Source organism: Megalobrama amblycephala, linkage group LG4, assembly GCF_018812025.1.
Source record: "Megalobrama amblycephala isolate DHTTF-2021 linkage group LG4, ASM1881202v1, whole genome shotgun sequence".
In the NCBI taxonomy this organism is placed as follows: Eukaryota; Metazoa; Chordata; class Actinopteri; order Cypriniformes; family Xenocyprididae; genus Megalobrama; species Megalobrama amblycephala.
In genome coordinates, this window is record NC_063047.1 from 28,677,215 (window position 1) to 28,749,303 (window position 72,089).

Sequence of the window (72,089 nt, forward strand, 5' to 3'; positions counted from 1 at the left end):
TAGAAGTAGTATGGGAAGTTTGGCAGAATTTGATATGAATTCAGCCTCTAATAAACATAAAAATAACATGTATGTGGGTTATAGATCGCCGCCACAATCATAAATGTATTTTTTTTTCTATTAAAAACATTTTCAGACCTTTTTTTCTCAAAAAATTGAATGGATGTTATCTTTTGAACTCTTGGCATGAAAACAAACATGTTTCAACCAATCTTTAATGATTTTTCATGTTCATCGCTATTTCAAAATAAAGGTCTGAACATGCCTTATGAGTATGAAAATATGCTTGTTGCAAATTGATAAATTACTGCTCCTCTCTAATTTATTTCACCAAATATGTAACCAAATATGTAAACTAGAGATTCTAAGCTTTCAAATGATATATAGTTTGTCAAGATTAGTTTAGGTTTAGTATAGAATATTACTGTTTTAAATATGTAATGGCAAACGTCCCACCTGTGGGACGGTGACAGTTAAGGGGTTAAATATAGTTTTAAAAAGATTTTTTTAAAGTTTATAAAAGAACAGTTTTATTTAATTTGAGGTTTTAATGCGATTCATCTGGAAGTATCCTGTAAGGTTTTATTGTGTTTTTGAAAGCTTTCTTTAGCGTTTCTTCACCAGTCAAGCTGAATGAGATGATTTGTGACATTCTGTGGTTCAGCTTTTGGCACCCAGTGTGACTTGGAGTGAAATCCGGGCTGCTGATCAGATAAGAATCACAACTCTTTCCCGCCTCCGTTTGCACCGTCTCTCTCTTTTCCAGGAAGTCAACAGTGTTTCATCATATGTCTGGTGAAAAGGGAACCTGTAACAGAGGAACTCTCTACGGTTAGAATAGACACTCTGAGCGCACAAAAGACTCAAGTGGTTAATGTGACAATAAAAAATAATTACAAGCTACATTCTGATTGATTACAATTGTGTTTCCAATCTTTTCACGTTGATTAGTGAGGGAACATTGGTGTTTTAAGAGTGTTGGAAATTGGAATAGATAGAGAAGTCATCTCTGTTTGTGTTTGTGTGTGTGTGTTTTAGGTAAACCCACATCATAAGGACAAAATGTTCCAAACAAAGACGCCAATTATGGAAATCCTTGTCCTTCTTTTTAGCTTCCCAATGACGAAAACAGCTTATAAATCATAATAAATGATGGGGATTTTTTTGAAAATGTAAAAATGTAGAAAGTTTTCTGTGATGGGTAGGTTTCAGGTTAGGATTAGGGGATAAAATATACAGTTTGTGCAGTATAAATCATTATGTCCCCATAAAAAATGAAAACCCAACGTGGTTGTGTGTGTGTGTGTGTGGGTGTGTGTGTCCAAATAGTCACAGTTACTTTCAACACCTTTTCAGCAGCTTCTGCCTCACCTGGAGGAAAACAAGCTCAGGTGAGCAGAATAAACCTGAACGCTGTCTGCTAAAAGCCCTAAAGGGGCTCATTACAAAGAGATTGGGCAACCCTGAGCAACATCATTAGTTATTTCACAATTACATTCAATGAGCTGATGATTTTGATGGTGGTATCAGGTGATTCTACAATGGATATAATGGGGAAAAAATAGTTTTATACAATTTTAGGCAAATGTAAGCCTGCTATTTTTCTCATGTTAAAATACTTTCTCCTATCCCGGCTTGCTTAAAGGTCCCGTTCTTCGTGATCCCATGTTTCAAACTTTAGTTCGTGTGTAATGTTGTTGTTAGAGTATAAATGAAATCTGTAAAATTTTAAAGCTCAAAGTTCAATGCCAAGCGAGATATTTTATTTAACAGAAGTCGCCTACATCGAACGGCCAGTTTGGACTACATCCCTCTACTTCCTTCTTTAATGACGTCACTAAAACAGTTTTTTGACTAACCTCCGCCCACAGGAATACACAAGAGTTGCGTTTGTAGAGTGTGTTTGTCGCCATGTCGTCGAAACGCTGTTATTTTCATCCCGCAGTCCAATCACCGGGTCTGATTCCGGCTCAAATTGATAGGGTAAAATTAAAGACATGTTTACAATAACACTGAGCGCGTGCATCTCCACGTTATGGTAAGAGGCGTGACCTTTCCGGGCAAGATGCGCTAAACTGCTGTCGAATCACAACACAGGAACCGCTGGCACAATCAGAACTCGTTACGTATTTCTGAAGGAGGGACTTCATAGAACAAGGAAGTCATCAGCCCGTTTTTATGACAGTGGAAACAGCGGTATACAGATAAGTAAATTATGTGAAAAATACTGTTTTTTTACACGCGAAACATGAACACATGATATATTGCACACTATAAACACAATCAAAGCTTCAAAAAACCACGAAAAACGGGACCTTTAATATGCAGAGGAAAAAATACGTTGGTCGATGGATGATTTCCCTGATAAGTGTAAATGGCGTGGCTTTGTGGATCTTTAATTTATTATTATTATTATTGCAATTGCAATTGCAAATCAGAAACTACATAATTGCACATGTGGGAGTGGAAACTGAAAAATAAATAATTCTTCTGTTTTTGAATCATTTGACATATTTCATAATATTCTTTTAAAGAAATTATGGTCTTAAGCTACAAAAATAAATAAATAAATATATATGCAGGTAAATGTGGCCCAAATCTGATTTTTTTTTTTTTTTTTTTTTTTTTTGCTCACATGTGACTCGTATTTGTTTTCCTCATGACAGTGTGAACAGTACAAACCACATGGAATTTGATCTTTTCAATTTCCGATTTGTGCCACTTCCTTATCCGGTACTAAATCCCATACAGGTCTGATGTTTTCTAATGCAACCACAGTGTGAACAGTCATATCGGAATTTTTGCGATTTACGTCATTCAAGATGAACATTCATCATGATTCTGCACTCATGAGTGTCTATTCAAAGATTTTACATACCCAACATGAGCCCTCATGTTCTGCTTGTATTATAGAGCTGTCGACACATCACTGTCCTTCTACTCACTACCTTTCACAACTTTCTTGATAACATTAATGTTTCAAAACTCTGCTCTCTTTTGTCACATCATGGTCTTTATTTTTCATATTGCCTGCACATAATTTCACTGGCTTCCGTGGCAGATCACACTATAAATATAAGCTTAATCGCTTACTTTAATGCCCTCTGTGTTTACTTCAATTTTTACAATTGAATCATCAGGTCAATTTTTACGTTTACTTCCGTATGACACCATTTTTGCAATATGACGTGATTTTTGAATTTACAATTAATATTTTGTGGTAAAAACCTGGCAACTCTGTTTGTATCGTTCTCATGCAGGTCAGTTCAGAACCATGGTCCGTTCACACTGGAAATCTGATATTGGCCACATTTAAAACAACAATGTGAACAGCTATACAAAAAAACCCCAAATCTGAACAAAAATTGAACATTAAGGCTCGCAGTGTGAACAAACACTGAATATGAAGTAAATTACAAAAGTACAAACTTAAATCAGTGATTACATCAAAATCTATAAAGCTGTATCTATTCTAACATAAAAGACTGGACATTTACTAGACACTGTATTCTAGCAGTGTTTATTGTGATATTTTGTATTTTTGTATGTTAAAGGTGCAATATGTAGTTTTTCGTCCACTAGAGGCCTATTCAAAACAAAGGCGTAGCTTGATGACGCCAAGTTTGAGTGAGAAATCTTGGGACATGTGGTCTTCACCTCACAGCCGGTGGAAAAGAATCGGGATAGGACTTGGGCAGAAATGTTCATGCATGCGATTATTAACGTTACTGTAGTATGAAGCAGAGCAGGAGTGAGTGTTGTGGAGCTGAACGAGGCCGCTGGAGCGATTGCGCAACAAACGCCTCACGAGCAGCGGGACTTTTATTATGACACAGTCGCCGGGTCCGCTTCTGCTTTTCCGGTCATGAGTATGAGGTAACGCAGCTCTGTTTATCATATTAGACACATTTGAGAGTGTTGAAAATGATGTTATAACGTTACTCTGTGCGTTCGCTCGGTGGATGCTGTGAGACACTGTTACACACTGTAGTAAGATAGATCGATTTTAGAATATCATATTAAATGCTGGATGGCTTGTGTTGATAAATGGCATGCAATTAATTTAAAAACATATTGTATGATGGAGAAAATTCTGTATTACTGTTACTAAAAATAAAGCTGCATCTGATTATGCTATGTTAGCTACTTCACAAAATAGTGTTTTTCTCTGAGGCATGGTAAAACATGGTACTCGCAAAAAATCAAGAAAATTAGATTTAAACAATAAGACTAAACGTGTTGAGCTATATAACAATATTTAGTTTTCTGTCTATAAATGTAACCAAACAGTTTTTCCCTTGTCTATTAAAACATGTAAATATTAAAGCATCTTTGGTGTTTCCATGGTTTCTACAAAATAAAACCAGAAACCGAGGGTAACGTGGGTATGACGCAATTGACAGGCGACTCCTCACACGTCCCACGTAAAATTGCAATTTTCTCACCATTTATAAATAGTTGGAAACATTTTGGATATTGTAAGTACTCAAGTGAACAAAATATATAACACTGGCCTAGTGGTTTCTGAATATTTTACTGCAAAAATATTACATATTGCAGCTTTAAGTTTACAAATAATTATTCAGATTGTTATTTCAGTTAATTTGTTCAAGTATCTGACATAAATGATCATTATGTTTAAAAAAATATATCCTCATTAAAAAAAAAAAAAAACCTTCGGATATTCAGTTCTAGGGTGGTAAATGTCATTAAAAAAACAAAAAGCTAATTTCTGACCCTGAAGTAAAGGCAGCTATAGGTGGAGGGGTGAACGAGGGGTTAGGAAGTCATTTTGATAGAGTGTGCCATTGTAAAGTGTTTGAGGGACCCATACAAGCACACAGCGGGTCAGGGCATTTTGGGAAATGACAAAAGAGGGATGTCTGAATTAGGAGCTGAGATTTGGAGTTTCCATGGAAACACTGGTTGGGAACGACAGGCACGACTGGGAAACATCTGCTTGTGTCTGCTCTTTTTTCAGCTTTTGTTGTTGTAGACGAGAAGAACCAATTCATAGTAGTTTTATTTCAGAATTTTCTGTACTTGTTGTAACAGCAAGTGTCAGCAGAAGATGTTTTTTATTTATTTTTTTATAGATTTTTCCCTGCAGGTGAATCAATAAAGTGAGGTTAAACTAAGGTTAAGAGTCCGTCTTTGACTGTTTTAGGGCAGGGGATGTATGCGAAGTATGACATCATTTAAGAGCAAGTGTTTATCACATGACTTTGGCTAATTTTCCGGTGTAATTGATGCATGATGTGTATCTGCCCAAGTCATGCATTTTCATCATAACAGTGTGATCTGACTGATTCCTCTGGCAGTCTCAAGAATCACCACAATAAAACATCAAAAAAGAAAAATAATACAAATTTCTGTAATAAAATATGAAAAAATAAATATATATTATATATAAAAATTAAATGTTGCCACAAAACAATTCAAATATTAAAGTATTTTTAAAAATGTATATTTTAATTTATATTAAAATTTTTCTTTAATTTCTTGTATTTTTTTTTTTTTTTTATATTTATACATATATTATCATATTTTTATATGATTAAATATTTAATGTTGGCACTCATGAAGCACCACAATAAAACGGAAAAATATGAAAATGTTTTGTTTTTGTTTTTTTTACATATATATAGTTACAAAAAAATATATAATATAATATAATTTAATATAATATAATATAATATAATATAATATTCGTTATATTTTTAAGAATTCTATATAATAAATAAAGTTTTACATTTTTGTATCGTTCACCAGGTGAAAATCATAAATCTAACATCTTATCAATAAGGTCTGTACCACAAACAGTTTTGGACGAAGTACATACTTAGAGGTTTGTTCGAGATCCCAGGCAACATTACATCACTTTCGTTCACCGTCCATCCCTTCCAAGAAGACTTTTATAACCCGTCTACCTCTCTGCTGCATTATGGGCATCTATCTCAGACTGGTGAGACAGGGTGGGGGTTTCCCAGGGGAGAGGGCTGTATTTGGGGCAGGTGATGCGATCCGTTCTCTTCTCTACCCTCCAGAGAACAGAGACAGTGGGAACGCAGGGAGTTGTGGGCCGGCTTTGTGCAGCTATGGCATTGTGCAAAGGGGTTCCCAGGATCAAACTTCAATCGTAACCTCCCCATGCTGCTGCACTGTTGTTATGCTGCACTCGCAGGACAAGGAGGCCTAAGTACATTCGCTCTGAATAGAAGGAGGGAGATCAAGGGCCGTACTCACTGAAACACTGCTTCTGGACCTGCGGTCACGCTAATGCATGAACTGAATTAAAGAAACACGGCTGATCCCAAGTCAGAAGACTGTGGTATGCTGTCGATATGACCTCTTTATGAGCCTGTCAGATATCTGGTGCTTATGCATTCACATGTGTTTGTGCTTAAACAAGCTTTGGACACACCTACTCATTATTATGTTTTAGAATACAAGTCATCAAAATAAAGAAATAACACAAATAATTTTTATGATGAACAGATTTAATTTAGGCTTTTACTCACATAAGCAGAAGCTCAACCAAACCTGACACACAAGAACAAATCTCTTGTGGAAGCTCAAATGTGCTGCGTAACACACGAGAATGAATCTCATTGGTTCTCTCATGTCAAGCAAACATGCTTGAGTTTATGTTTACCATAACTGATGTGTGAGTTGATGAATATTTACATGTGAATAAGCCTAAATTCAATCTGTTCATCATATAAAGCGATCGAGTGTCTTCATAAAATTTGGACTAAACCGCTCAATTCATATGGATTAGTTTTATGATCTATTTATGAACTTTTTGAAGCGTCAAAGTTTCAGTTGCGTAACTGTCTATGGAGGGACAGAAAGCTCTCAGATTTCATTAAAAACACCTTCATTTGCTTTACCAAGATGAACAAAAGTCTTACGGGTTTGGAATGACATGAGGATGAGTAATTAAAGGGTTTGTTCACCCAAAAATGAAAATAATGTCATTAATTACTCCCCCTCATGTTGTTCTACACCCTAAAACCTTTGTTCATCTTCAGAACACAAATTATGATATTTTTGATGAAATCCGATCGCTCAGTGAGGCCTCCATTGAGAGCAAAGCCACTGAACCTCTCAAGATCCAGAAAGCTACTAAAAACATATTTGAAACAGTTCATGTGACTACAGTGGTTCTACCTTAATGTTATAAAGCGACGAGAATACATTTTGTGCACCAAAAAAAAAACAAAATAATGACTTTTCAACAATATTTAGTGATGGCCGATTTCAAAACACTGCTTCAGAGCTTTACGAATCGAATCAGTGGTTCGGAGCGCCAAAGTCACGTGATTTCAGCTGTTTGATAGGAGATAGGAGATCCGAATCACTTATTCGAAACCAAAGATGCCATCATGAGATTTTGTTGAAAAGTCGTTATTTTGTTTTTTTGGCGCACAAAAAGTATTCTCATCACTTTATAATATTAAGGTAGAACCACTGTAGTCACATGAACTTAATATGTTTTACCTTTATGGATTTTGAGAGGTTCAGAGAGCCATCTTAATTTGTGTTCAGAAGATTAAAGGGTTAGTTCACCCAAAAATGAAAATGATGTCATTAATGACTCACCCTCATGTCGTTCCACACCTGTAAGACCTCCGTTCATCTTCGGAACACAGTTTACGATATTTTAGATTTAGTCTGAGAGCTTTCTGTCCCTCCATTGAAAATGTATGTACGGTATACTGTCCATGTCCAGAAAGGTAATAAAAACATCATCAAAGTAGTCCATGTGACATCAGTGGGTTAGTTAGAAGTTTTTGAAGCATCGAAAATACATTTTGGTCCAAAAATAACAAAAACTACGACTTTATTCAGCATTGTATTCTCTTCCGGGTCTGTTATCAATCCGGGTTCACGACTCCGCAGTGACGCTGCTGATGTAAGACGCTGCTGACGTTATCTAGTGTGCCTGAGCTTCGTTTACAGTCTGAGGGAGACGCACGCTGTATTCAAGCTATTCTACATTGTTTGTATTTTGGTATTGCTATATTTTTTAAAATGGTGCGTAAGTGTGCATGTCGCGGATGTCCTAATCGCCAAAAACAACGACGTATAAGTGCATTACCAACGCCGACAGATGAAAGGATTCAATGGAATCGATTCAGTGGAATCAATTCAATGGAATCAATTCAATAGAAAGGATTCCGGAAGAGAATACAATGCTGAATAAAGTCGTAGTTTTTGTTATTTTTGGACCAAAATGTATTTTAGATGCTTCAAAAACTTCTAACTAACCCACTGATGTCACATGGACTACTTTGATAACGTTTTTATTTCCTTTCTGGACATGGACAGTCTACCGTACAAACACTTTCAATGGAGGGACAGAAATCTCTCGGACTAAATCTAAAATATCTTAAACTGTGTTCTGAAGATGAACGGAGGTCTTACGGGTTTGGAGCGACATGAGGGTGAGTCATTAATGACATTATTTTTGGGTGAACTAACCCTTTAACGAAGGTCTTAGGGGTGTGGAACGACATGAGAGTGAGTTATTAATGACATTATTTTTGGGTGAACTATCCCTTTAAATATGATGATGTGCATCCTGGGATGCTTTTTAAACTCTATTCAAGGAGCAACATGTATGATTCACACTTGTTGGCTGCTTTCTGGAACAAAATCATCAATTTCGAATATGTATTGTTATTTAAAGTCTTAGTTTTCTAACGGAATTCATATAAGCACAGTTTATGTTTATCTACAAAGCTAATTTCAAACATTTTTGCATTGACTGTAAATCAGATGTTCGAAGATGATGAGAAACATGAAACTTTGGCCAACCAAGCTGACTAGATGAAGACGTTACTGTAGCTGTACACATTAATAGAAAAGGTACTACCTTGAAAATATATTCCAGCACAGCGCTACAACAACCACAATGAAATGAGCCTTAATGCTTTACAATGAATTCTGTTAGAGAGCTACATATAATGTATGTGTTCAATAAAATACCTTACTCACCTTCTGAGTAATAAAAACACCATCTCCGCGCGTTTATTACATCAAATCCAACAGTTCTCGCCATTTCCCAATGTTGATTCTTGTTTTATTACGAGCTCTGTCGCGTCCTCCTTGTGCCAGCAGACTCTTCTCTGTTCAGCGTTTTTTATAACCGGTTGATTCCTCGGAGGTTCTAGATTTAGCTGCTCCATTTCACCCTTCATCGCTTGTTTTGACAGCTAAGGCCACTCCCACACCATACAAGCATCAATGTAGAAGCAACTTTTCTCTATTTATGGATATGATACACAAAACACACGGAGGAGTGACGCATGTACGCAATTTCCCGCGAAAACCACCCTGACAGCTCTAAAATATAAAAGGCTTGTTCGAGATGCATCGACTATTCGGCGTATGACATCAAAGTACCGCGAGAGCGATTGAAAAGCATAAGGAGTTGTTTGCTCTCCAATCGCTCTCGCGGTACTTTGATGTCATACGCCGATTGGTCTGCGCAGCATAGATTAATATTTAATAAAATAACAAAAACTAATAAAAATGACAAAAGCAAATTTACTTAAAAAATTAAAGTAAATTTGAAATTTTAATTACAAATATGTAAAAAATTAAAATCAAATTCAAAATATTAATAAAATGAGGAACGCTGCCTTGTCAACTAACTATTTAAGTTGAAGCACTAACTGGAAATTGCTAAATAAATAAAAACTAAAAACGGACTAAAACTGAAATAAAGCTAAAATGTTTAATATATAACTATATATATATTTAATACATAATATAAACTAATAAAATGACAAAAAAGCACAAAACAAAATTACAAAAAAAAAAAAAATGAAAACTGAAAATGTATAAATAAAAACTATTTCAAAGTATTATTAAAAGCTGTAATAATATATATTAAAAAAAATCTAAAATAATACTGAACTGAACAATTTGCATGCAAATTAATTTAAAACAGCTGGAGATGTTTATAAGTTAAACTTAATAAGGTCTAAAATAGTTCAAAATAGGTTAGTAAAGCAGTGATCCGGCTGGGTTTGTGGTGGTTATTGTGTGGTTTGCTCTACAGGCTCAGACTTTGTGATCAGCCTGGCTGGAGCCAAGGGAAGAATCAGGATCAGTTTGCCACAGCTTTTGTGCTCCGCATGTTTTAGGTTTCTCTCTCTAACAAGAGTCCAATAGCGACTTTCATTCTTAAATGATGTGGTTTGACGAATTTAATAAGCCAAGATTAACAATAGCAGTTTATAATGGAGAGAATATAAAGGCTGCTGGTGTAACAATAGCACTTTATGGATCTTCTCAGGCATCTGATTTCTTTGTCATTCATCAGAGCACAGCATGAGACGGCCTGAAATCCAGCCGTGGGAAGGACAAAACCAACTACATGGGTGAATTGTTTACAAAGTCACTGTTGAGTTTGAACATGAAACAATTACTTTTTAAAATAAAAAAACAGACACGCAACTTAATTGAATTGTGCACGGTCAATTGGGACGAGAGCAAGGCGCCACCTGGTGGACAAAGCAGGCATTCGCGTCCAAACTTTATCGATTAAATGTGTACTCAATAGTTAGTCCAAATATCGCCGCCTAGTGGATAAAGAACACTGTACCAGCAGAAAATTTATATATTATTTGGAATGGTCAAGGAAAATCAGCCAATAAATGTTCATTTCATCCTTCAGTAGTGATTAGAAAGCATTCCAGAATGGACCTCATGAAGTGGTTTAAAGAATATTATATATAATGTATAATATTATATTATATATAATGGAATATAATTTATTTAATTTTATATATATTAAAATATTTTATATATAAAATATGACTCTATATATATACAGTTGTGGTCAGAATTATTGGCACCCTTGGTAAATATGATCAAAGATGATTATAAAAATAAATCTGCATTGTTTATCCTTTTGATCTTAATTCATAAAATTAGCAAAAATCTAATCTTTCACTGAAGGAAAAGCATGTTTCCTCATGTTTATACTCCTGTGGAACAGGAAGTCATGGCTGGACAATTTCATGTTATGATCACCCTGGTGTGCTAAAAAAAAAAAAAAAATGTAAATATGAATGGGAATATACTTCAGAGATATTTTACTCATAAAAAATTCTAGGGGTGCTAATAATTGTGGCCAATGTGTTTTGGAGAAAACATTTATTTCATAATGTGATTTTCCCCCCACTTTCAATCCCTTTCCTTCAATGAAAGGTTAGATTTTTGCAAATTTTATGAATTAAAGATCAAAAGGATAAACAATGCAGATTTATTTTTACAATCATCTTTGATTATATTTACCAAGGGTGCCAATAATTCTGACCACAACTGTATGGTGCATCTCAATAAATTAAAATGTCGAGGAAAAGTTCATTTATTTCAGTAATTCAACTCAGATTGTGGAACTTGTGTATTAAATAAATTCAATGCACACAGACTGAAGTACTTTAAGTCTTTGTTTCTTTTAATTGTGATGATTTTGGCTCACATTTAACAAAAACCATCCAATTTACTATATCAAAAAAATAGAATACTTCATAAGATCAATAAAAAAAAGGATATTTTAAACAGAAATGTCAGGCTTCTGAAAAGTATGTTCATTTCTAAGTATTCAATACTTGGTTGGGCCTCCTTTTGCATGAATTACTGCATCATTGCGCCGTGGCATGGAGTCGATCAGTCTGTGGCACTGCTCAGGTGTTATGGAAGCCCAGGTTGCTTTGATAGCGGCCTTCAGCTCATCTGCATTGTTGGGTCTGGTGTCTCTCATCTTCCTCTTGACAATACCCCATAGATTTTCTATGGGGTTCAGGTCAGGCGAGTTTGCTGGCCAATCAAGCACAGTAACACCATGGCCATTGAACCAGCTTTTGGTACCTTTGGCAGTGTGTGCAGGTGCCAAATCCTGCTGGAAAATGAAATCTGCATCTCCATAAAGCTTGTCAGCAGAAGGAAGCATGAAGTGCTCTAAAATTTCCTGGTAGATGGCTGCGTTGACTGTGGACTTCAGAAAACTCAGTAGACCAACACCAGGAGATGACATGGCAGCCCAAACCATCTCAAATCGACTGTGGAAACTTCACACATGGACTTCAAGCAACATGGTTTCTGTGTCTCTCCACTCTTCCACCAGACTCTGGGACCTTGATTTCCAAATTAAATGCAAAATTTACTTTCATCTGAAAAGAGAACTTTGGACCACTGAGCAACAGTCCAGTTCTTCTTCTCCTTAGCCCAGGTAAGACGCTTCTGATGTTGTCTTTGGTTCAGAAGTGGCTTGGTACGTGGAATATGACGGTTGTAGCCCATTTCCTGAAGACGTCTATGTGTGGTGGCTCTTGATGCACTGACTCCAGCTTCAGTCCACTCCTTTTGAAGCTCTCCTAAGTTCTTAAATCGGCTTCACCTGACAATCTTCTCAAGCCTGCGGTCATTCCTTTCACTTGTACACCTTTTCCTACCACACCTTTTCCTTCCAGTCAACTTTCCATAAATATGCTTTGGCACAGCACTCTGCGAACAGCCAGCTCTTTCAGCAGTGACCCTCTGTGGCTTACCCTCATTGTAGAGGGTCTTGATGATCGTCTTCTAGACAACTGTCAAGTCAGCCATGACTGCTGTTGGGATTATTGACCTAAACCCAGTATTTATACCCTGAGAATGGTAATTTAATAGAACTTGAAATTAAATATTCTAATAATTTGAGATACTGATTTTTTGATTTTGATGAGCAGCAAGCTGTAATCATCAAAATGAAAACAAAAAATATTGGAAATATTTTACTTTATGTCTAATAATCTAGAATATATATATATATATATATATATATATATATATATATATATATATATATATATATATATATATATATATATATTAAAACATTGTGGTTGTTCATGAGTGGCAACATTTATTAATTTAGATAGGGTGAATTCAGGTTGATTGGGACACTTTTTGCCATTGAAATGACTGGAAAACTGTCCCCCTATATATATCATGGTTATTACATAATATGTGAATTTACTATAATTCTAAATAGTAATGCAGGGAAAACATACTGCAAAATAGATAAAAATGAAAAACAATAAAATGCTGATAATATGCCTTTGCCATATTATATACATCATAATCCAGTAAGCGCTTCCTTGTGTGGTGTTAAGGGGTTTAAGATCAGAGGAGCAGATGGCTTTAGCGTCCACACACCTGTTAACTGCGGCCACTGCAAATGCTGATCTGACTCTTTCCTTCCTGCTCGACAGTGCATGGACGTACTGAACATACATGATGAACATGAACGTTCAGGACTGGCTCCGGTCTGCTGACGTGATGGTCTCTCTGCTGATGGACTCTCTGGGGAATACAGACTATATGGAGGACTGGGATCTGTGTCTGAGATTACTGGAGAACCTGAGTTTGGATCTGATCGGTCAAGTGCAGTGTTTGCTGGAAGATCGAGCAGTTTGTGCTCATTTTCTGGGCTCGCTGTGGGCAGATGATCTCTCGGCCTGGGCTTTTCTCTACATCTAGACCTTCAAGTAACCTCTACAAAGCAACAGAGAACAATGTTCCAGAGGATTTCAATGCAGCAAAGCGTTCTGACTCTTCTCTTATTATCATATTTTGCTCAACTTTATTCAAAAATATGGCCTATATATAAAAAATAATTATTCTTGATGTATAAAGTTGAAGATGTATAGAAAATTGATCCATGTAAGCTATTGATTGGCATCTGTAAATCAGCTGTCAACTCTATATCATTTCTTTATTCATGGTGACATTTAAATTTTTCTAAAACACTTGAAATATAAATGAACTGGGACCTTTAAACTGTGTTTATTTTGTTACTAAAACTAAAATTTACATCACAAAATTGTTAAAAAAAAATTTAATTCAGTATAGTAATATGATATAAATTACTATACATTTAATCTCCTTGTGTTTTTATGTTACTAAAACTGAATCTACTTCAAAAAATTATCATTTATTTTTAAATATAGGCCTAAATCAATGTAAAAACAGCATTTAAATAAACATAGGAGCATTTCATCTTCGTTTCCATGTTATTAAAACAAAAAATTGCATCACAAAATTATTTTTAAAAAATGTAATTTAATATAAACACAGTAATATGAAATATAATCTTTATCTAAAAATTGACTTCACAAAATTATATAAACCTGTGAAAAACTACATTTCCCATAATGCATGGCGCGAACAGGAAGCGCATCACTGCTCAGTTACGTGTCACGTCAAGAGGTTCTGTACACAAATATCACGGACAGCTTAATTTCTATCACGAGATGTGATCATTCACTGAGAACGGACCTAAGCTCTTTCTTCAGATATCGTCCTGACAGTCTGCTAACTCGTAAGTATTTGTCCAGGTCTTTCCATAATGTTTATTGACGGTCAGAGAATGAGTTGTGTCGGAAAAGTCCTCCGATAGATGTGACAGAACAGAAGCTCTTTGACTCTGTACTATTAATTGCGCAATGATTACGTGTCCGAAATACATTCAGTGACCGGTATTTTTCGCTTTTCAACCTTAACGAAATAATTTCAAACAAACGATATTACAGCGATAGTAATTTCAGTAGTTTGACACCGTTTTAACTTGTGTTTCTGGATACTTTCTTTTTATTTCTTTGTATTAGCGTTTAGTTATTAATTTAGTGTAAATTAGTGTTATTATTTATTAATTCAAATGATTAAACTTCTTTGAATTATTATTTTTATTTTTTATATTATTTTAATAATTCACGTTTAATCATTAAAAATTGATTTAACAGCAATAATTTTTCCAATACTTAAATATATATATATATATATATATATATATATATATATATATATATATATATATATATGTTTGTGTATATAATATAATATTATATATAATATAATATATACAGTCAAACCAAAAATTATTCAGACATTTTTTATATTTTTTATATATTTTTACTAGTGGGACACTATAGTTCATTTATGTAAGTGAGGATAGCAAAATAAAGTAAACTGTGACATATTATACCCAAAAATTCTTCATACAGTGGACTACCAGTAAAAGTGATAAAACTTTGGAACCAAAAATTATTCACACTTTGACCTGACCACGTTTTGCTTAAGTGTTATCTGACATAATTAAGATTATTTTTTTCTGACAGTTTAACTCTGAGATCTTGTCATATTTTATTACAATTTTTTTTAACTTTAGTGAATAAACTGAATGAATGAATGAAATTTTCAAGGTGTCTAACTACATTTTGTTGTGACTGTAAATAATTAATTGATAATAATAAATAATTGATTTTTATTTTATAATTTTAATTTATTTAATATTTTATTTTAGAATATTTCAATCATATTTCATTTGCTAAAAAGAAAATTAATTTATATTAGCAACATCCTAACCTCCCAATTCTCATTACTGAAATATAGGGTGAATTCAGGTTGATTGGGACACAATTTCCAAGTCATCTCAATGGCAAAAAGTGTCCCAATCACCCTGAATTCACCGATAAAAAATGATGTATTACTATACATTTTAAAATGTAATATTTTATTTTTTCTTTTGCTTTGGGGGTAAAATTTATCCTTGGAAATCCTTTGTGAGATTCACCCTGTTTGATTAATTGACAGACACATTCCAGCTATTATGGCTTAGATTAACTTGTTATTAATGTCAATATTAGATGTACGAATCTTGATGAAGTTGCTCTATCCAAACAGTGCTTGTGTCAATGGCGTGTCTTGTGCCAGTTTGACGGGTTACATGTGAAAGAGAGAGAGAGAGAGAGCAGTCAGGATGAGTGGCGTGGCGCTCGCGCTGGAGGTGGTGGTGGTGTTCTTCCTCGCGCTCTTCCTGTTGCACCGCTATGGAGATTTTCGCAAGCAGCATCGGATGGTCCTGTTCGCCACCCTCCTCGCCTGGTTCCTGTGCTTCCTCATCGTCTTCATCCTTCCGCTGGACGTCAGCACGGTGAGACCTTCTGGATGCTTCCCTGAAAGCAGTTACAGACTGTAGTTAGAGGTGGTGTGGATTAGTAGTTGGCAACTGAAAGGTTGCAAGTGTTGTCAGTATGTGTGAGCTAAATGCAGTCATGGGAAATCTTTTATTTAAATATATATATATTTTTGTGCAACCTTTATAAAATTTTATGCAGCATAACTGGGAATTTAATGGGAAAAGTTAAAGTAAATTCTCTTTACAACACTGTAAAGTAGAGTTAGAATGGGGAATGATGTTTACATTTATAATTAAGGCATTTGACATATGCTCTTATCTAGAGCCATTTACAAAACATGCTTTAGTGTATGCATGACTGCCATGATCAACAGATGGCAAGCATGCAATTTCCTGCGGGTAAAAGAAACACTTACTAAACACAATGAACACATAACTCTGTTGTCTTATTCTCAACCCCTGTGATGTTTTGTTTCTCTTGTGCATCTGCAGACCATATATAACCAGTGTGAGATTGATAATCAGGTCCACCTTGTGGCGAGCAACACTTTCATCCGTGATAATTCCTCCAACGCTTCGGTATTTCCGACACAAAGGTAAAGAGGTTTGCTTTGGTCTAATGAATAGCTCTAGGAAGAAATAAAGCCTTGAAATTTGTTTGAACACTGTTGTACAAATAGTGCTAAGACTTTTTATGTTTAGTTAACATGTTGAATATGGTTATACATTAACTTTATCAACATCACACCACCTTCTCCTGATTATAGGGTCTCAAAGTCTTGCCATAAGCCTTGGAGTTACATCCCAGATGGAATTCTTCCCGTGTTTTGGAGGGTGGTGTACTGGACGTCACAGTTCCTGACATGGTGAGAGAGATATGATGTAATTCCTGTGTTTCTTCACAATAGAGTGCAACAGTAAGGGTTCTGGAAATAAACATCTTTTCGAGACAGATCTACTATGAGCTCTGATATTGTTAAATGTTTTAAATGATTAGTTCACTTCAGAATTAAAATTTCCTGATAATTTATTCACCCCCATGTCATCCAAGATGTTCATGTCTTTCTTTCTTCAGTCTAAAAGAAATGAAGGTTTTTGAGGAAAACATTCCAGGATTTTTCTCCATATAGTGGACTTCACTGGGGTTCAACAGGTTGAAGGTCCAAATGTCAGTTTCAGTGCAGCTTCAAAGAGCTCTACATGATCCCAGATGAGGAATAAGGGTCTTATCTAGTGAGACAATCTGTCATTTTCTAAATAAAAATAAAAATGTATATACTTTTTAACCACAAATGCTCGTCTCTCTCGCACTGCTCTGCACCACGCATTACGTAATCACGTTGGAAAGGTCACGCATCTCATTTTCTCCTCCAAGTTCAAAATTGTCCGATTTCGTTGTTTTACCTTTTTTTGTAAAGGGCGTTTGACTTAGTCTCTGTACGTTCGCTTTGTAGACACTGGATTGGTACTTCCGCCTACACGCGTGACCTTTCCAACGTGATTACGTATTTGGACCTTCAACACTGTATGGAGAAAAATCCTGGAATGTTTTCCTCAAAAACCTTAAATTCTTTTCGACTGAAGAAAGAAAGACATGAACATCTTGGATGACATGGGGGCGAGTAAATTATCAGGAATTTTAATTCTGAAATGAACTAATCCTTTAAGCTACAATGCAATATTTTCTCTCAATTAAAAAAAAAGTTTAACCCTTTGGTGCTGTTTGGTCATTTTTGACCGAAAATGTTTTTATTTCAGCGGAATGGTACAAAACTGGCACTTGATATGTGAACACATAAAAAAAAAATCATGGACATGATTCGAAAAGGTTAAATGGTCCTGAAAAAAATAGTCCCATGTATTGTTCATGGTCAAAGGACTGCTTTGGAAATGAATGTGAGGCAAATTTCATCTAGTGGAAGTGTTTGGTACTGCGCCCAAACAAAATCTTACTGAGAGCTAATTTTTTGAGATATAAAGCTCAAATTTGGGACGCAGCTTGTTTTAGATTTACTGCTTTTATTTTCCCAGTTTTAGAGAAAAAAAAATTATATATTAAATATAAAAATTGAAAATGGTATTTTTTGCATTTTTCGTAACAATAAATGTAAAATTTTACAATGAACTTACAAAAAACTTTTTTCAAGTTATTTTCACTTCAGCAATAATCTGCCAAGTGTCATTTTTAAAAATAGACCAAACTGAAGTCTTTGCTCTAAATCATTAAAGATTTATGATTGTTAAAGTTAGAAATTTGATTTTTGGGTCTATGCTCAAAAAGTGAATAAATGGATTATAACTACTGCATAAATATAATTTAATACCATAAAATCCCCTAAAAGTACAAAATATTCAATAAACAGACCAAAATATAGTACAATCATTTCATTGAAATAAAAACAATTTGGTCATTTTTGATCGACACGTGAACAGTACCAGAAATAAACATTACCTCAAATAAGCTCAGCAGTGAAAGCCCACTCCCTTGATGCATTTCAAACCATGCAGTCAGGTATATACAATATTTGTATTTGTATTTAAATATTGTGCAATTGCAAATATTGCAAAAAAATATAAAATTAATTTTATTATTTAATGACTACAGTCATTAATTTGGTATTGTACTATATTTTTTTTGTTTTGTTTTTTGCTATGCTTCATTGAATGAATAATTCATGCCCACAAAAAAATAATTAGTATATATTTTCAAGTACTTTGAATTAAAATGATTAATCAGCTAGTTAGTTTGGTTTACAGTATAGAACCTTAAAAAAAAACATTCTATTAAGAATACAAATAGGGAAAATACTTCTGGAACCAAGGCTGCTGAAATAATTGGGTTGTGCTCCATATAACAAAAACTACTGACAGACCAGTAACAGTAGCATTAGTGACAATAAATCATTTCTATTTTATGGCACTTGTTTGTAATTACAAATTCAATGGCAGATTTTGCTCTTACTGAAGTATAAATGATTTGAAAATGTTCTAACGTCTTGTTCCCCTGTGCTCAGGCTCTTGATTCCCTTCATGCAGTCGTATGCGCGCTCAGGAGGATTCTCCATCTCAGGGAAAATAAAAACAGCCCTGATAGAAAATGCTATTTACTATGGCACATACCTGCTTATCTTCTGCTCCCTGCTCATCTACGTCGCCGTCACTCCGAAGTGGCACCTCTCCTGGTCAGTGTTCTGCCCTCTTCTTTTCCCTTCAACCAATCACAATACTCCTTTCATTTGTAGACCAATGCACATCTCTCTTCCCTAATTGACATATTTTAACTAAATGCATTTTTAAAGGTCTGACTTGCGGACGATCGGCATTACCGCCGCCAACACCTGGGGGCTGTTCCTGCTGGTGTTGTTGCTGGGATACGGCCTGGTAGAAATCCCGCGCTCCTATTGGAGGGCATCGTGCCACGGGCAGCTGCTGGCAAAGACGTACTTTAAAGCAGCAAAACTGATGACGGAAAAAGCAGATGCCGAAGAAAACCTGGAAGATGTTATGGAGGTGAGAGATTGTCTTAAATCAAAGTTCATGCATTGTCTTATAAAAAATAAATGCACACTTAAATGTCCGCTCTTTTACAGGATGTCAGAACAGTTAATGAAACAATCAAATACAATCATCCTCTACGCAAATGCATTGACACTATTCTCAGAAAGGTAAGTTTCATGTAATCGTCATCCTACTGACTGTGTGTATGTAAATATGGAGCCTTATCACCCTCATGTCTTTCCCAGTGTCCTGTTGAATACCAGGAAAAGTTGGGCAGAAACATGGATGATTATGAGGACTTTGATGACAAAGGAAACCCTTATCCTAGTAAAAAGAGTTTAGTCAAACTACATAAACAGGTAATAAAAACACTGCAGCTATATATAATATATAATAATATCTCATGATTGAGACTTATGCATTGTATTAATATCTCCTGTCAGGTGATCTATGCTGTTCAGAGGCATAACCGCACACAAGTTCAGTGGCAGATTCTATTGGACGAGGCTTTTCACTTAGAGGATGTGGCCAAAAATGAGACAAGCTCCACCCACCAGTTTGTTCATAGCTTCCCCTCTGCAGAACCGCCTGGATGGATCAGCAAGTACCTGTACACGCCCACCGTGGGTGAGGAAACCTGTGAATACATTCACTCTCTTTTGTAGTCGAAAATACCTTTCTGCTCTTAGTACAATAACACCTTTTATGAGAGATAGAGATCTGTAATCCTTCAACAGAGTAAAGGCCCTTTCACAATGAGCATGCCTATAAAAAGACTTTAAAACAATGCATTCCTATTGACCTTTTAGCAATTTAAAATGTTTTTCACGCTGACAATATATTCAGTGTGGGTGAGAAACACATCTGTATTCCAGCAGTTATGCGTCATTAGTCATATGTATCTGTGCACCAAAACTAGATCATGTCTATAATACCCAAAAAACTAATTCTGTGCAAGAATGTGTGAATGCAAACACTTCTTCAATTTCATATGCTGTTCCAAAATGTAATGCAAAATGCAATTCATGATGTAATGCAAATGCACATTCTCAGTGTTACCATAAGGGGTGCTATTACAGACGGTCTTCTTCTCTTATTATCATGATTATCATTATCATTTGCAACATTTGACTTTTCCTGGCCTGTAAATGATAATTTAGTTTTTCTTAATTTTTCCAGATATTTCATGACCTTGGGATCCCAGAGTTCTCATAAACGCATGCACAAACTTACTAACGTTACTTGAGTGATTAAAAAACATGGTTTTAGCATTTCCATGTGATAATGCAGTAGACTTTTAAAAAAGATGGGACAGCGCTTCTCCGCTTCCTTCCACAGTAGAAAAATGAAGCCAAAATATCCCAGTAATGGTGGTTGCCGATTACATTATTCTTAGCCCGAGTCTCAAATACAAGCACAGCTGTCAATCATGATGTTACACCTCATTTTTATAGCATCAAATAACTAACTAAAACCAAACATACTGGAAAAATTAACACTTGAACACACGTCTGCATGATAACAACTACCTAAAATGACAAACGATCTTTGGAGTAAGAAGTATTTGAAGTGTAACTGGATTTTTTAGTTTGGCTTGAGTCCTATTTGATTACATGGAGAGGGTGGGGTTTATGACCAATACTGCTGCCAGCCACCAGGGGGTGATTGAAATGCTTTGGCTTCACCTCAAGAGGACTTCTAAGCTATCCTAGGTTTAGGAGCTAGTTTTAGTTTAGTCTCAGCCTCAGACGTCATACCCACGGACCGTTGGCTGAACGTCTGATGCATATGGCACACTTTTCTGGAAACATTTCAGGAGTTTCGATGTTGTCATCTGATTGAATTCTACAGTATGTCAGGGAGACATGTGTTTAGTTTTTTTAACGGTCTGCCCAGAAACAAATGCTGTGATGCCAAACCCCCTCATGGAGGAAAGCTGTCATGGTTACAGCTGTGACAATAAACGCTTACCGGGATCAACTTAACGCTGGATTTTCAAAAGTATTTGTAATCTGTGGTTCCATTGTTGCAGTAAACTTGCACAACGTTCTTGAATGAATTATTTATAGATTCACACCGGTCTGTTATTGCAGAGACATCGACTTTACATTTTCACGCCCCTAAACAAGACGCGGAACAAAACAAACTGTGATTGGTTGCATTACATGTCATGCTCTTGGGCCTGCAACTGTGTTTGCTCATCTGTTTCTTCAATGCAAGCTTTACCTGGGTGCTTTCTGCAGCTCTATAATTTAGGATTTCTCATAAAACCAGACTGTTCCACCACAACACACAAGTTTAGCAAGACTTCAATATTTGCAGAACAGTCTTTTGCCAAATGCTGACAGAAATATCAATAGTTTTCTTATCAAATGTCAAGCTTCTTTGAAAAGACTCTTTTTATAGTATTTATGTTTGGAAAGGTTAGCTCATTTCAGCACACATATGACTATTGTCAACTACCCGTGACCAGGACAAAGAGAAATTCTGGCCGTTGATATGCGATTAAGTTGTTCTCAGTGGCTCAGACCCCTCTGTCAATGGAGGTCTGCAGGATTTTTGTAATCCAAATCTGATCGCTTATAGTAACAGAACACCTCATCACCATTTGCACAACTTGAGGTCTCATTCATGTCCGAAGCACAAATGTTGCACAGTAAAGATTTATATTGAGGGTTAAGAATTTGTTTAAATAAATTAAGTAATGAATGTTATAAGCTATGATATTGATTCAGAGAAACAGTTTGTATAGGTAATAACCTCATGCATCTCTCTCTGTCCTGTAGAGTGGTACTGGGAGTGTGTTTTCCGGCGCTGGTGTTATCGCGTGCTGGCTGTGCTTTTATGCATGTTCTCTGCAGCAGTGGTCTGGTCTGAATGCACCTTCTTCAGCACACAGCCCGTTCTGTCTCTCTTCGCTGTCTTCATCCAGCTCGCAGAGAGAGACTACAACTACGTTTACATAGAGGTGAGGGACACAAGCACAATTACACAAATAATGGAGAAGGCTGTATACAGCCAATCAGAAAACTGCTTACTGGCTCCAGCATGGCTGAGAAAATGAGCTTTTTGCCACATGCATCAAATGTTTTGGCTATAAAACCACATTTTGCATTATTTTTATTAAAAAAATGTTTGAGCCTATGACAGTGTGATTATTTAGCTGTTTTCAATTGCAAACAGTAACAATATAGAACAAGGTTTAATAAATATATAAACTACAAATATATTTAATAAAATTTTAGGCATCCTAGATGTACTTTTGATGCTAAATTATCCACTGAGGTAAAAGTTAGAGGATGAGCCCATTTTTACTTGAATTTGGTGCTAGGCCTGTTGCAATTATCAATTAATCATCTGATCGTATTTATTTGATTTAGTCGCAATTATTTGAGATAAGCGCAATAATTGACATGGTGTCTCCTTTTCCAGTGTAGTTGGTAATCAGTGTAATCTGGCAGGGAGTAAAGAATAATGTTTTAAAGTACACAGAGATAGTCAAATATCGTCCTTCCTATGAAATAAAGGTTTGTGGGTTTAATCAGATTGCATTATATTATATTAAATTAGATTATAAATAATTAAATAAATTAAATAATATTCATTTTTACAGCATTAAAGTAAATCAAATGGGCCTATGTTATTATAAATTATAAAAAGAATAGTTCCAGTCCTTGATTCTGATTGGTTGAGCCACGTTCGAAGCCGTTGTAAATTACTCTACAAACATACACCTGTGTCCTCATTATTATCAATATTACTTTGCCACTGCGTCTGTTTATTTGGCAATCATTCCATTTCTGAAGAAGTACATTGGCGGAAGAATAATAGTTTTTATCAATAGCATTACATTTTATGTTTATTTTATGAAACCTTGCTAGGTATGTGGAATAAACTTTCCGTGTCGTGCCTAACAACGCCCCTTAGCTGTTCTAAATTCACTGTAAACCATGGCTTCTTGGGGCTTATTTCTTAATTTTATTATATGTATGATTCCTTGTAAAAAAACAACAAAAAAATACATTTGGTTTACACTGTAAGTGACATGAACAAAACAGAATTAAATTGTTAATCACAATTATTTGAATGACAATTAATTATCAGCACAAAATTCATGATTGTGACAGACAGGTCTACTTGGTGCTTTGCGAATATTAATTTTTGCACTTAAATGATGTTTGCAAGCCATTTTACTTGCATAATGTGACATTTATAATGTGAATCAGAAAAATAATTCAACAATAAAAAGACTTATTATTAGTGAAAAGTAGTTAGTGAGGTTGAAAGAAAAAAAAACTACAACCTGTACATTGTTATTTCATCTTCTTTGTCCTCTAGATGGCGTGTTTTGTCACCATATTCTTCTTGTGTTACTGCGTGTACTCCACCGTGTTCCGGATCCGAGTCTTTAACTACTATTACCTGGCCCCTCACCACCAGACGGACGCCTACAGCCTGCAGTTCAGCGGCATGTACGAAACGCCATGTGACTGTTACAAAACCCACTTTTGGTTCGTTTTATATGTTGCTGTATCATTATTCAGCATATAATTCTGATTGATGCACAGGTTGTTTTGCCGTTTGACGCCTCCGCTGTGTTTGAACTTTCTGGGTGTGATTCACATGGACTCCACCATCTCCCATCAGCAGAGAAAGCAGACAGCGTACAATTCAGTGAGTCACACACCACTCTCATGGGAAAATATGATAACATATCTATACAACTAGCATGTAAGACTTTAATTGCCTGGATTATATTACTATAATAATAATAAGATTCATATTTTCATCCTTTTATTTAAAGTATATCTTCATGATTTTGCTGAAATAGCTTAAAATTGTGTTTATAAATGAGAACATAATTTAATAATATTTTTTAGATTTATTTAAATGTAATGATACTTGGTAATAAACAACAGTATTTATTTTACTACATTTAAATTAAACTTTAATTTACTAGAAAAGCAACTCTTGAACTCTCTGTGAACTCTTTTTATTGATAATGCAAACAAAAGGCCAAATTTGTGTTTTGAACTGGAATTCTCAATTCACTATTTTAGCTACTGTACTTTAAGTCAGAGATGCTATTAAAATATCTTTGTCTAATATGTCTATAAGAAAACTAATTGCCATATAAAAAGCATTAATGACGTTGCTTAATTTATGTCATATTTTATATCATATATATTCAGTTTATCACCCAGCAGCTGTATTAATACTTATGGCCACATCTCTCCAAAATCCTTCTCTCTCTCTATGATAGATAATGGGATCCATGCAGGTCCTGTCATTCATCGCTAATGGATTTTATATTTATTATCCTATGCTCATCGTTTTGCTCTGCATTGCAACTTACTTCAGGTGAGATGTAACTCCAATAAATATTAAGCTTTGAAATACTATAGAGATTGTTGTTGTTGGAAGGCTGTTAGCTCTTTGTTTTCCCTCTTGTTCTTTCTAGTCTGGGCACACGCTGTCTGAATTTGCTGGGCTTCCAGCAGTTTATGGGTGAGAATGATCTGACCTCTGACCTGGTGGACGAGGGGAGAGAACTCATCCGGAGAGGTACTATAGGCCAAATTTGTAAATTATACCAAATTTAAAAAAAAATTATATCATGTTATAATTTCATTGTCTTTAAAATGCTCTAAAAGTTGCTCTGGTTTTCAGAAAGAAGAAAACGGCAGAGAACAGAGGATGGCGAGAACAGACGGAGAGTGAGTTTATTTCTGCCTAAACTGCCTCACAGTTAATGACGAGGGTAATGATTCCCTGGTAATCACTGATACTGTATCTGTCTGAACCCTGTTTATCACGTCCCTGTCAGGATTGGAGGGAACGCTACAGTGAACAGAGGGAAAGATACGCCGGGAGGAGCAGAAGTGTGTACTCGGAGCTGAAGGACACGGACGGCTCCAGCACAGACCCTGGCAGAGGTGAGGAGGATTCACTCTGTTAGTCTTACTGAAAAATACTCCTGCTTTGAGTTCTCGGTCAGATCAGATTGTGATAAAGAGCATTGGGTTTGTGTGTGTGTGCAGCTCAGTCTCGTAGAGATCGAAACGACAAGGTTGAATTACTACAAGACGTTGAACCGTTGGACTTCACTGGAGAAGAACCGCTGGAAACAGATAACAGGAGGTCTGTAGTACTATATCTCACAATATAAACACATACTGTCAGTTATGGGAACTAATATCTTGAGAATACTGTTTTTCTCATGCATTTTTATGCTGTCACTCAGAACTCTTTTTTTCAAAAGACAATGTATGGTATATGACATTGAATATATTTAAATTGAAATGTTTTACATATTTAAGGATTCATACATTTTTATTTTTTATTCAACACTTCACCCATGTAAAAAAAAATGAAAGTAAACCCACCAGTTCTTTCTTTTGTTTGACTATTTTATTTAAAGGTGCAATATGTAAGATTTTTTCAGTAAAATATCCAAAAACCACTAGGCCAGTGTTATATATTTTGTTCAGTGTTATATATTTGTAAATTGTGAGAAAATTGCAGTTTTAACCAAGGCTCCGGGACGTGTGAGGAGTCGCCTGTCAATTGCGTCATACCCGCGTTACCCTCGGTTTCCGGTTTTATTTTGTAGAAACCATGGAAACACCAAAGACGCTTTAATATTTACATGTTTTAATAGACAAGGGAACAACTGTTTTGATATTTATAGACAGAAAACTAATTGTTGTTATATAGCTCAACACGTTTAGTCTTATTGTTTAAATCAAATTTTCTTGATTTTTTGCGAGTACCATGCTTTACCATGCCTCAGAGAAAAACACTATTTTGTGAAGTGGCTAACATAGCATAATCAGATGCAGCTTTATTTTTAGTAACAGTAATACAGAATTTTCTCCATCATACAATATGTTTTAAAATTAATTGCATGCCATTTATCAACACAAGCCATCCAGCATTTAATATGATATTCTAAAATCAATCTATCTTTCTGCAGCGTGTAACAGTGTCTCACAGCAGCCACCGAGTGAACGCATAGAGTAACATTATAACATAATTTTAACACACTCGGATGTATCTAATATGATAAACAGAGCTGCGTTACCTCATACTCATGACCGGAAAAGTGGAAGCGGCGCCGGCGACTGTGTCATAATAAAAGTCCCGCTGCTCGTCGTTCAGCTCCACAACACTCGCTCCTGCTCTGCTTCATACTACAGTAACGTTAATAATCGCATCCATGAACATGATTTCTTCCCAAGTCCTATCCCAATTATTTCCACCGGCTGTGATGTGAAGACCACATGTCCCAAGATTCCACGCTCAAACTTGGCGTCATCAAGCTACGCCTTTGTTTTGAATAGGCCTCTAGCGACCTCTAGCAGACAGAAATATTACATATTGCACCTTTAATAATTCATTGTTTAACAGATCAGACTTTAAAGTTAAAGGTGAGAATATTAAGATAAATATTAATTGGTTATTCAACAATTTTTTTCTATATTTAAATGTATTTGTATATTAAATGTGTGTGTAAATATATATATATATATATATATATATATATATATATATATATATATATATATATATATATATATATATAATATATATATATTATATTATATAATTCAGCTAAATACATTTTGTGATTAATTAATACACGGCATCATGTAAACGCAGTAGACATTCAGAGATTTCTACAGACATTTCTGATTTACATTTACTCACTGATGCTTTTACAGAAAGTGACTTAAAAATGGTTAACATTACAAGCATGAGATCATTGATATTTGCTGCACACAATGGCAATTTCAAGTATAAGATACAAGAAGAAACTGTTAGGAAATTAGGCATTTTCAAGTATTTCACTGAAGAAAATTGAGTTCTCTCATTGTTAATGGAAGTCATTGTCTCTCTGTAGGTACGCTGGAGGACATTACCTCTCGACCTCTGCATCTCGTAGCCGCATCTTTGATGATGTATGAGAACAAAGAAAACAATAAAGGGAAACTATTTGCACTTTTTAATCTACACACTCTTCCTGAAGTGTCCAGTGAGAGACTGCAGCTTTAACACTTCTGTGTGTCTCTTTGTATGAGTTTTCTGTATGTGTGTGTGTGTGTGTGTGTGTGTGTGTGTTGCTCTTACCTCCCATTGTCCCTTTACTTCCAGATGAAGCCAAAATAGCAACAAACTGTAGTGCACTGAAGGTACAGCATCTTCACAGCAGTGACGGTTACTTTACATGCAGAGGAACATTTAATGTGGCTGAAAAGGGAAGAAAAAGTGTCACGTTAGTCTCTTTAGAATCTTATTTTGAAGTTTAAAGATTCAGTTTTGATCTCTGACCTTTCACCATCAGGATGAGAACTTGTTTGACCAGTAAATGACCTACAGGCAGAGATGGGCACAAATATATCAAAAAGTATTTAGTTACAAATTACAAATACTTACTCATCAAATGTATTTAAATAAAATACAAAATACTGCTGTGAAAAAAGGTATTTAATTAAAATACAAGTAATTTGTCATTTGAAAATACAAATATACAAACAAAATTTATACACAATCACAAGTGCGAGAGTAACAGTGGAGTTCAAAATCACTAACAACTATTTAACAGTAGAATTAAGAAATTCTAAGAAATTCACCCACGGATATAACTGCGATCCACGCATCGCTAGACAGCGCACGTCATGCTTTAGCTAGCAAATCAATTCACAAGTTCTAGCCATTTGCGTTAATCTTCTGTCCTATAATGACATTCAGTGAATAATATCTGATAGTATATTTTACTAGATACTTTACCTTAAAGCAGTTTGACTGAGCACAAAAGCAGCTTCTTTACCTGCTTCTGACCTTGCTATGCAAAGTAAGACAGACATCACTCATGAGCTCCACAACCGAAACAGCAGCCACCTTTTACGGTGCATTCACACAGGCCATCAGCGTTAATGCTTTTCTTTTACTTTGAATGGGTGATGTTGCCGAACTGAATTGTGGGTCGCTTGACTCGCGTTGCTCGCGGCAGCAGTTGAAAATTTCTCAACTTTTCAAGCACCAACGCAAGCGTCAGCCAATCAGATTGCTTAGCGTTGACGCCAATGCCCTGTGTGAATGCACCGGTTCCTCCTGAGCCAAAACAATGAGCTTATGCTGCGTTCATGCCGTAACTAGTGTAATTAAGAGATGGCAACCCGTGACGTTATACTCGGAGTGGTTCGTGACTGCGTTTCAATGGCAACACTATCAATGCCGAACTAAATCTGCAGCAGTCAGATGCTACATGTCAGTGCTCTCTAAGTTGTTTATGTTCATTATTATTGCAATGTTATGTGCTTTGAGACATAAGGTAGTTTAATGCAGTCTCTCATGACGCTTTTGCTCCCTGCGGTGCGCGTTCATGTGTTTTGGAGGACGCGTGGCTTTAGAGACGCTCTGAAGGGAGGTTGGGATTCTTATGCTTGCAAAGCTAACTCGCTATTGCTAGCTTCTCCGAAAATGACCTTCCCTACCCTTAAACCTGGTGATGAAAGTTATTGTATGCGAGAATAAAATAATATATTTGAATATATTTGAAATTTTTTAAATACAAAATACTGTCTCTAAAATTATTTAATTACAAATTACATTTGATTTTTCTTTAAGGAAAATACAAATTACAAAAGTAATTAAATACGTATTTTAAATACATTTAATTAAAATACTGCCCATCTCTGCCTACAGGAAATGCTTCTGTCTTTTGTTTGAGTATTTTGTTTAATTGTTCATTATTTAACAGATCAGACTTTAAAGTTACTGATAAAAATATGAAGAAAATATCTCATTTTGGTTATTCAGCTCATGTTTTGTACTGTAAACTTCAAAGCTGTTTCATCAAAAGTGAATGCATATAACAAGAATGCTGTTTTACTATTTCAGTTATGTTCTATTTATTATAAATGTCTCTGAATTAATATTAAATAACTGCTCAGAGCTACTGACATTTTGAAGGACAATTTGTGCTTTTTATTATTTTTTTTTTTTTTGATGTCACAAATCTGTATAGCAGCTGTTTGATCATTTTCTTTCTTTTATTTGTGTTCTTGTTTGTTTGCATTTCCTCAATACCTCAAATAAATATTCCTGAGATCTTAATTACCTTTCTGTACAATTGTGAATAACTGAATGAGGAAAAAAATGTCTTGATATTTTAATGCTGCTCAGTGGCAGGTTTGAGTGTTTTTAAAGAACACAACAAATCTATGGTATCATCAGTCAGCTTGCACACACCATAATTCAGAGTTTGAGCTAAAAAAAAATCATCGTTTTTTTTTTTTTTTTTTTTGCCATTTCAGTTGCCATTTCTGTTTTTGTTCTACCTCTGCCTATAAAGTACTTGATCATTTGAATTTCATTCACACAAGACTGTAGCAAAGTCCCTTTACCACCACCTGGATCTTGTGTAAAATAATCAGATATGAAGCAATATATGGGTATTTATCTCATGTATTATTTAGTCAACTGAATATATTTCTCTACATGATGTTCTATTATGAGCTCAACAAAATCTGACTACAGAAACCATTTACTTTTTTTCTGTTTTTCATCAAATCAAAGTAGACTGTATTTATATATTGCCAGTCATCAACAGAAAAATATATTTTTTTGTTAAACAAAATGTATATGAAGCATCTAGGATCAATTTTGATTACTATATTTCTGCCTTATTTTCTATTTTCTATAAGGCCTGTACAAAAACATCTTAGTATTTTCATTCAAAATCTTTTGCCTGTCTCTTGAGTTGTGAACTGCAATAAATAAAAATAAATTGGCTTCAATTCTGCTGGATACCAGCACATACAGGGATGCAAGGAAATGGAATAGACAAATGAACAAAATATATCATTGAAATATAATTATAAAATAGATATTCTTCTTGGGAAAATGAAGGTAAATCACTAATTAAAAGCAACTTAGACAAAGAGGTAAAATAATTGGGGATAAAGTTAGAGAATATTACTATTAATATTACTACTAATATATTATTTTTGAACTAATAAATTATAAACTAACGTTTCTTTTCTAAAAATGTTTTCTTACACACATAAGCTAACTTTGAAATAGAGAAATAGTCACTAGGACTGTGTATTGTAACAAGCGGAAGAATTCTGCTGTGCTGGCTAAACAGCATCCTTCTAGAGATAAAAAAATAGTTTATGAAAATTGTTTTGACCTATTGAGTAATCAGTAAAAAATTTACCCGGTGATATTTTTTTGATGATCCTGTGATTCAGTAATCTAAATTTAGCTACTCTGCCAGTAAGCATGGCAGAGGAAGTTGTTTTTCTTAAATCTGAACCAATATTAAGACTGATGATTATGAGTAATAGATCATGGGACTGTGAGATGTATCTGAAATCCTATAAAACCTGCTGAATTCTTTGATTGGAGAGAGATTCTCTAAGATTGATGAGAACTCTTCTGGACGTGATTTGATTAAAAGCATGTAAGGACAACAACTGGAGTCATTGGTTATTGAGCAACGCTGCAGAATAGGCACTAGAGATTTTCTATACTCTCAAGTGATAGTGTTTAGTGGAGGAGCACTAAAGAGCTTAGTAACAGGTGATAGTGCCCCAAAAGAGGTGGAGACGTCGGCCGACTTGAACAGGTATTGAAGTACGCCTAGTAGAGTATACAGGTGCTGGTCATATAATTAGAATCTCATCAAAAAGTTGATTTATTTCACTAATTCCATTCAAAAAGTGAAACTTGTATATTATATTCATTCATTACACACAGACTGATATATTTCAAATGTTTATTTCTTTTAATTTTGATGATTATAACTGACAACTAAGGAAAATCCCAAATTCAGTATCTCAGAAAATTTGAATATTGTGAAAAGGTTCAATATTGAAGACACCTGGTGCCACACTCTAATCAGCTAATTAACTCAAAACACCTGCAAAGGCCTTTAAATGGTCTCTCAGTCTAGTTCTGTAGGCTACACAATCATGGGGAAGACTGCTGACTTGACAGTTGTCCAAAAGACGACCATTGACACCTTGCACGAGGAGGGCAAGACACAAAAGGTCATTGCAAAAGAGGCTGGCTGTTCACAGAGCTCTGTGTCCAAGCACATTAATAGAGGGGCGAAGGAAAGGAAAAGATGTGGTAAAAAAAAGTGTACAAGCAATAGGGATAACTGCACCCTGGAGAGGATTGTGAAACAAAACCCATTCAAAAATGTGGGGGAGATTCACAAAGAGTGGACTGCAGCTGGAGTCAGTGCTTCAAGAACCACTACGCACAGACGTATGCAAGACATGGGTTTCAGCTGTCGCATCCCTTGTGTCAAGCCGCTCTTGAACAACAGACAGCGTCAGAAGCGTCTCGCCTGGGCTAAAGACAAAAAGGTCCAAAGTTATGTTCTCTGATGAAAGTAAATTTTGCATTTCCTTTGGAAATCAGGGTCCCAGAGTCTGGAGGAAGAGAGGAGGGACACACAATCCACGTTGCTTGAGGTCCAGTGTAAAGTTTCCACAGTCAGTGATGGTTTGGGGTGCCATGTCATCTGCTGGTGTTGGTCCACTGTGTTTTCCAAGGTCCAAGGTCAACGCAGTCGTATACCAGGGAGTTTTAAAGCACTTCATGCTTCCTGCTGCTGACCAACTTTATGGAGATGCAGATTTCATTTTCCAACAGGACTTGGCACCTGCACGCAGTGCCAAAGCTACCAGTACATGGTTTAAGGACCATGGTATCCCTGTTCTTAATTGGCCAGCAAACTCGCCTGACCTTAACCCCTTAGAAAATCTATGGGGTATTGTGTAGATGAAGATGCGATATGCCAGACCCAACAATGCAGAAGAGCTGAAGGCCACTATCAGAGCAACCTGGGCTCTCATAACACCTGAGCAGTGCCACAGACTGATCGACTCCATGCCACGCCGCATTGCTGCAGTAATTCAGGCAAAAGGAGCCCCAACTAAGTATTGAGTGCTGTACATGCTCATACTTTTCATGTTCATACTTTTCAGTTGGCCAAGATTTCTAAAAAAAATCCTTTCTTTGTATTGGTCTTAAGTAATATTCTAATTTTCTGAGATACTGAATTTGGGATTTTCCTTAGTTGTCAGTTATAATCATCAAAATTAAAAGAAATAAACATTTGAAATATATCAGTATGTGTGTAATGAATGAATATAATATACAAGTTTCACTATTTGAATGGAATTAGTGAAATAAATCAACTTTTTGATGATATTATATGTCCAGCACCTGTAAATTCATAGGTGTCTGGCACACCTGGTCTGACCTGGTCTTTCCCAAATCTAACACAAACCTTTATAGGTAGAAATTGATTATTTCAAAGTGACACGGGTCTAGAGATAGACTGTTCTTTGATTTTACTCACTCCAACATAGTAGGTGGCAGTACGCAGCTTTTACAATGGTCTGTAACTCGTCAAAACACAAGAAGAATTTGAAGTCTTTTCGAGTCTTTTGCGCGCGCTTAGATCACACACTCAAAGGAAAACAGATGATATGCACTTTCTCCTGCTTCATTTACATAAGGTAACTTTTTTAAAACAAAATATAATACTATTACCCTAGATGTTTACTACAACTTTTAATACATTTCTAGCATGAATGTTTTCTCGAATGATTTCAATTATCTCAACAATTTAAACCTAAATCACTGCAAACACCTAGCCTATAATATGTTTTCACATGGTAATAAAACAAACCAATGCTGTAAAGGATCAAATGCGCGTTGTGGCTTATTTGTGAAAGCATTTACAATCCCAAAAAAACTTGCATTGAACATAAAAGTTGTTTAGATTATTATTCGTGAACAAATCGTGACGAATCACTATCATGGTCGTCTCCGTTGTGAGGCGCTTTTCCCCGCTGCTCTCAAAGATTGCGCCCTAGAAAGGGAACATTATTGGTTGGACTTTAAATCAATGAATGCGTCCTTCACCGAACAATGGGAAGCGGAGCTGAATGGCTTTGGTGAACGAGATGAAAGTGTCTGCAATCAGATGCTTACTGAATACTGTGCAGTACAAGCTTTAATTTACCTACTGTTTTCAAAAATATTAAGTGCAAACACTAATCCAAAGGTAGTTTTGTCAAATAATCTCCTCGCGTTGCTTGATAATTCAGCAAATAATCCCGTTATATCATCCCGGATATCATATTGCGATATAAACCTGTGAATCATGGAGCGCGGGGCACAACCTAACGCTTTTTGACTTTCTCAGTTTGTGTTCTTAGGATTCAGAGAATTTCATATGTTCCACATTAATTTCATACGTGTCTGGTACAAAAATGTGTCTTTGTTTCATTAATACAGTGTATACGTTTTTCTTTATTTACCCCGAAAGAAGGGAAGGGAAATGTGACAACATGCCCCATAGGCGGGGCACATTGTAACATAGCTGTCAACACTGAACACTGAAAATAAGGGAGATTTCCCGGAATCCATTCCCAAAATAAGGGATTTTTTTTTTTTTTTTACACGATTATTACCCACAAACTTTTAAAAAAAAAGCACTAATCATTAACAGTCTAAAGAGTTTATAACTACACAATATATATATAAAAGAATGACAGGCCAATTGATATGTTTAAAGTGCTTTATTTATGAACAAAGTAAACATTACTTACACATTTTCATTTGCTACAACGTGTTTTAGCTTAATGTTGGGGGTAGGAGTGAGAAAGAAACAGAGAGAAAGAGACAGACAGACAGAAAGAATGTGTGAAAGAGGCAGTAAAGACAACCTTGTCACCCTTCAGAGGCATAATTTGGTCTCCCATTTAGTCAAATATCGGCATAATGTCCTCGGTTTTGGTTGGTGGGTAATTCTGTGATTTTGGCCGTCGGCGTCCTGATCCATCATCGCACATCACACTCATCTACTCTACTCTCCTTGAACGTTCAGTTCCCGCTACTTTTTCCTCCCGCCCGCCGCTGGAACTGTCTTCTTCTTCTTCTTCGATAGTAGCCTAAGCTACTGTCTGTATACTGCCACCTGCTTGACTGGAGGTCTAGCAACCCAAGTGCAAGCCACTTCAAGTTCACAGACACAGCTATTTGAGTGTTCAGAGCGTAAAAATACGGGATATTTTACGGGAAAATACTAAAACGGGAAGACAGCGGGAAAAGAGCTAAAATACGTGAGAAACCCGGAAAAAAACGGGAGGGTTGACAGCTATGGACCATATGACAACTAAAAATGTTATCTGAATTAATTTAAAAAATATACATGACAAACTAAAATATTTTGTCAATAAGGCAATTATTATTTTTTTCATATAAATTAATGGCATTTTTTTAGAAATTCAAATTTAAATAATTTTGTGGACTGACAGTGAACACTAAGAAAGTTAAGATAAATAGACGAGCCAGTACAAATGCTGAACATTTCTTGAAATAATATTTTCTGAATGTTCAGGCTCTTCCTCTCAGTCTTTATTCACCTTTTCCCCATGGTTTCTCAACAGACATTTATAAAAGTTGATAATGGCAGTTGTATCATAACTGTATAGAATATTATAGTTCTAATAGCGGGGTACATTGTAACGCAGTGTTACAATGAACCCTATCTGCGCGACTTAACCTGGTTAGATTGGAACTTAAAATAATATCAGATTTGTCTAATTTTAAATAAGCTAATTTTTCATCTATATTTTTGTGTTTAAGTAAGAAATTTACTTTTGCTATTGTTAAATAAATGTTCAGTGATATCTTCCAAAGATTTCTGAATTTTGGCGCAATTTTTCGCAAATATTGTCGATATGGCAACTAGTAAATATGCTAAGTTTCTTCATGCTACCGTGTGTGGAAGTATTTAAACCACGTGTGTTACAACTAACCCGCGTTAGTTTGTGCCCCGCGCTCCCCTACATACTTCAGTAATGTAGTATAATAGATTTTAATCAGATTTCTTTGAGATAATCTTGAGTTCATCATTTGTACTTTTCACAGAAACGCTGAATTGCCAACATCACCCTTTCTTGATCAACACCAGAGACGAAAATGAGTGGGCCTAACAAAAGCATTTTGGATTTTTTTCCGGTGACAAAATGCAAAATATTATGCACCATATATCTGATTTATACATGATTTTCACATTTCTAAACTTGTCATTCTTTATGTTTTGTATTGAGTTAAACATTTCATTGTTTTGAAATGTTTAGCCTAAGTCTAAATGCTTATGGTGAAGATTGTGGAATGTCTATTTTAGAAAACGCAGACTGACAGCAACAGTGGAGCCAGAAGGGCATCACAAACTGGTGATAATGTACAGGTAAGGTCATGATAATAAGGATTCAGGTCTAAAAAATAAAGTTCCCTATCTGGCAGTCACGTTCGACTTTATGTTGTTGGCTGACAAATAAAGATTCGCTTGGGAATTACAATCACCTCGGAATTTTATAAAAACGGCCAATGGAATGGACTATATGCACGGAGCGTTCTTTAGAACTTCCGCGTTAATATAAGCCGGTGAGATGACATTTGCCGGTGTGTTGAGCATCAGTAGTGTAATACTTAGTTTATTATCAGAATATTGTCACTTAAATTTAAACTTAATAGCATTAATTTAGTTATTCAAACGTAAGACAGCATAAAAATAAATAAATAAAGACGTACCCCAGTGTTCCTCCTCGGCTAAATTCAATTCGCCCATCAGTTTTCAGATTTTTATGTTAAAAAAGCTTCCAAAATCAAATATTTATTGTGCACTTTAGTTAGATTAATTCAACAAAATGTGTGTTTTCACAAGTGCGCTGAAATCATTGATCTTGCGCTGCACTGACTGACAGCTTCTGTGATTACAAAGGGAAAGCGTGGTGCTCGCTTTCTGTCATTCATTCACAAGAAAAGTTATTGTTTTTATAAGATTTTGTGAGTACTTCATACTTCACACTTCACATTGATAAAAATGTATTTTTAAACCTAGTTATTTTATAATGTTTAATATTTAGTCAAAAACGTAGTGAAAAACGATTAGAGGCTGAGAAACGATTAAATGGCTGATATATGCGAAAATAAATGCTTTGCCGCCACCTGCTGGTTAAAGTGGTAATTATTTTTAAGTGTTTTCCATCAAATGTTGAATTTCCTACATTTTTAAACGTTCGGTTTTACAATGGAGACAATCTCAGAAGGATGAACAAATGTTTGTGGTCATCACATTAAAAATAACATTTGAAGTGCTGGAGGAAAAATGCGTGTGTGTGTCTAATTACAGACACAGCGTTTTTAAATGGTCCCAGTAGCTTCATCTTTATTGCAATCAATAAAACTGGCAAATTAGGAAAATGTGATAAGTGCATTAAAATATGAATACAACATTAAAAAGTCAACCATTGATGGTTTTGTGTCGATGTACAACGAGTACAGAATGAACAGTTCTCCGGAAATGCCCGAGCTGGCTTAACGACAACCAGGAAGTAACCGTGCATGCATCGACATCACTTTCCCGCCGGAACGCGTTCACTCAGCTGGTAAAAGAACCTACCGCATGACTGGATTTAATAGGGGAAACTGCGGAAACGCGTGTAAAACTAACGATTACACTAAAGGTTTGGCTCGAAAGTGTTCCTTACAACCTGTCAAATTAACTAATCCATGGATATTGATATGCCACCAGGAGTCGTGTTTCCTGACTTTTATATGTGGATCATTTCTACGCTGGTGAAATACATAAAGCTAATCTGCCTGTGAATATTTTATATAACTACAATATAGGTTTAAATCCGCGTAATCACTTATATCAATGTTATATATATCATCATATTGTCCAGCCCTAAAACATATATAGTTTTATAGTATAGTTTTTGTCAGTGTTTATTTAAGAATACCCAATTATGCAGAATATAAGATGGAAAATATTTAATTGATGAGTTGTCAACATAATATATAACAATACAATATATACGGTATGATTTTTCACAAAATGATAACTACAAATCCATGTTTCTCTGCTGGAGTCCAGCTCTTTCTGTGAATTGCAGTGATCCATTTGCTTATTTTTTCTGTAGCTTTCGGCAGTCTTTAAATATATACCTCAGGTTTTGTGTCAAAGCTATTTGTGTCAAAGCTATTTGTACGGTCAATCACAAAGCTCTTTTCCATTTTGGAAGTGTTTTGTGTGTTTTTCGCGGCATTCACACTGAAAATCAATGCTGCCGCTCAGTCTTTTGCCACTTAGCAGGCGTGACAGCAGTCTTAACGGTCGACGGTGACGTCACGTGCATACCCTCTATTGGCGTGTGGAATTTGCATGCCAAGCCACTCCTCGGTACATACGGGTATATAAAGGGGCTTTCACAATAGAGGAACCATTTCATAGTACCTAGAACTAATGGTGGAAGTATACTTTTTGGCATGTATGCACCACAGAGACTGGGAAAGACTTTAGTTGTCATAGATGCGAACTCCTCACGTTGAGAATTTACCTTTTTGAGATTAAAATAGGTCACCTACGAGATTGGATGTCTACTTTCTCTGTATAACAGTTCTAATAACGTATTTGACAGGACTGTTAGACAGATCATAAACTAATGAAGATGGAGAATAGGAGTGCTGTGTGCTCAGGCTCTAGCTTTCTCAGCGCAGTCAAAATAAGAGTCAGAACAACAAGCATGGATTACGTCACCTCAGAGTTTACTACTGGCAGTGCGAATGCAACCAGGAAAATGGCCCTAGAGGAACATTTAGTTCTCAGGGAACCACCCTAGTGGATAGTTCCTGTAACTGAGTTCCTAGAACGGTGTGAAAGTCCCTTAAGATGGCGGCTCACATCCACTCGTTGAGAAATTTGCTTTAGTGCCAAGTGTTGCAGCAGCGATTGCTCTTTCCAAATCATCTTGAAAAAAAGTTGCAGTGTGGGGATCTCTCTGGACTGGTGAAGTGGGCGCATTCAGTGGTGTTTTTGCCAGTGCATTGCAGTGCACTGATCGTCCCCTGGGTGCTTCAGTCAAAAAGGGCAGTTTTTTTTCTAAAAGAGCAAATCAGACAACAAGCGTCCTTTTTAAAGATGCCTTTCTGTCAATGTGTTTCTGGTTGTAGTAGGTTCCTGTCTTTATCTGATGGCCACGATCACTGTCTCGCATGCCTGGTCCAAGAGCATACAGCATTAGAGGATGGTTTACGTCCTCATTGTGTGAATATGACCATGTCGACACTGGTCGAGACTCACCTTCCTTGTAAAGGAACAAGTCCCCTCTGCTGTTACCCAGAATGCTGCCTTTGCACAATGCAGAGCTACAGGCATGGTTAAAGGTGCAATGTTTTAGTAGGATCTATTGACAGAAATGCAATATAATATACATTTCTACTGTATGTTTTCAGTGGTGTATAAAGACCTTACATAATGAACGGTTATGTTTTTATTACCTTAGAATGAGCCATTTCTATCTACATACACCACGGCTCCCCTTACATGTTAAGTCACCATTTTGCGCCGGCATGTTTCGACAGTAGCCCTAAACGGACAAACTGCTCTACAGAGTGCGTTTGATTGACAAGCTACTCTCTGCTGTCTCAGATGACATATTTGTCCTGTGTTGGCCACTGTAGCTTCTCTATATTGCAATTGGCAACCTCACCGTTAGATGAATTACACACTGCACCTTTAACACTTTTGGAGACCTGAGGGTTACAGTGGGAGAGCTTCCGCCAGGCCAGCCCCCACTGACCTCCCACTCTTCTGCCATTTCATGTGCCATTGAACTGCCAGGTGATGCCAGGTCCTTCTCATGGGGGACCCAGCATGTCATTCAGTGCTCCAGGTGAAGATCGATGGCTGCATTGGAGAGCGGGCTAATGTCCTCTACAGAAGATGATGCTGAGCCTCCCCCTTTCGGGTGAGTTCGCTCATGCTGGGTCAGATGCAGAGTTGACAGAGATCATCAAGAAAATCCTGCCTGGCGTGACACCTCTGCCACCAGGCCGCTGTGGGCTTCCCCCCAGTCTGCTCATTGCTGAGGGCATCTCCCTGCACTGTCTACACCTGCTCCGGAGAGGCTGCAACGTTGAGCATCCTGCAGGAAGGCAACACAGCCCTTCCCTCACACCGCTGATAAGACTTCCAAGCATCCAAGCGGCCTTGAGATGGGCGGCCCAGAGATGAGGGAAGCTGCTCTACAGGAGACATGAGAGCACGGCTCCATCCCCTGGAGGAGGGCCGTATGGAAAATCTTTTGTTATCTCTAAAAGAGACAACTTCTGTCCTGCCTGCTTTCAGAAATAAAAGAGCAATTTCCTCATTCTCTGGGCCATATCAGGTGCGGTTTGGCAGTGAGTGACGCTATGCTTCCTCAGCCCCACCATCCACATTCGCCATGTGCCAAAAAGTCTCGGATTGATGACGCACTGCTTCCTCACTCGTCTATGATTAATTTGTGTAGCAATATCATAACATTCAATGTATTTTGGTAATGTCCTAAATTGTATTTAGGTGTGTTCAGTTATTTATAATAATAATATGCTATTTTAATGTTGCTTGTGCCATTTTTTCTAGGAAAGAATAAATCTTACGAGGAAGAAAAAAGGAAATAATGGCCGTGTTCCTCTAAAGGTTTGTTGCATAGTGACATATCTGTATCATTGAATGAAGACTATTTAAGGGTCTTGTGAAAAAGTGTGTGTGGAATTTCTCTAGCCAAAACATTTTGAAAAAACAAAGCATGATAGCTGCTCAAAAAAATCCTTATCTTTTTACAGTGATCATTTTTTGCAGTGCTTATAGTTTACAATTTGATAGTAAACCCGTGTGCACTAGTGGACTCATATTAACAATGCAGTTTTGTTGACATTTACTCAGGAAAGGACAAACAAATTTTTCAATGATGAAGTTAAAGACGGTCCATCAAAAAACCATATGCAGCAGGTATGTGAATTTTACTGATACTTGGTGCTTATCAACTGATATGCCTTTACCTGTATTGAGCCTCCTGTCCTGCAGATCACTGTTGAATCAGTGGGCTAGTCTTCTACTTCATGAAAAATACACCTAAATTAAAGAATTAAAAAAAAAAAAAAAAAAAAAGTGTACATTATGAACTGTTGTGATCAGTGACTTGTGAATCCAAATTAAATCTGGGAAATTGTGCAGATACGCATCCCTGCTATATATTATTTGTATATATTTTAATATAATGCAATATTGCTAATCATTTTATGAAAATCTTTTATTCATAAATGGTTTTTGTATTATTGTTCTTCTGAATTTAACAGTGTGATGAAGGGCAAAGCCACACTTTCAATTTCCGCTACAAATTCAAGAAACATGCAGTGGCGTGTGATACATCCAAGACTGTGCTTGATGCTCTTAATACAAACAAGATTTTCAAGAAGATTAAAGAAGACAACAAGGATAAAGAAATAGTCATCAAGAGATCCAAAGGAGAAGTTCCTAGAGCTGCTGTGAAGGCCGATTTCCCCTGCTGTCTTATTGAAAAAGATGAGCTCCTAGATATATCCTTCATCAAAAATACTGGAAATGTTGATACAAAGAAAAAAACAACTGGAAGACTTTCATTCTCCAACGAATCAGAAAACTTAGTAATCTTTTACATTAAAACAAAAGGAGGGGAGAAAGTGAAACGCTTAACGAAAAACAATGAGCTGAGGAAGAAAGTTGAGGATGTCTGTGTGTACGCGTTCAAAGAAGACAAACTGAAGGCTGCTCTTCGCCGTGACGGACGATTCATAGATGTCATATTCAAGAAACAGTGTGCACTCCGTGAGTTTGGGAGCGAGATAAACCATGTAATGTCAAGCACTGTAGAGCATCTTGATCGAAAGCATTTTGAGATCATTGTTATCAGTGACAAAAACCAGCCAGACAGCCAAGATGACTTCTTGAGTGACGTCAGCCCTGAAATGAATGAAGCTTCAGCCGCTGATTTGAAAGAAAATGTTGATCCTAAACAGCATCCCATCAACACTGAACCAGAAGAAACCAAAAAGGGAAACACAAAGAAATCCAAAAATACTTCAGCTAAATACTCTAAAGTAATTGACTCTGAAGAGATTCTGGAAATTCTGCGTTCCCAGTATAAAGGTTTATTGGAGACGTTAAAGCAGCGAGAGAACCTAAAGAACAAATCTCAGGTTCAAACGTTCTTCAGAGCAGAATATGACAAAAGTGTTCAGAGTTTCTCTGAGGTGTGTAAAATAAAGCAGCTTATGAGACTCGCTGACTCTGTGTGTCAGATTCGAGTGGAGGGATCTGCTAGAGGAACCGGCTTCCTACTCTTTGGGCAGTTTATTCTCACTAACGCACACGTTGTTAGGGAATTTCTCGAATCTCCAGACAAGCTTTCTTCTACAAAGTCTTTAGAAGCTGCATTTGATTTTGAACGTCTGGACTCAAAAGTGAACCTGGTGCCGGTCAAGAAACAGATTGCTGCTTACTGTTACATAACAGATGCCAGTAAAAGTCATCTTGACTTTGCTCTTCTTGAACTGGATGCTGCTGATGAAATCACAGGCCGTCCTGAGTTGCTCAGTCATTTTAGTCCTGGCCCCCTTCCTAGTGGTGGGATCTGCATTGTGGGACATCCTGATGGTGGGATCAAGAAAATAGATCCCTGCTTCATCATTGAGAAAACAAAACTACAAGAGGCTGCAGATAAACACATATCTGAGAATATCAATTTCATTAATGTGATTACACAGAGGAGTTTTGAAGATAAATGGGACTTTTATGAAAACCAGATTAATTATAACTCTTGTTTCTTTCACGGATCTTCTGGCTCTCCAGTTTTTGATGAAGACTGCTATCTGATTGGTGTGCACACTGGTGGATATGTGTACAAAGGAGAAAAGGGTAAAACTAGGAGCATTGTGGAATACGCCTATTCCATGCATTCCATTCTGGATATGATCAGAGCACAGGCTAGGATAAAAGGTTTGCATGAGATTGTCAATATCTTAGAGGCCTACAGCGATAAAAGCTATGAGTATGAAACTGCAGATCAAGAGAATGAGACCGACATTGAGATGGAAGATTGTGATTGAAGCCATCCACATATCTCCATTTCTTTGAGAAAACATGTCAAGCCTTAAATTCTCAGAGAATTTTCATGTCATTATGGGGTTTCACTTTTCATATAATTCTTAGAGATGATTGTGTGCTCAAAAACAGAAGTTTTTTTCTTATTTTTGACAAGTGCTGTCAAGTAAAGCCTGACTTGTGCAAAGAGAGCAGAACAGAGAACATTATTCATTTGGCAGAGACTAAAATTACAGTTCATTTTCTTTGCAGTTTCTTTACATTGTTATTCAAACAGATGTGTATTCATATATCTTTATATGCATTTTTTTTATATTATTTTTACTTTTTATGTCCGTTGATGTATGATAGTGATTTTACATTGATTTATCTGAATGTTTTGTCTTTGTTGTAAGGGATCATGTTCAAGCTTTAACAGTAATCCTCTTTGAATCACATAAATACACCAAATTCATTGATTTGAAAATCACTGTAATAAGAGACAACAACACATGATCAAATGTACATTCAGAATGACATCTTTAAAGGTTCAAATCAGGACACGTACAGCAAAACCCCAGATCACTGTTCTTACCTACTTGATGAATCTACATGTCAATTACAACAAATAAAACCATTTAATATAACAATTACAGCATTAATGTTTATTTCGCTTTCATGTATTTTAGCATGTATATTTGTGTGATTCATGTTGTTTTTTCTGCTCATGTTGGGAAGCTTTTAGGATATTAAGTTTGATGGGTCTGAAAAATGTTTTGAATGTCCTGTAAAAAAAAATAAAATGAAAACATTGATACTTTATAAATAATCTTGCTACTCAAACACTAAATTAATTGTAAAACAAAACATTTATTTTGTACTACACATTTACATTAAAAATAAAAATAAAAAAAAAGGCTTGATGAGAGCAGTTTTCTGTCTTGTGTTGATCTATTTGCCAGTAAAACAGGAAGTTTGGGACATATTTTAAAAATCCTCCAGGTCCAGCACATTCATTGTTTTTTTGTTTTTTGTTTTTTTTAGCATCTGGAGGTTTTTTTCCTGAAGAATATATTGAGCAGTTTAATTGCTCAGGACAAACAAGGGAACCTCAGGTACTTTGATCTCCTGAATTACAGACAATCCAAACACATACAGGCATCTGTATGCAGAGTGAAGATGCTGGAAAGTGTCTTCCTCTCCTGTTTTTGCTTTAAAATAATTTCTTCTCCCCACTTCCTCCCTTTACTCCGTTCACTCAGAATGGTTATATGCAAAATACAATGTTCTACGTGAATGCAAGTGAATTTTCAGTCATGTTTGGCATAATTTAAAATACCTTAGTGTGACTGGTATATGGTCTCTTCATGCCCAGAGAAACAGACTAAAAGGTAATAAAGGTTAAAGGGATAGTTCACCCCAAAAATGAAAATTTGATGTTTATCTGCTTACCCCCAGGGCATTCAAGATGTAGGTGACTTTGTTTCTTCAGTAGAACACAAATGATGATTTTTAACTCCAACCGTTGAAGTCTGTCAGTCGTATAATGCATGTCAATGGGAACAAAATCTATGAGAGTCAAAAAAACATGCAGACAAATCCAAATTACACATTGATGTCCTAAGACACGAAACGATCGGTTTGTGCAAGAAACTGAACAGTATTTATACCATTTTTAACCTCTTATACACCACTATGTCCAACTGCCTTGAGCATGCGCACGGCATCCGGTGCGTGAGGTGTGCACACGCTCTGGCGTAGTTTAAAGGATTAGTTCACTTTCAAATAAAATTTTCCTGATAATTTACTCACCCCCATGTCATCCAAGATGGTCATGTCTTTCTTTCTTTGGTCGAAAAGAAATTAAGGTTTTTGATGAAAACCTTTTAAGAGATTATTCTCCTATTCAACTTACGGAACGAACGTGGCACCAGTTAAGTTTTTTTCCGTAAGAATAGGGAAAGGGTAAAACATACAGCGTAAGCTTTTTGAAGGATATGGAAAGCGGAAGCATGTGCAAGGTGATCATTTGTGTTTATAAGCCATATACATTTGTATTTTTTTAAGAAAATGACCAATTGTTTCTCTAGATAAGACCCTTAGGCATATTCCTCGTCATATTGTTTAAAGCCCTTTGAAGCTGCACTGAAACTGTAATTCTGACCTTCAACCGTTTGGAGGCCATTGAAGTCTACTATAAGGAGAATAATCCTGCTATGTTTTCATCAAAAACCTTAATTTCTTTTCGACTGAAGAAAGAAAGACATGAACATCTTGAATGACATGGGGGTGAGTAAATTATCAGGAAAAATTTATTTGAAATTGAACTAATCCTTTAAACTACGCCAGAGCACGTACACACCTCACTGTATAAATTTAATATAGATTAATCTTAGTTAAAGCTGCGTTTTGTTGTTTGATTTACATGACAGACAACAGCAGGTATTTATAGGTTGCTGTCACTTTAAAAGTAAGACTCCATGCATGCTCACATCTGAAAGACACACATCGGAATTCTCACCTCGTTCAGTTAATCGACCGAATGTGTTTACGAGAATACTTGCCGAGAGGGGTATTTTGACTGACATAATGCGTGTAAGTGTCCATCCAAGTGCATTGAGGACGCGAAAGAGAAATCAATTTGGAGTTCGAGCGATCTGAAACGAGCCCCCCTCCCTCTCCCTCTCCCTCTCTCTGTGTGTGCGCGCGAGCCTTGTATGTGAGTCTATACGCACCAATAACAGCGTGGCGTGCGATAGCGAATTAAATCCTATTTTGCCTCTTCTAGCGCTGGAATGGTTTTATATCTATTTAATGTGTAAACTAGCAATACAAAACATGTGCAAATGATAACCTTTTACTCTATTGCGGTGAAATTTGCAATTGATCCGCGAATCACATGCGTGCCGAACCGTAGGCCTACAGGTCACGGATCAACAACGATCCGTTTACTACTATAGGCATATAGAATGGTGAATCAAACTAATTCATAAGAGAAAAAGATGAATGCTGTCTGAATGCTGTTTTACTTTTTCAGTTATGTTCTATTTATTATAAATGTTTCTTAATATTAAATAACTGCTAAGTGCAACATGTTGAAGGATGATTTGTGCTTTTTTTCTTGCTTTTGATTTGTAGGCTAGTTTTTATAGCAGCTGTTTTAATTCTTTTCTTTCTTTTGTGATCTTGTTTGTTTGTGTTTCCTTTATACATCAATTAAAAAAAATCCTGAGATATGAAATTAATCCATCAGTAGACTATTTCATGATTACTACCAGTAATTAACCTTTATGAATTAAAACATAAAACCCACAATAAAGTGCAAATTTGATTACTTTTGGAATACTACATACACGGAGAGACTGACCTGAGAATATGACTCAGTACTTTTCACTTTTTTTGTTTGGTTCTTGGAAACAGTAGTTATATATTAGCCTAAATAACTCCAAGGGTTGAGAACCACTGTGATAACAGACATAGAGCCGTCAACACTCAAACTATTCACTGTTGAAAAACTGACCACAGACAAATGACTGTCTCAAAAGGACAATAAAACAAATTCAATAGCCAGCCATAAGATGGGTAGCAAATGAATTCAAACCCTCTTTTAACTGGATACCACATAGGCTATACTTAAAAAAGCTATCAATCTATTCTAACTGTGAAACAGCCCTGGTTCTACTGCAGTGCTAGGGTGCTAAGCAACCTCAAATGAAGCTGTAATAATAGCAAACAGATTTGGGAGACGGTCCACTTCATATTTGTGTTTGCGCCCACAGGAGAGCATCAAAGGTTTCCATTTACAACATGTTTTTACAGTGTTTGGTAATGTAGCCAATTACGGACATATCTGTTAGGTTTATTTAACAAAAATATATATGTAATTGTGGCTAATTTCAGAAGCACCCTCAGCGATTTGATTCTGGAACTGTGGCCTGCAATGAAAAATATAAATTAGACTAGTCTATATTTGAAAAAGTTAAATATTCAAAAATACTTATTTTAATCAGGTCAAAATATATTGGCCTCATTCTTGACTCTTATTGATTCTTGACATTTATTCTGTCTAAAAGTAAATAATAATAAGTGAAATAGCTTTTAAAGTTCATAATGTAAATAAAGGTTTTCCTTTTGATGCCTTTATTTAAATCTTTATTTAAGTTTAAAAAAAAATCCGAGTTGAAATTTGAATCACTAATATCAAATATATAGGAAGAGGCCCATTATTATGACTTTTTAGATGTAGCTCATTTGCGTCCATCCTTGCCATTTTATTTATACAAGTGAATAGCTTTTGTTTCATCATAAATTTCTAGTAGCTTTCGATTTCCTTTTCTGGGCGTGAACTGAAGAGCAGGAAGTCAGATCAAAGCGAGCGTGGACTGAATGAATGAGAGGAGAACAGAAACTCTGAAAAGAAGTCGCCTGTAGACACTGTCCTACAACATCAGATTCTCGTTTAACTTGGATAAGGTAAGATTACCTGGTATCCTTGTATAGGAGACCAATATTTGGAATATAACCTTGGAATTTATCTGACTTCTTAAATTAGGATCCTAGTTTCTTGTCTTCTACGTTAAAACTGTTTGACTGTTGTGATAGTAAATTTAGCAATCGCGTGCATTATCTTATACTGTGGCCTGACTCCGCACTTGTTTTGACGATTTGTTTAAGATGATTTGCGGAAAACTTTCGCGATATTTTCTAAATATCGATTAAAAAACTATTGTGAAATGACGGCGTTTCCATTAACCACTAGCTGGGTTTCAATCCAAACGTGAAGCGAATCTTTTTTTTTTTTTTTTAAAGTTCGCAAAAAAAAAGCTAAAAAAGAAAAGAAAAGGAAGAAACGAATGGGTACGTTTCCATATGGTATGTTTGATATGCTATACGTTTCCACGACATTCCAGTATAAATGTGCACGACTCTTGTCTTTCTACGGCAAGCACCAAAGGGAAAATGCATTGCACAGTGCACACACACGACACACATATACAATTCCAATACATACAGAATTAATGCGTCATAATCAGGGCTTGACATTAACTTTTTTGCTCACCAGCCACTGTGGCTAGTAGTTTTTCCCAAAGTTACACTCAAAAAAATAACTCTTTGAATGAACATAAAAAAATCATGGAAAGGATTTCCACATGATTAAGTTGCTTTATTTCAGCATTATGCAATTCTGTTATTCAAATTTAATGTAGGCCTACTTACATTGGGTCAACTTAATTTATTAAGGTTGATTCAACTTATTTACTATGGTTGGGCACAGCTTAATTTAATAGTGTCAGCCCAACTAATTTGCAATGTTTTGGAAAATAAATAAAAAGCAATAAATAAATAATAAATTGTTTTCATATACATTGATTTTTACAATGTTTCTTGTTTAATTTTGTGATTTATATAACTTTTGTGATATTCTGTGTTAAAAATCTAGATGTGATACTGGATTCATCCTAAATTTCCTTAACCAAAAACATTGTAAAGCCTAAATTGATCATAAGTCCATTGGTGGCAATGGTTTTACAATCAACATGCTTTTGGGAAATGCAACCCAGAGCACTACCACAGTGATTACTTTCTTATTAAAGTAATTTGAAAGTTTGTTAGCAGGTCCTCAACCCAAGCACAAGTGCAACAATTCACCACAATGGTAACCCTAAAACTATTAATTAACAGAAACTTTTAAATACCAACATAATAGAACAGTAAACATTAAAAAGTGATGGGAAGTGAAAATCCTGTTTGATTGAGTCCTGGTTGGGTTTACTTGATTGAAACATGTTATTTCAATATTAAATCAAAGAGTAATCGTTTCAAGTCAATTTAACATGAATCAATCACATTTAAACCAGAAACCTGATACAATGGTGTTGAATAAAAATAAATTGTTTAAATAAACTGAACAGCATCAAAAAAATCTTTTTTTTGAGTAGCCACTCAGCATTTTCACTGGCCACAATTTTGCTGTTGGGATATTACATTTTAACATTGGCATGCTAAAATTACTTGATTTTAAGTCATTTTACTTGATTTAGCTAGATTTAAAACCCTTTCAAACATTTAAATGCAGATTGAACACCTGGTACAGGTGGGCAATATACACTCTAAAAAATGCTGGGATAAAAACAACCCAAGTTGGGTTGAAAATGGACAAACCCAGCGGTTGGGTTAAATGTTTGCCCAACCTGCTGGGTAGTTTTATTTAAACCAACTATTGTTTAAAAATTGCTATATGGCTAGCTTAAAATGAACCCAAAATAGTTGGGAAATTAAAAACCAGATGCAATTAGAGGCAACAATAATAGACAAAAGGTGAATGTTTATTAATAAGCTTTAATATTTTATTAATATAAATTTAATAGTTTAATAGTTTATTAATATAAATTTATTAATAAGCAATTTAATAAATGTTTATTGTTTAATAATTATTAATTGAACATTAATAAATGTTCATTTCCAACATACTTTGGGTTCATTTTAATTAAGCAATACAGTAATTTTTAAACAATAGTTGAGTTAAATAAAACTACCCAGCAGGTTGGGCAAACATTTAACCCTACCGCTGGGTTAAAACAACCCAATTGCTGGGTTTGTCCATTTTCAACCCAGCTTGGGTTGTTTTTAACCCAGCATTTTTTAGAGTGTATGACCATAATAGGCCTGAGAAATTTTGTAAGTTATTTTTGTTGGACTATATAATAAGAACAAAGAAGAAAATTACAAATACAATAGTAAATTAAACTTTTTCAGATACAGTAGGTTTATTTAACATGTATACATTTATTTAACATCTTTATTTTACAGCACATGCACTTTCAATGTAGGCTACTTATAGTGTACCAAGAAAGTACTGAATAATATAAGGTAACATGGGTTAGGATTAGGTTTAGAGGTAGTTTCAGGACTAGTATTTATTACCCTGTTATTGTAATTACTACAATAAGTATATAGTATGTACGTGAAACAGGACTATAAAATAAAGTGCTACCAACATATTTTGTTGTTTGATTAACATTAATGACAGACAGGTATTTAATTGGGCTTAAGCCATAACCGACTGTATCCACGCGAGATACTCCACACAATGAACATTTTGACATCTGTGTGTACGTGTATTTGACTATTCAGGCACAAGGAGAACTAAGCCTTGTTCACACTGTATGCGTCTGCGGCACCTTATGGCTGCAACGCAGCTACTGGAGCTGATACGCGGCCACTCTAGTCAATGCTCGTGTTTACACCAGCCGTGCCGCGCTGCGTTTTAGAAGCTTCCCGGAAGCAGTTCGCCGCGCCGCTTCGCTAAATATAGGCTCCTCGGCTATTTTTGACAGATGCCGCGTCCAAGACGAGCACCTCAAATACAAAATAAAGTCAAAATAATCACCCTCTGTAAACTCCTGCTCACTTCATGAAGTGGAACACACTTCAAAATGGCAGCAGGGATTCCACCGAGGGGAAGTGCTTGGGAAAGTTTGCGAGTGCGTGTCTAAAAGTGGAGTGGAACGCAGCCTGATACCTTGTCCAAATACCCACACTTGTGGGTCCAGGTCCAGTCTAGTCAACTCAGGTATAGAGGTCTTTTATTACCAAGCAGGTATTGTGCGTATGTGTATGTGTGTAAGGGAACAGAAATAGAATTTTAGTTTCCCAATAAAGAGTGCCAAATCAGGTTAAATGCAACTACAAAATAAGGTTACATTGAATTCACAGGGAATAAAGTAATAAAGTAAACGATACATGAGGCTATTTACTCAGTCTACAAGCTCATCAAATGCACTTTTAAATAACTTAAGCACATGCCATACACAGGAGAACAGCCACATGCAACAACAAAAGGGAAAGCTATAGGCACAGGTGCAGCTAATAGAGTGCCTAGGGATGACGCGTTTTTGTAGGCCAACCCGGATGTTAGCGGCGCACGGGTTCCCTCGATCGAATGCCTATGCATTTTTCCCATAGACTTTTGGAAAATCGCAGAAAATAAGCTGTGTTTAACAAAGGGCTATGACACTTACACGTTTTGTCTATCAAGATAATCTTTACAAGTTAACACAACATTTATAGATTTTGAAGCCTAAATAAAGTGGTCAGATATAAAAGGCTAACAGTAGGCTATAAACGGACTACAGCACATCATGGTCGCGGATCAACGTCACCACCACCAAACTTCTTCAAACTTTATTTATTTACAACTTTATTTATAAACATGCTCGCTGATTATGATCTGTGCTGTTATGAATACTTATCCACTTTTTCATGAGAAATGCTGTCCAAATGTCCCGTTTTTAATGATGACATCTAAAGTCCCCGCCAGGAAGTAGTCCCTTTTAGCAATTTGTTAGCAACCGCCGTTTTTAAGACACAGTAAAAGTTTAAAAAAATCACAAGTGGGTTATAACTGGTGTGTTTTATGTCATAGATCAAAAATATTGAAAAATAGTGAAAATATTTAGAGGCTTTGTTAACCACAGACCTTATTTCAGGCGATTTAGCAAAAACCCATTCAAAAAACCCATAGACTTGACGGCGTTGGAACCGGAAGTCCTAAAATGCTAACTAGCTTCCGGATTTTGCCTACAAAAAATGCGTCATCCCTGAGGCACTCTATAGAGCCTGTGAGAGAGTCCTGATTGGCTTGAGATTGGGTGGGTGGAGCTTGGGGCTAACAGGGAAATGAATAGCCTAGGAGTGGAACTTGCTTTGAGGGTGCAGCTTTAGGGACACAAAACTTCCCAACATTAAGGGCACTGCACTTGGGCATTTTTAAGACATGGGACAGTCTTGTGCAATTACTTCCTGTCACATGCACAAGCTTTCTAGTGGCCAAGATCGCAACTGTGGGTATTTGGATAGGGCAATAGTGTGCAATGGATCCACATTTCAAAAATCTACCAGAAATAATAGACCATCCGGGGTATTCTGGCATATACTCTTTTCAACATACTATGCTTTGGGACACCTTTTTAGTCTCACATATTATTTAGGATGGATAATTATTTAGACAGGGATAGTGTTCTTAAACTTTCTTTGTCCATTTTGCAGGAAAGAATGGATCATTTGTGTCTGAAAGAGGAAGAAAAGCCCTCAAAAATTGATGCGCTGCAGCTGGTATGTTTGATATGCCATATGTCTATTTTTGTTTATACACACACATATATATATTTTATATTATAATATTAATCATATATCTTAATTTACTATCTGTGTACTGTTGTTGTCTCTGTGTAGTGGAAGCTTCTTCTGTCACCAAAACAAATTGTTTGTGTTTAAACATAATTGGCTGGCAATAAAGCTTTTTCTTATTATTATTCTTCTTCTTTATATCCCACTTTATTAATCCGTTCTGAATTAAAGGGGTCATGAAATGGTAAATCAAAATGTTGTATTTATTTACACTTATAGGTAGGGTGACCATATGCACCATTCTCCCAGGACGCGTCCTGTCCAGGATTTCTAAGTTGCATAAAATGTCCCAGTTTTGCTTTTGTTTTCATATTTGCGGAAGGTAACGACTGAAAAATAATTTGACCAATAGCATGCATTATACATAATCAACCGATCGTGGCTTGCAAGAAGGCTGGATCTACAGAGAACGGTCAAAGCATTGCAAATACGACAACATTTTAATGTATTGCATGAAGAATGTCAATAAGAACAGTGGCTTGCACAGACATTCGTGTAGAAATCGCGTTCCTAAATAGCGTTCCGGGGGCACATCGATATGACCACTTTCACAATTAAAGAGGCAAGGGCTCAAGCCATTTTAGGCAATTTAGAAATCCTGGACAGGACGCGTCCTGGGAGAATGGCGCATATGGTCACCCTACTTATAGGGCCAGATTTACTAACAGCTTGCGCCAGTTTAAAGTGCCATTAAAAAAATACTGTCAGGATTTACTAAAGACATGCAGTGAAAAATTAGCACTGAAAAGGCATGTGCATTTGTAGGAGTTTCCCTTTAAGACGCAAAATGTATTGGAGAGTTTTTCAATTAATCATGCAAGGTGATTTACAAAGGTTTGTGATAGTCAATTTACTGGTATTTGTGTTGTTATTTACTGCTTAACAAAATCATGTCTTAACCCATTTTGCACATGATATGCTGCGCTTTCTGTAGGAAGAGGAACCTCAGAGAACAGAGAGTGTGTGGTAGAAGGGAGAGAATTTTCTCCACTCGTGTTCATTTATCCAAACATATAGAGGTTTCTCTACAATAGAAACAGTTTTATACCTCAAGCTAACTCCCCAGTTTAAATCAAGTTTTGGTTTCCACCATTCTGTAATAGCAGGATGTTAAACGCCCAATTCGTGATCTAACCATTTTCCTCCACATGCCCTTTAACATGTGTATATGAATAAAGAAGGTGTGCTTTCAACAAATCATGTCTATCCAACAGTCAAATGTGATTGAATGAGGATTTGTCTCATTTCACAATGGACTTAATTCTTACCATGCTGCTGGTTTATCTTGCATCGAAAGCTACAGTAATGCCATTTTGTCCTCGGAGGGAATCGTTGTGTTTGCATTGGTTAAATTTAATCTGACTCTGGCCATCTTGAGCAACAAAACACACACGACACATGCTGTAAAGGAGGGTGTTGATGATACTGTGCTGTGAACTTCGCCAATCACGACAGTCGACATTGTGTTTCTGAACAACACAAGGAGCTAAACTCCAGAAACATGATATAAAGATCAGAACATGCATTTCATGACCCTTGTAAAATAATTTGATCAAATGTGTGTGGAACTTCTCTACTTCTCTACATTTGACCAAAATAAACCTTATTGACAACTACATAAATCTCCAGCTTTGCATATAGTTCTTCTCACCAAGTAGTTCTTAGTTTGTGTCTGATGGTTTTGTATATATAAATCACTGTTTGACAAGGGTTAGAGGTAGATACTAAAATTATTTGTGCATAATTTTTCTGAATTTAACAGAATGCAGAAGGAAAAACCCACACTTTCCAGTTCCGTATCAAAAGTGGAGAGATAAATAAAGTTGTATGTGATACATCCAAAACTGTATTTGGAGCAATTCATGATGATGATGAATTTAAAAGTTGTAATAAGGAGGGGAAAGAAATAATAATCCGAAGATCCAAAGGACAAAACCATGAAGCAGCTGTGAAGACAGATTTCCCCTGCTGTCTCATTGAAGAGGATGAGACCTTACAAATAAACTTCTACAAAGTTGAAAAATGTGCATCTACAAACCAGGAAACAACTACAGAGACTGACCCTAAAAGCCTAGTCACCTTTTACATCAGGACGAGAGGGATGACAAGGAAAAAAATAATGAAGAGCAGTGTTTTTTTGGAGAACAACATTGACTATGTTTGTGTATTTGCACACAAAGGAGACACTTTTAAAAAGGCTCTTCAGCATGATGGAAGATTTATTGATGACATTTTTGACAAAGCTTGTAAACTCGTTGATGATGAAAAAAAGAACAATCAATTAAATTTGAAAGTAGATTTTAGTGATGGCAAGAAATACGAGTTAAAGTTAAATGTTAAACGTAAAAAGCCACAAGTGCCTGCAAGTAGTGACAAAACTGAACAAAAAGCAATTCAAGAGAAAAAGACAAAGGTCACAGATCCTTCAACTGAAGGACATGCAACTCAGAATACTTCTGGAAATTCTTCTGGTGATTCTGGAAATTCATTCTTCACTGACATTAAGAATATTCTAGAGACTGTACTGAAAGATGTATTGAATCAGCTAAAACAACAAGACAACCCCCAGGTTCAAGAGTTCTTGCAAAAAGATTATGATAAAGGTGTTGTTGAGTGTTTCACTGAGGTGAACAAAGTAAGGCAGATCATAGAGCTGTCTGACTCTGTGTGTGTGATCAGAGTTGATGATTCTCCCAAAGGAACCGGCTTCTTACTCTTTGACAGATTCATCCTCACTAACGCTCATGTTGTTAAGAAGTTTGTTTATTCCCCACAAGAGGCTCCTCACACACTTAAGCTTTCAGGGACTCTGACAGCTAAGTTTGAAGTTTTTGGATCTGAGGCAAACATTCTGCCAGTAAAGAGTGACCTTATTGCTTACGGTTTTGAAGATGATGACAGGCGTAGGTGGCATGATTTTGCTCTTCTAGAACTGAACACAGTTAAACCTGATAACTGTACTGAATTGCTCAGTTGCTATAAGCATGCCAACTCTCCTAAGCGTGGTGGGATCTACATTGTGGGACACCCAGGTTGTGGGGTTAAGAAGATGGACCCCTGCTTCATCATTGGGATTGAGAATCAACTACAGAGTATAAACAAACACATATCTGAGAATGTTTCCTGTCCATATGTATCATGGGGATGTTGGCCGTATCTACATCAGAACCGGATTACATACAAATCTTGTTTCTTTCATGGATCTTCTGGCTCCCCGGTGTTTGATGAAGACTGCTGTCTGATTGGCATGCACTCTGGTGGCTTTGATTATGAAGAAGGTGAAACACCTAGAAGTGTTATAGAGTTTTCATATTCCATGCAGCCCATCCTGGAAAGTATCATCACACAGGTCAACAAAAGAAGTGACATCTTAGAATTACTCTCTAAATTTGAATTTATAAAAGCAATTTTTAAACTTGGGAAAATTGAGGATGTATACGGAGCAAACGTGCCCAATAAGGAAGAACAGCAGAGTGAAGATGAGAAAATGGAAATAAATTAATGGGACACCTAAGCCTTATGTCCTGATTGAAGATCCCACCAATCCATCAGTTAAAATATCTGACAGAAATTTGTCAATTCCATAGATTTTTTTTCTTCTTTTTTCCATTTATTCTAGATTGAAGATTTTTGTTTTTAGTAATTTTTTTAATGTTTCTTGATGTGATTCTGCGATTTCTGTGTGATCAGCGTTTTAAAGATTTACTGGAAATAAAGCAGCAAAAGAACATCTGCAAAAAAGGTTCTCAGAGCTGAATATGATAAAAGTGTTCCCAGTCCTCATGTCTATATGGCCATTTCTTTGGAAGGAAGTTACTGCAAAGCCTTCATTTATGAGAGACCTAAAATCAGATTTTTCAGTGTCATGGGTTTTACTTTTCATGTCATTTTTTTTAGATGATTGCATGTTCATCAGCAGAGGTGTCTCTTATTTTAAAGTCATGTAACCCACAAGCAGGTGATTGCAGGTTTGATATGTTAAGAGAGAGGAATACTGAACATTATTCATTAATTTGAGACCAAAAATATGGTTATAGGCCATTATTTTCTTTATAGACTATTATTTTCTTTAATTGCTCATATATGCTTGTGTATTCATATTTCATTCATACTCATTTAACTAATCATTCACTGATATATTCCTTATATGCATGTTGGCTTGTAATTTTTGTTTTTATTGTTTTGTTTTTATGCACTTTGGTTCACCTTGAGTGTTTTAAAGGGCTATATACACTATCGTTCAAAATTTTGGGGTCAGTAAGATTTTTTAAAAGAAGTATCTTCTGCTCACCAAGCCTGCATTTATTTGATTAAAAATACAAACAAAAACAGTAATATTGTGAAATATTATTCCAATTTAAAACAGTAAAGTGTAATTTATTCCTGTGATCAAAGCTGAATTTTCAGCATCATTACTCCGGTCTTCAGTCACATGATCCTTCAGAAATCATTCTAATATGATGATTTGATGGTCAAGAAACATTCATTATTATTATCAATGCTGAAAACAGTTGTGTACAAATTTTTTTCAAAGTTCTTCGATGAATAGAAAGTTCAAAAGAACAGCATTTATTTAAAAAAAGAATATTTTCTAACATTATAATTGTCTTTACTGTAACTTTTGATCAGTTTAACTCATCCTTGATGAATAAAAGTATTGATTAATTTTATTTCTATCCCCCAAAAATAAAATTAAAAATCTTACTGACCCCAAACTTTTGAATGGTAGTGTAAATAAATGTTGATGTTATTCTTTTAACTTTACATTTATGTTTTATACTGGTTTTACTTTGACTTCATCTTAATGTTTTACTTTGTTGTAAGAGATCATGTTTAAGCTTCACTGTAATCATCTTTGACTCACACAAATACAGTACGCCAACACAGTCGAATGACAGAACCATTCTAATGAGAGAAAACAATACAAATTACAATCATATATGTATCTCTACTACAATAAATACATTTAGAATGAGATCTTTGAGTTTATTGAAGGGCAATTCCATCATATCTTTGTGTTTTCATGCTGAGTCATGCTGAGAAATAAATTGCAGCAGATAAAATCAAAGCTTTGATTACACTTACATTTATTATTTTATTAGTGTACCTTATGTTATTCATTTGTTGGTGTGTTGTTTTTAGTGTTTATCAATGATGAGAAGCTTTGAGGATCTTCAGTTTGTTGGGTCTGGAAAATTTTGTGAATGTCCTGTAGAGAAGAAATGTAATCGGAATTATTAATAAAAACTTTTAGTGTCTAATTGTACAACAAAAACCTTCATTGCTCATACTAATTACAATAAAGACTCAATGAAAAGGCTTGATGAGTGTTGATATATTTCTTATAGAAACCGTATGTTTGGCTGGAAGATTAAAAGCCACAAAATTCCTTTTGATTTTTCCTTTGAGATTTTGTCTTTTTTCGACAGAAGTTGTGATAGTCTTCACTATTGTGATGTAAATGTGAGTAAAATGGCTTCTCAAACAAGAAAAAAAATGTAGGGCAGTACTTGATTTTGTCCATATAGGGAATTGATTGAATGGTTGTGGTTTGCTAAAGATCACAAGGTACATGGAAAAAAAATATGTGTGTGGATAAATCATTTATAATAAATACTCCAATATTCCATAAAAAATAAGAATTGGAAATTAATGTTTATGTTTTAATGTAAGCATATTGATCTATTTAGTGACTGGAATGTTAATATCATTCAATCACTAAAATAACATTATTTATATATTAATTTGAACATTGTTTGGCATGAAGCTCTCACATCCTTCCATTAGATCCTGCAGAAAGTGTGGAGAAAACAATCTTCTCCTCACTCTTAAAACCCAACTCCATAAACACCTTCAGCAGCTCCTGAACACACGACAACACATTAAATGTAGTTCCAAACATACACTCAAAAAAAAAAAAAAAAAAGAATGGTTGAATTTACTTAGAAAAATAAGTGTCAAGTGGGTTTCTAATGCAACTATATTGAGTAATTTGTACAAATAACAATTTAGTTGTATGAACAAAATAAATTCAAGTACAGCTGACAAAATTTCTTTGAGTACATATACAAATTAAATACAAATTATTTGAATTTGTCACTGTTACATATTTATATTTACCTAATAATCTTATGATAAATTTATAAAAGTTTATTCCGTAAGGTGAACACATTTATTGACTTAATCAGCAATTTCCTCAGAGATTGACTGTTTTGTTATTACTGAGGATTTTAACATCCACATAGAAAATGCAGAATGCAATATGGCAAAAGAAATCCTAACAGTTTTGAATACTTTTGATCTGACTTAGCATGTACATGGACCCACACACAATCGTGGACACACTCTAGATTTAATTATTAGTAAGGGTCTAAACATTTCATCCATTGTCATTAAGGATGTAGCGCTATCTGATCATTTCTGGTTTTTTTTTTTATATATTGATCTCTCCGACTTTTGAAGTTAGATCTATCTCGGTCAAAAAGCGATGTTTAAATGAGAATATAGTGCACTGTTTATGAAGGCTATATCTTTAACACCAAGCATATCTCCAGGCTCTGTTGATTTTCTCCTTGATTCTTTTAACTCAAAAGTACAGAATGTTATTGATAACATTGCTCCTGTGAAAGTCAGGAAGAAAAGTGGCAGACAAAAAGCACCATGGAGAAACTCAACAGCAGTGCAAAATATGAAAAGACAATGCAGAAAAGCTGAGCGCATGTGGCGAAAGACAAAACTTAAAATCCTCTATAACATCTATAAAGATATCCTTCATGCTTTCAATGTCATGCTTTCAAGGCAAAGCTAGACAGACCTTCTTCTCAAATATTATAAATGGAAACTTAAACAACACCCGCACTCATAGGCGCCGATTTATGTTTCTGCCGGTGGGTGCCCAGTGCCCCACATCAACCCCATATATCATATTACAGATAAATCCGCGTTCAGTTTTCGCGTTTCCTAATGGTGTAGTGGTAGGATTTTGGTTAATACAGTCAGTGGTCCAGCCGTGCTCTAATTATCAGTAGTTCGAATCTGCCCTCATATCCTTTTTTTTCCTCATAAAGTTCAAAGAAGTTAATTAATGTTTGTATATTAAGAGCAGGAAAATGTTTGTGTGCATTTTTTTAGTGATTTCCCTGGAAAGAAGAGTCAAGCAATAGATTGACGCGTATGTCAGAAGACTAACTTGCACGAGCCACAATGCATGATTTCAAAAACATGATTTCAGCACTAGTTCGCTTCTTATTTAACTCAAATCAACGTCAACTTGATGATTTTGCAATATATCCGTGCAGCAATATGACAATTTCGACCCAAAAGCACAATCTTTTCACAATTGTTGTCGCGAGTCATGCTCTCGCTGATATCTCATGCAAGGAGAGTTTGAGCGTGCTGATGTATCTGATCGAGAGCAGAGCCATTTGTGCTCGCGCATCACTTGGATGCGCTCTCGACGTTTGCCATTAAAATATTGCCATATAAACGTCCTTAAATAAACTATAAAAAAGGGCGAAGATAGTGTCTGAAAGCTCCAATTGATTTTCTATTGGTTAAAATCAATGGAGAATCTCTCGTATTTTTCCGTGGGTGCTCGACCATTTCCGTGGGTGCTCCAGCCCCCGAGCACGCCTATGTGGATCGGCGCCTATGCCCGCACTCTTTTTGCTACTGTAGAGAGACTAACAAACCCCCCAAGTCAGATTCCCAGTGAATGCTCTCAGACAGCAAATGCTGTGAGTTTGCTTCCTTCTTCTCTGAGAAAATTAATAATATCAGAAAGGCGATCAGCACATCCTTGACCTGCACTGGGGTAAAACAGATCAAATCACAACCTCAGAAAGTAGCTATTATGTCTGTTTTCAAAGCAATTGATGGTAAAATTTTGGAAGAAACAGTACAGCACCTTAAAACATCAACCTGCGCCCTTGACACACTTCCCACATCTTTTTTCAAAAGCGTGTTTAATTGTTTAGAAGCAGATCTCCTAGAAGTGGTAAACGCCTCACTTCTCTCTGGGACTTTTCCAAAATCCCTGAAAACTGCAGTTGTTAAGCCCCTCCTGAAAAAGAGCAATCTGGATAACACCATATTGAGCAACTACAGACCAATCTCAAATCTTCCTTTCATAGGCAAGATCATTGAAAAAGTTGTTTTCAATCAGCTGAACAAGTTCTTAAGCTTGAATGGATACTTTGACAACTTTCAATCTGGTTTCCGACCGCATCACAGCACAGAGACAGCACTCATAAAGATAATAAATGATATTCGCCTAAACACAGATACAGGTAAATTATCAGTGCTGGTTCTACTCGACCTCAGTGCTGCGTTTGACACTGTCGATCACAACATTCTTCTTGACAGGCTGGAAAACTGGGTTGGGCTTTCTGGGATGGTCCTTAAATGGTTCAGGTCATACTTAGAAGGGAGAGGTTATTATGTTAGTATCGGTGACCATAAGTCTGAGTGGACATCCATGACATGCGGAGTCCCTCAAGGTTCAATACTTGCACCCCTCCTTTTCAACCTATACATGCTGCCACTGAGCCAAATAATGAGAAAGAACCAAATTGCATATCACAGCTATGCAGATGACACCCAGATTTACCTAGCCCTATCACCTAACGACTACAGCCCCAATGACTCCCTGTGCCAGTGCATTGATGAAATTAAAAATTGGATGTGCCTAAACTTCCTTCAGTTAAACAAAGACAAAACTGAAGTCATTGCATTTGGTAACAAAGATGAAGTTCTCAAAGTGAACACATACCTTCACTCTAGGGGTCAAACAACTGAAAATCAAGTCATGAATCTTGGTGTGATTTTGGAGTCGGACCTGATTTTCAGTAGCCATGTAAAGACAGTAACTAACTCAGCATATTATCATCTCAAAAATATTGCAAGAATTAGATGCTTGGTCTCCAGTCAAGACTTAGAGAAACTTGTTCATGCTTTCATCCCCAGCAGGGTGGATTATTGTAATGGACTCCTCACTGCTCTTCCCAAAAAGACCATAAGACAGGATTCTGAGCAGAACCAGAAAATATGAACACATCACACCAGTCCTCAGGTCCTTGCACTGGCTTCCAGTTGCATTTAGAATTGATTTTAAAGTACTGTTACTTGTTTATAAATCACTCAATGGCCTAGGACCTCAATATATTGCAGATATGCTCATAGAATATAAACCTAACAGATCACTCAGATCATCAGAATCAAGTCACTTAGAAATACCAAGGGTTCACTCAAAGCAAGGAGAGTCTGCTTTTAGCTGTTACGCCAGCCGCAGCTGGAACCAGCTTCCAGAAGAGATCAGATGTGCTCCAACAGCCACATTCAAATCCAGACTCAAAAAACATCTTTTTATCTATGCATTTGCTGAATGAGCACTGTGCTATGTCTGAACTGTTTGCATTTTATTTTATATGTATTATCTTTTATTCTTTTAATTCCTTTATCTGTTTTTATTTAATTTTTAATGTATTTTATATCTTTTATGTATCATCTTGTTATTTCTGACTTTTAATGCATCTTAAATATTGCTGTCTGGTTGAAAGAGCTGGGAGAATTAGGAAGAAAGCATTTGTGATTAGGTTAAAATTTGGTAAATTTGGATAAGGGGACAAACCATGGGGAAATTTGAGCTGTGGTGGATGGTTAAGATATCTCTGGATTACAGTCAGGACACTTTCCAAAGGGGGAAATTTCCAAAGGGGAAATTTGAACTGCGTTGCATAGATATCTCCGGAAGGGGGATTGGGGCTGTGTGGCACAGTTTGAGGTGTCTTGGCAAAAGGGGAGATTGAAACTTTGTTTATCAGTTTGAAGTGCCTTAACAGGTAGAGCTAGACAGCGGTCCTGTCGTGTGAGGAAGATCCATTTAGATCTCCTCTGATGGACAACAACAACAACAACAAAAAACTCCCTAAGACTTCCTAGCTCATCCATCCAGATAGCAAAATTATCTGTTTTTACTGTTATTTCTATTCCTTATGTTCTATTTTTTTATTATTATTATTATTCTTTATGTAAAGCACTTTGAATTACCATTGTGTATGAAATACACATAAAATACATTCTTAAAAAATAAAAACATGAAAAGCGTCTCAGGTTACGTATGTAACCATGGTTCCCTGAGAACAGGGAACGGAGACTCTGCGCTGACTGCGCTAGGGGAACGTCCTCCGTGACCCGTGCTCGAAATGTCAAAAATCACCACACTCCAATCCTATTGGCTGGCGACAGCCTATCACGTCAAACGGCGCGAACCGTGACGTATAAAGGGAGCGCCTGGGGAAACAGCCGACATCTTCTTGTCTTTGAGCGATTGTAGCAGGCATCCCGCAGCATGGCATGAAAGCGCAGAGTCTCCGTTCCCTGTTCTCATGGAATAATGGTTACATACGTAACCTGCGCTGACTGCACTAGGGGGAACGATATACCCACGCCGCCATGCTAGAGGAGAATGCCAGTCCAAATGTCTGGACACATATCCGGCAGTTCCAGGGAAAAACCGGGGGCAGAACTCCAAGGCTGTCAGTGACAGCATTCCCTACGGCCAACAGCCCAAGCTGAGCCTAAAAGAGGCCTTCTGCAAAAAGCCTACCAAGGCTGCTCAAGCATCTGGAACCAACACCCCGAGAGGGGGGTGGTCCCTTTAAGGGAATGTGGCCAAGGAACCAAAGGAACCTCAGCCAGTCACTCGGGGGGAAAATCCATCCCGCTGCCACCAAGGAGGCCTAGCCAGATCCAGCGGAGCTAAATCTGGCCTGGCCAACCTTGTCTGATATACAGAATCTCCAAGCGCAAACTCCAAAGAGGAGAGCAGGAAAGAGCGACTGCGAAAGGCAGTAAGCAACTCAAACCCACACGCAGAGATGGGCATCCTGGAGAGCGGAACTCAGCTAAACGCTATGGACCCTCGTATGAGAGGAGTACAACCACTCATCCAAGGATCTACTCAGCCATTAACAAGGTGCTGAGGAGGCTGTGCGCTAAAGACCCCTGACCCAGGGGAGCACAAACCAGCCTGGGGGCCGGTCTAACGGGAGACTTCATAGAACTCTACAACCAAACCAGCTTAGGGAGCTAAGCACAATTACGCAGTTAACCCCGAAGGGAAGTACAAAGCTCAACCTAACAGACAGACCGTAAAGCGGGCACATAGTCATGGAGGCCGGGAAAAAGGGCCTGCAACATAACCAGAGTTCACCAGAGAACTGAATGCAGACGGCGGTAGCCCAGGATGGCCTGTAGGGCCACACCTTATTGCATATCAAGGTGGAGCAAACACCAAGACATAACAGCTGCAAGTGCCCACGAGACAGCCCGTCCAACACAAACCAACGAGCAGTGCACTCAGTGAAGTACCTTTCTACTCTTTAAGCAAGAGGAGTACAACATACGCCATCATGCGCTAAGGAAAGGCCCCATGGGCCTATAATCCCAGCAGGCACGTGGCATCAGCTCGTGGCAGTGTTATCAGGGTTCAGGCTGAACAGACCGACTACACAGGAGGTCATAGTCAACCCGAGACCCGGCCAGCCGGCGAAACCATCCCTTTTGCTGTCGAAGGTCAGCACGCTCCACAGGAGGCCTTTACGGCCTACCCGTCACACGCGACATCAGCCAGCGGCCACTAAAGTTCTAGGAGCAAAAATAGAACCCGTTAATTATACAGGGAAAATATTTTAGCTCGACTAGAGCTAAAGGGAATAAACGCACAAAATACTCAGTAAAAACATCTTTTACTCTCAGCGAGAGGAGTATCAAGCTAAACTCTGACATGCTAGCAAAGGAAGGCCTGAAAGCGGCCTGTAACCTTAAAAACGCGCGGCAATAGCTAGTGCATTTATTCAATCATGGAATGATGCCCGTACACGACCAGAGTAGCTGGGCCAACAGGAAGCTATAAGAGAAGCCTGGAGAGGCCTGCTGCTTAAAGAACCATGTGGCACCGGCCCGTGGTCATGACAGGGCCCTAGCTACAAGGAAGGGCCAGTATAACCTAAAATGACAAATTTAAGGGAACTAGCTACACAACCTGAGCCTAGGCATACACATTCCAGCAGGCAATGCAAATCATGCTAAACAGCGTGAGCGTAACCAGCATCGTAGACCAACAGCGCTGTATCCAAACAAGCTGCATACAGAGAGGCTAAAAACAAATAGCCAACAATCAAACAGCAATGAACCCCAGATGCTGTGGTGCAAACGACCGGGAGAGGTCGGGTAAACAAAATTCCCTACACTCATCCTGAGTGTGCGATCCAACAGGTGATGCACTCAGTGAAACACAAACCCTAACCGGGGAGTACAACAACAACACCGTATTCATATATAGAGGCCGGATAAAGCCTGCTATCATAAAAAACAGGTGTAACCTGTGGCAGCACAAGCACGCTCACATAACACACCTGCATTAACATATGAAGGGGAAATATGGGCAAAAAACGGCCAACAACTTCCTCAGAAGGAGGCCAGAACTAGGAACTATACAACCGCAGGGGAATAGTCATAACAGGGGGATGTAAACAAACACACACCTAACCTAGTTCTAGCCTAGCCGCTAGCTAAGGACTGTATGTAGACCAAGCTACACTCGGGCTACAAATTCCCAAACACACGGAGAAAGCAGCGCGAGCGACAGCATTAGGTGGCCGAAAAACCGGCCAACACATAACTGACAATAGCGAAAGCTAGTTCTAGCTATACACAGTATCAGCCGAGAAACTACACCAACGCTAAACAACAAAGCGGCCATAAAGAGCCTGCCTGTAACAGTCAGCCTAACATACAGTTATTTGCCCAAATAACCCCTTAAAAACATGAACAGATGACAACTATATGCACGGGAAGCTATACAGGAAAAGCAAGGTCTATATTGAGAATGAAAAATGGACCTGGCTTACCTCCTGCGGCTCGTAGAACGCAGATTCCTCCCCGATTCGTCACACGGAGGGGAAAATCCAAAGTCCCATAAGCCCAAAAGCACTTTCACTATCAAGCCAGACGGCGGGCCGTCAGGAATATATTCATCATAGGCCCGCAACATCAGCCCGACTGTAAAGCCCGCAGCATATAGATGTCACAAACGCTACCGGGAGGCGAAGGAAGAGCGAGGGCGAGAAAAAGCCCTCGCGAGAGAGGGGATCGATTACCGGCGCTGCTGGCGCCGCTCCTCGATCACCTCCCTCAGGTGTTGCTTCTTCCTTCTAGCGTCTCGCCGTCTCTGCGACTTACTCCGAGGAGGAGGAGGCGCACGAGCGGCGACACATTCCCGCTGGGCCTGCCTCTGAGCCTCGGCTCGAGACGGCCCGGGATCTCCCGGCTGTCTGGGCCCAGAGCTGGATCTGAGCGGGATGCAAGATCTAGCGCGTCTTCGCCTCCCTGATCAAGATCCGTAAGCAGATCAGCCTGGTACGCCAGAAGCACCGTCATAGTGTGCAACGCCGCACCAGCCTGACCTGCAGCGGCATAAGCCCTGCCATTCAAACGTGACGTCACCTTCAACGCTTTGGATGGCAGGGCCCTTGCCGGAGTTGCCGGGCCATGGGTAGAGAGAAAACGATCGTCTAACCTGCTGCGAGCGGGTTCCCTCCTCACGCGCTCCCAGGGCAGCTGCAGTCTGCTCGAGGCACGTTCCATATCCTCCAGCAACTCCGGAAAAACGCCGTGCAGGGAGGCCGAGCGGGAGCCGCGGGCTCGCCCGCTTCTCCCACCTCCGCCATCTTCTGCTCTCCGGGACTTTGGACCAAGAGAGCACTCGCTCCTGGGTCCGAGGATGTTAAAGATAAAACATCGTCGTCATCCGCCAGAAGCGCGTCCTCGTCAGTCGCTTCAGCTTGAGAAAGACAGACACCCCTCTCAAATTCTTCAGCGAGTTCCACCTGCGAGCCCCATGATTTCAATCGCCGCTGAGCCTCAGCACGAGCGGGGCCGGAACCACCAGGCAGCGGTAGTGGCACTTCTCCCCTCGAGAAGAGGGCCAAACGAGAACGGAGCGTTTTCATAGAAAAACGCTCACAGTTAGCACAGGCGCTCCCTTTATACGTCACGGTTCGCGCCGTTTGACGTGATAGGCTGTCGCCGGCCAATAGGATTGGAGTGTGGTGATTTTTGGCATTTCGAGCACGGGTCACGGAGGACGTTCCCCTAGCGCAGTCAGCGCAGAGTAGAAGTTCCCTTTCGAAAGGGAAGCTTGATGAGCAGTTTTCTATATTGTGTTGATCTGTTTCCCAGTGAAACAGGAAGTTTGGAACATATTGAGAGTTAATTTAAAAAAGTTAAAACATTTTACACATAGGGAAACCAACTTTAGTCAATAATTGAGGAAGGTCCATATTTCAAAGCTCTTTCTAACTTGAACTCAGCCTTAAAAGTAACATAGTTCTTGTAATTGTTTAACTAGCATTTGTTACAATAAGGATATAATTACAGGTAAGATGGCTACAATGGCAACACAGTTAAACTATATAGCTGCAACATGCCACAGTTGTAATATGAACCTTTAGTGAAAAATTCACATTTTTCACATTTATTTGTATAGCGCTTTTCACAATACATATAATCTACAACTACTCAAAATTTGCGAATAGCATGAATAATAACGTGATAATTTCTAGTAAATGTGGTCATGAGTTTAAAAAGCTGGCAAGATGATATTTCCCCCTCTTCATCAGTCTGATAATGTTCAGAGATCGGGGCACAACCTAACGCTTTTTGACTTTCTCAGTTTGTGTAAATCTAGAGTTCAGGGAATTTAGTTTGTTCCACATTAATTTCACACATGTCTGTACAAAGATGTGGTTTTGTTTTATTAATATAGTGTATACTTTTTTTTATTTTCCCTGAAAGAAGGGAAGTGAAATGTGACAACATGCCCCATAGGTGGGGCACATTGTAACATGACCATATGACAGCTAAAAATTTTATCTGATTTAATTAAAGAAAAATATACATGACAAACTAAAATATTTTGTCAATAAAAGACAATAATTATTTTTCATATAAAATAATACCATTTTTTTAGAAATTCAAATTTAAATAATTTTGTAGTTTGATAATGAACACTCTGCAAAACACAACTATACAGTATATATCCAAACAGTTCACCCAAACAGATGAAGAAACATATTCAGAAAAACACACTCCTCTCCCGCCACTCACAGCTCTCACAGAAAACGAGATAAATAGACGAGACAGTACAAATGAAATAATATTTTATGGATGTTCAGGTTCTTCCTCTCAGTCTTTATTCACAATTTTCCCCCATGGTTTCTAAACAGAAATATATTTCCCCACAAGCAGTGATGTCATGTGTTAAAATTTGTTGTGCACCTGAGTCCATCTGCCCCACAGTTTACAAAAACTGATTTAACAGTGAATCATGTGGTGAATTATCATTGCATTGATTCATTTGATGTTATTATCGAATAATATAATATTTTTCGATAGGCCTAGGCTATATGATAGGCCTATATAATGTTTAGTGATTTTGATATCGCAGACTAAAATACCGGCAGGAATAAATATTTAGGCTAATTTACTCATTAAAACCAAAGGAGCGCCAAGAGAATGGATAACAGCCGCAACGAGCACTGGCCCTGATTTCAGAAACAACACATTCCAGCGGATAGATCGCCTCTTAACACAGACCTACACATTTCTTATCAAATGGAGATGTTTCTTTCTTTTAGGTACAGTTATTCGCCGAGTTTAAATTAATTTTTGAGACGTTTCAGAAAGATTCTCGCAGAGAGACAGCTGAAAGCGCACCCTGTTTTTTATTTATTCTATTTTACAAAGGTAGTCTACAAGGTGTTGTTGTTATTGTGAGCGTAAATATAAAATAAAATTTTAAAAAAGTAGACCATTTGTAGTCTTGCACTAATCTGTAGGCTATCGCCAAAAATGACGGAAGGCCTGTTTTAAGTTGTTTCAGCTGTCATGAGGAAAAAATCCATCAGAAAGCGCCGGCGCATTAGTCGGCCAGAGGGATAAAAATGTAGCCAATTTAGTTTCATATTTATATTTAAATATTGGGCTATAGCCTAATATTATTATTTTTTATATGATTTATGTTGATTATGAAAAGTGAATAGCATGATGGATGCGCAATGTCGGGAGACATGCAGCGGGTCAGACATGAGTTCGACCACTTCATTAAGTTTTGTTTTATAGTAAGTATTTCTTTAAAGTGAATTTCGTTTTGTAGAAATTGTATTTTAATTTCAATCAATGTTTCATCAACCAATTGCCTATATTTAATAAATAGGAAGAAAACCAAAAACGTCGGTTGTGGAATGGATTGAAGTGCGTAACAAAGGAACCCACGTTTCCGTGGCCTTTGAATAAGGCTGAAGCAATAGACGTCATTCTGTTTTTATTACATTTTTTTATTACTTTATTACATGTCTTTATTAGGCTACTTAATTAATTGATAAGATATTTTTCGTCTAATAATATATTTTAGCTGGTCTAAATTCTAAGTTAGACACAAATTTGCATATTGACTATATAAGGTTCCCTACTAGACAAGCGCGTAAAATGCTGTTTCGGCCGCAAATTTTCAGTAATTTCGATCGGTGCATCAAATGATGTAGGCCTAAATTCATGTAGTTACAGTAAAAGAATAAAGGAATAACTAGACTTATTGGCTATAGGCTACATTTGGAAAAGAATTTCAGACATTCCGGTAGCTGACCATTATCAGAGCTGGCGATGGGTGAATACGTTTGGGCAATATATAATAATATAAATAACAATAATAATGTCTCAGCAAAGACCGAACATATTTTTTTTGTCTCGGCACACGTCCGCCAACAGTAACACAGCGCGTCAAAGCTTGCTGTTGTCTTGGCTACCTTACAAACGGCGATGGAAACAACAGTGATGAATTTTCCCCCCTTTTGTGGTAATTTAGCACTATTTTCTATGATCTTCTGCTTGCATTTTTGGGCTTCAGTTGGATGCTTTATTTTCATCTTTAGTCAATTGAGTTCAGTTCTAAAAAAGAAGCAGCAAAGGCTATAAAGTGTTTATAGCCTTATAAACACTTTTCCTAGCCGCGGAAAACACCACTCTTCCGTTTCATTAAGAACATCAAACAGGTTCTCCCCACTCAGTGACGCACCCACTGAGAATCCTGTTGAAAGTGCCCTAGTTATTGGCGATTCTATTACACGGAACGTGAAAATAGAGACACCAGCCACCATAGTCACATGTTTGCCGGGAGCCAGAGCACCTGACATCAAAGCAAATTTAAAAGTGCTGGCTAATGCTAATCGTAAATATTCTAAAATTATTATTCACGTCGGCACAAATGATGTTCGACTTTGCCAGTCGGAGATCACTAAAATTAACATTAAAGAGGTGTGTGAACTCGCAAATACAATGTCAGGAGAAGTAATTTGCTCTGGTCCCCTTCCTGTTCGCAGGAGTGATGAGATAGTTAGCAGATTATCATCACTCAATGGCTGGCTGTCTAAGTGGTGTCCGCAGAATAATATAGGTTTCACAGACAATTGGAAAAGCTTTTGGGGCAGACCTGACCTGTTGAAAAGAGATGGTATTCATCTGTCCCGGGATGGTGCTGCTCTTCTCTCTAGTAATATGGCACATAGTCTCAGAACTAAAACATGACAAACTGGGGCCCAGGACAGGAAGCAGACAGACTGGCTAAACCGACCGTCTGCTAGCTGCCTCACGTTACAGAAGTCAGATAATTCCCAACACATAGAAACTCTTGCACCTAGATATTATCAAATAGAGACTGTGTCTGTACCCCGAATTAATAAAAACAAAAAACTTCCAAACCCATTTAATGGTAAAAATTTAATTGATGTTCAACAAATAAAAAATAGAGATAATAATGATAAACAAATGATAAAGCTTGGGTTGTTAAATATTAGATCACTTTCTTCAAAAGCACTTATTGTAAACGATATTATCACAGACAATAATCTAGATTTACCTGGCTAAAACCGGACGATTAAACTACTTTAAATGAGTCTAGTCCTCAAGGTTATGATTATCGACACAATCCTCGACAGAAAGGAAAAGGGGGAGGTGTTGCTGTAATTTATAGTAATATTTACAGTATCAGCCAGAAGTCTTTCAAATATAATTCCTTCGAAGTGATGGTGCTTTACATAACATTATGTAAGTTGACATTTGTGTTGGCTATTGTATACAGGCCACCAGGGCACAATACAGACTTTATCAAAGAGATTGCCGATTTTCTATCAGAATTAGTACTAGCTGCAGATAAAGTCCTTGTTGTTGGTGATTTTAATATCCATGTAGATAATAAAAAAGACTCATTAGGATTGGCATTTACAGACATTCTAAACTCTATTGGTGTTAGACAACACGTGTTGGGACCCACTCATTGTCGTAATCATACTTTAGATCTAATATTGTCACATGGAATCGATACTGATGCCATTGAAATTCTGCAGCAGAGTGACGACATCTCAGATCATTATCTAGTCTCGTGTATATTACATTTAGTGAAAGCGGCTAAACTGCCCCCCTGCCATAAATATGGTAGAACCATCACTTCTACCACTAAAGATTGCTTTATAAATAATCTTCCTGATCAGTTTCATCGCCTTAGCATACCAGACAGCTTAGAAGACCTCGATATTGCATTTTTAAAACGCAAGCATTTAAAAACGATTAAGGAAATTAATCCAACACCATGGTACAATGAGCACACTCGGGCCCTAAAAACAGCAGTTAGAAAAATGGAGCGCAGCTGGAAGAAAACAAAACTAGAAGTATTTCGCATTTCGTGGAGAGAGAAAATGACTGAGTACAGAAAGGCCTTAAAAACTGCTAGATCTGCCTATTTTTCAAAACTTTTAGAAGAAAATAAACACAACCCTAGGTATTTATTTGATACAGTGGCTAAATTAACAAGAAATAAAGCTTCAACTTCTGATGTTTCCAAAGAGCACAGCAGTAATGACTTTATGAACTTCTTTACTTGCAAGATTGATAATATTAGAGAAAAAATTATAACCATGCAACCGTCTACTACAGTCTTGTGTCAGACAGTGCATTGTAGTGTCCCTAAAGAAAAATTCAATTCATTTACTGCTTTAGGTGAGGAAGAATTGTCTAAACTTGTTAAATCATCAAAATCATCCACATGTATGTTAGACCCTATACCGACTAAGCTATTGAAAGAGATGCTTCCAGAGGTCATAGATCCTCTTCTTAATATTGTTAATTCATCTTTATCACTAGGATACGTACCAAAAACGTTTAAGCTGGCTGTTATTAAACCTCTTATTAAAAAAACACAACTTGATCCTAGAGAATTAGTCAATTACAGGCCGATCTCAAATCTCACTTTTCTGTCAAAAATACTAGAAAAGGCAGTTTCATCACAACTATGTTCCTTTTTAGAAAGAAATAGTATCTGTGAAGATTTCCAGTCAGGATTTAGACCATACCATAGTACTGAGACTGCTCTCATTAGAGTTACTAATGATTTGCTCTTATCATCAGATCGTGGTTGTATCTCTCTATTAGTGTTACTGGATCTTAGTGCTGCATTTGACACTATTGATCACAATATTCTTCTAAACAGACTCGAAAATTATGTTGGCATTAGTGGAATTGCATTGGCATGGTTCAAATCATACTTATCTGACCGTTATCAGTTTGTAGTAGTAAATGATGAGATGTCATATCAATCACAAGTTAAATATGGAGTACCGCAAGGCTCAGTACTAGGACCGTTGCTTTTCACTACATGCTACCCTTGGGAGATATCATTAGGAAGCATGGCATTAGTTTTCATTGTTACGCTGATGATACTCAGCTCTATATTTCTTCGCGCCCTGACGAAAATCACCAATTCGCTAAATTAACAGAATGTATATATGGGGGTAAATTGATGCCAAAACCATTGAAAATGGACAGACTAAAATTCACAAATAGATATTACAACTTGTAAACACAAAACACAATCTACAAATAGATAAAAAATCCGCAAACAAAGTCCTCATGATCCGCAAATGTAAAACAAGATCTACAAATAGATACAAAGTCCTCAAACAAACTCTTTGTGATCCACAAATATAAAGCATGATCTACAAAAAGATTAAAAATCCACAAATAAACAAATCCTGATTCACAAATAGAAATCAGTGACTTGTACTTGTAAACCAGAATTTGAATGAATGTAAAGTGACTTGTTTGCAGGTGAAGATCATGTTCTGTTTGTAGATTGTGTCACATTTGTTTTCAGAATTCTGACACTATTGTTTCACTGTTGTGACAAAATAATGCCATAATCATTTAAAATGAAGAGACTATCAGTCAAAAATGCATATTACAATTTGTAAACACAAAACAAGATCTACAAATAAATTTAAAATCTGCAAATGTAAAACACAATCTGTAAATAGATTCCAAATCTGCAAA

The 72,089-nt window shown here is 36.8% G+C and overlaps 3 protein-coding genes across 4 annotated transcripts; all 3 read left to right on the plus strand.

Annotated features, from left to right (window-relative positions):
• Positions 1–14,224: 14,224 nt before the first annotated feature.
• Positions 14,225–29,593, plus strand: lmbrd2a (LMBR1 domain containing 2a). Its single transcript, XM_048188704.1, has 18 exons — positions 14,225–14,380; positions 15,742–15,991; positions 16,469–16,572; positions 16,744–16,842; positions 18,991–19,158; positions 19,276–19,486; positions 19,567–19,641; positions 19,720–19,833; positions 19,918–20,101; positions 22,261–22,442; positions 23,813–23,946; positions 24,043–24,148; positions 24,738–24,835; positions 24,936–25,039; positions 25,145–25,191; positions 25,302–25,410; positions 25,516–25,615; positions 27,378–29,593. The coding sequence occupies exons 2-18, from the start codon at positions 15,818–15,820 to the stop codon at positions 27,439–27,441; spliced, it is 2,073 nt and encodes a 690-aa protein (XP_048044661.1). The 5' UTR covers positions 14,225–14,380; positions 15,742–15,817; the 3' UTR covers positions 27,442–29,593.
• A 151-nt stretch (positions 29,594–29,744) lies between these two features.
• On the plus strand, positions 29,745–43,225 carry LOC125267248 (serine protease FAM111A-like). 2 transcript variants are annotated; one of them, XM_048188706.1, is made up of 6 exons: positions 29,745–31,109; positions 35,441–35,530; positions 35,700–35,762; positions 39,984–40,040; positions 40,287–40,352; positions 40,700–43,225. In XM_048188706.1, exons 2-6 carry the CDS (start codon positions 35,492–35,494, stop codon positions 42,485–42,487), a joined length of 2,013 nt encoding a protein of 670 aa, XP_048044663.1. In that variant the 5' UTR covers positions 29,745–31,109; positions 35,441–35,491; the 3' UTR covers positions 42,488–43,225. The 2 variants fall into 2 exon arrangements, with proteins under 2 accessions (XP_048044663.1, XP_048044662.1); XM_048188705.1 differs by lacking the exon at positions 29,745–31,109 and adding an exon at positions 32,875–33,018 and having other exon boundaries at positions 40,700–43,223.
• A 3,579-nt stretch (positions 43,226–46,804) lies between these two features.
• LOC125266116 (serine protease FAM111A) lies at positions 46,805–55,968 on the plus strand. The gene is made up of 3 exons (XM_048186576.1): positions 46,805–46,934; positions 51,510–51,575; positions 53,413–55,968. The coding sequence occupies exons 2-3, from the start codon at positions 51,516–51,518 to the stop codon at positions 55,150–55,152; spliced, it is 1,800 nt and encodes a 599-aa protein (XP_048042533.1). The 5' UTR covers positions 46,805–46,934; positions 51,510–51,515; the 3' UTR covers positions 55,153–55,968.
• The last annotated feature ends 16,121 nt before the right edge of the window (positions 55,969–72,089 follow it).

Bases quoted from the DNA above. Each gene is read 5' to 3' on its own strand.
- lmbrd2a (XM_048188704.1), top strand. From the start codon at position 15,818: ATGAGTGGCGTGGCGCTCGCGCTGGAGGTGGTGGTGGTGTTCTTCCTC. The intron at 22,443-23,812 runs GTGAGGGACACA...TTTGTCCTCTAG, and splicing joins ACAACTACGTTTACATAGAG to ATGGCGTGTTTTGTCACCAT. The intron at 24,149-24,737 runs GTGAGTCACACA...TCTCTATGATAG, and splicing joins AGCAGACAGCGTACAATTCA to ATAATGGGATCCATGCAGGT.
- LOC125267248 (XM_048188706.1), top strand. From the start codon at position 35,492: ATGAGTGGGCCTAACAAAAGCATTTTGGATTTTTTTCCG. The intron at 35,531-35,699 runs GTGACAAAATGC...TGTCTATTTTAG, and splicing joins GCATTTTGGATTTTTTTCCG to AAAACGCAGACTGACAGCAA. The intron at 35,763-39,983 runs GTAAGGTCATGA...CATTTTTTCTAG, and splicing joins AAACTGGTGATAATGTACAG to GAAAGAATAAATCTTACGAG.
- LOC125266116 (XM_048186576.1), top strand. From the start codon at position 51,516: ATGGATCATTTGTGTCTGAAAGAGGAAGAAAAGCCCTCAAAAATTGAT. The intron at 51,576-53,412 runs GTATGTTTGATA...TGAATTTAACAG, and splicing joins AAATTGATGCGCTGCAGCTG to AATGCAGAAGGAAAAACCCA.